The sequence below is a fragment of the Mytilus trossulus genome, chromosome 13, assembly GCF_036588685.1.
Source record: "Mytilus trossulus isolate FHL-02 chromosome 13, PNRI_Mtr1.1.1.hap1, whole genome shotgun sequence".
Classification (NCBI taxonomy): Eukaryota; Metazoa; Mollusca; class Bivalvia; order Mytilida; family Mytilidae; genus Mytilus; species Mytilus trossulus.
This window is the reverse complement of record NC_086385.1, coordinates 59,634,356-59,687,046: the sequence shown is the minus strand read 5'-3', so window position 1 is coordinate 59,687,046 and position 52,691 is coordinate 59,634,356. Positions and strand designations below refer to the sequence as shown.

Sequence of the window (52,691 nt, the reverse complement as noted above, 5' to 3'; positions counted from 1 at the left end):
AAGAGAACACAACCCGACCATAGAACAGACAACAGCATTATCTTTATTTAAAGTCAGTTCGGCAGGATAAATTTCTTAAAGGTCTTTGCTTATATCGTAATAAATTGTAACAATACAGAAGCAGGTCCCCAATAAGCGGTGCACACTTAGTGCCGGCCATAGGAATTCCGTATAACTTGACGATATACGGAAAATTACGTGTGCGACAGAATTTGTTTGTCACCCTCAAAATAACATTTGTTCTCAAAATAATTAAACATTCATCTAAGAAAATTAGATCGAAAATATACCATTTACAATGCTCTTAAACGGGTTGATGCAATATACGAAGAAACTATATGTAGAAAGGGCAGAAACAATAGTTATATCACATTCCATATAATATGAACAACAATACTATTTGCTAATTTGCACCAGCCACGAGGAAGGACTTAACTCAAAGTGTTTTTCTTTTCTATAATGGATGTCATGTTGGTTCTAGTGCATGGTCAGTAATCACTAAATATATAGATTTTGATATACATGTGACTATACATGTACTATTAACTCAATTTATATTTCATGTTTTTGTCAAACGTATTTCTATTTTTATTTTTGTTTATTGTCTATTGCAATTGTGTGATAAAAAATCAATGTACTGATTATGCCTGTAATGGGTCCACTATTGGAAATAAAATATATCTTATCTTATCTTATATTAAGAGACGTTTATTAATTAATACGTGTATCGCCTGTTGCAATCAAAATGTTGAGTTTAACTATAGTCCGACAAAAACCTATTGATAACAGAAATTCAATGTATACATAACAAAGCATTTTTATGCCCTACCTACGATAGTAGAGGGGCATTATGTTTTCTGGTCTTACGTCCGTTCGTCCGTTCGTTTGTCGTACCGTCCGTTCGTCCGTCTGTTACACTTCAGGTTAAAGTTTTTGGTCAAGGTAGTTTTTGATGAAGTTGACTGAAGTCCAATCAACTTGAAACTTAGTATACATGTTCCCTTTGATAAGATCATTCTAATATTAATGCCAAATTAGAGAATTTATTCCAATTTCACGGTCCAGTAAACATAGAAAATGATAGTGCGAGTTGGGCATCCGTGTACTGTGGACACATTCTTGTTAATAATAATTTGGAAGAAATAAATATTTTAGTTAAAATTAATAAGAATGATAGCTGAAAGAAGCTTTATTTCTTTTAAAGCAGCGGTATTTGTTAAAGGGGCTGATCGATAAGACGCGCGTGTTCAACATCATGCAAGCATGGTGAAATGATTAAGTGGTTAAATGCTTGATAAGTGAAATGGCAGCTTTATTGTCCGTTTACGCCTACGCAGGTCAATTCAGTTAAATGATGCACTGTCTATAGTATTTCTCGCACTTATATCATCAGAAAAACGCCAAAGATAATATTAGTAACATTTCAGTATTGAAAAAAGTTTATATGCAACAGTTTCATCAAAGGAGCGAAGTGATGGAATTTAGAATGGTGACTTGTCAAGTATTTTGAAAAACTTTACTTTCAATGGTATACAGTCTTGAATTTAAGCCGTTGAGAGTGAAAACAAAATCTACATGTTACAGCTTACAATTCATATATTTTCTCAGTTTTGAAATGGCAAAGTAGAGCTATAAATCTGTTATGGCATGTAGATAGTAACATGCATAATTGAATTTCAAATATTTTGGCCACGAGCATCACTGAAGAGACATGTATTGTCGAAATGCGCATCTGGTGCAAGAAAATTAGTACCGTTCATTTTATTAAAACAGTAAACGTAATAATAATAGAGGTTTTAAGTTTTTTCTGATAACCATCCAAAGAAAGAAAATAATATACATGTGGTAAGGGCTTTGTACATTGTTGAAGGCCGTATGGTGACCTATAGTTGTTAATGTCTGTCATTGGCAATCATATACCACATCTTCTTTTTTTATATGTGATGATGGGACAACTTCAATAGATTATTTATACACATTATACATTTAAAAGAATAAAAGACATAGAAAAGGAACTTCAATTTTACACATTAGTTTTACAGTAACTTGATAATCTAAGCATTATCATTTTCTATTAATCTGTATGTATCAACCTCAATCAAATGTCAATGATTGTATAATCATGTAATATTAAAATGGGCCCGAAATTCTAGAATGTCTAGTCTTAGATTTAACACAAGATAATCCCACCTGTTACTTATAAATCAACATCCTCTTAATAAGAATTCAGTTATATTAATGAACAATAGATAACGCTACAGGTTTGGAATGATTTTTTTTGTTAGATCAAGTCGAATGTACTTCGAAAAAAAACCCGTAGAAATAGAATTATTACTAGATGTAGGACTGTATATATAGTATATTTCATGACAAAAATCTTAACCAAGCATTTTAGCATTCTGTCTTAACAATCAATCAATCGCCACAATCCAGGGGGTGGGGTGGGGTCCGGGAGTTGGAACCCCACCCTTTAAATTAATCAGCTGTGCATTGATATTAATCTATTTATGAAATAATAATTCACTTTTGAATCAATGATTGATCGATTTTTGGTTGCTTAACGTCCAGTCGCAAATATTTCATGCATGTTCAGGACGTGGTTAAGCAACCAAAAATCGATCAATCATTGATTCAAATGTGAATTATTATTTCATAAATAGATTAATCCAAACTGTATAAATCCTAAGTAGATAATTTGTACGTGTAATACAAATACAACTGTTTTAATTAACAAAATTGGTTGTTGAGTCCTTAATGCATATATCATAATAAATACACTCTAACACACAGCCCGTTACAACTAAAATTTTGTTATCAGTAATGAACTACTGGATTTGTAATTATTTCTTGCCAAGCTAATAAAATCTGTCATTTAAAATGCACCTTCTGACATTTGAAAGTGAAAGAATGCAAACATGTGTACACACACACTTCATGACTTTCATGTATACATTGTATCATATAAACAGAGAAGTTTCATTATGATTCAAATCATTTTACTTGTGTAAAATCCAAATATTGGATAACATGACAATCATTACAAACATACAATATTGAAATTTAAACAACATTCATATTTTATAAGACTATATATTAAGATGTTTTGGAGGAGGTGATACTTTTGCAAATTTGAAAATACAAGAACATAAATTCATAATGCAATTGTTATACAATATGTCATAACAAATACTATAAGAAAAATATAAAATAGTCATAACTTTTCTCAGCTCTCAAAGAGTTCTTGCAAATGTTCTTTAACGTAAGGAGCCTGAGAAACTTTTCGGAGATAACGTTCCCATTCCGACCGGACGTATAGACTAGGTTCCAGCTATGTATCACCGTGTTCTATACATATTGATATATAAAATATGAATATATAAATATTTATGTTATCGCTTGCTATCACCTCGAGTAATTATACTCCGCTTTAAAAAAAAAAATGGGGGTATACTTTTTTACCTCGGTCTGTCCGTCCGTCCAATGAATATATTTCGTCGCATCTTTCTCAGGAACTACATTACAAAGATTTCTGAAATTCGGTTTTAAAGTTTATATGAGTCGGATATGTTTTCAGATTCATCACACAACAACTTCCTGTTTACCTTAATATACTTTTAGTGGACGGAGGTGTCCTTAAAGTGAGAAGTCTACAACTCACAGATTCACTTGTTTAATTCAATATAATGATTAACGAGCCTTTGTCGTCGAACATCAACATCAGACATTTTAAGACATTTTGTACCCTTGAGAATTCAATCAAATTTGACAAAAAGAAGATTAATCAGTGAATAGTGTGAGTATTAGCTATAGACTTTCAGTTACGTAGATATTGATAGAGCTACGATATTGAACTCAACCCAGCTAGTCCATAGCTACACATTCAATTGTCAAATCTTCGTAGCATTACTTAGTTTCTATGATATTGAACCCAACCCGGCATTTTTCACAATTCGCCCAGGTTGCGTTCAATATCGTAGCTGCTACGAAGCGCTAAATTTACCTAGAAATTGGCTATTGCACGTATAGCTAGCCTAGCCGCTAAGTAGATTTCTATACCCCTTACAAAGTTATGGTCATTTGTACTTTGAAGTCTATCCAATATAAACTGCTGGGTTGAGTTCAATATCGTAGCGGCTACATAGTGCTACGTAGATTTTGACTATTGAGCTTGTAGCTACCTATAGCTAGTTGTTACATAGATGTTGATAGCAACTTATGTAGCCGCTACGTAGCTGATACGATATTAAACTGAACCCTGGCCCAATTAACCAATCATTCTATTTAGCGAATACAAAATGGCGTCGGGAAGGTTATTACTAATGACGCCATTTTGCTAGCTACATAGCATTGTTGAGTTCAATATCGTAGCTGCTACTAGCGGCTACGTAACTGGGCTGCGTTCAATATCGTAGCTGCTACTAACGGCTACGTAACTAGGCTGCGTTCAATATCGTAGCTGCTACGTAGGTTTTGACTATTGAACGAGTTGCTATAGACTGATCATAGACTAGCTGCTACAATTGATAGCAGCTACGTAGCCGCTACGTAGCTGCTACCGGCTACGTAGCTGCTACTATATTGTATTCAACCCTGCTATCAATATTTATGTAGTAGGGTTGCGTTCAATATCGTAGCGACTACGTAGTGCTACGTAGATTATGACTATTGAACGTGTAGCTATATACTAGTTGTAACAAATATTTTGATAGCAGCTACGTAGCCGCTACGTAGCTGCTACGAATATGGAACATAACCCAGCTAGTATATAGCTACACGTTCAATAGACAAAATCTACCTAGCACTACATAGCTGCTACGATATCTAACCCAACCCTGATCGTTCAACATAGATAGATATCCAAGACATAGTTAGTTGCTATGCTAGCTGCTATGATATCGATCACAAACCAGGGCTATTTCACAAGTGATGGGAAATATTTCTCTTACATCGATCAAGAAATGTGAAAGCCTGGGTTGAGATCAATACCATAGACAAAATCTACGTAGCACTGCGTAGCACTATGTAGCAGCTACTATATTGAACGCGGCTCAGGTGAAACCATATTTCTATACCCCTTACAAAGTTGGGGTTAATTGTACTTAGAAGTCTATCTAATATAAACTACGGGGTTGAGTTCAATATCATATAGCAGCTACGTAGTGCTACGTAGATTTTGATTATTAAATAGACTAGTTGCCACATAGATATTGATAGCAGCTACGTGGCCGCTACGTACCAGCTACGATATTGAAGTCAACCCTGGGTTGAGTTCAATATCGTATCGGCTACGTAGCTGCTATCAATATCTCTGTACCAACTAGTCTATAGCTACACGTTCAAAATCTACGTAGCACTACGTGTAGCTGCTACGATATTGAAATCAACCCTTGTAACTGAAAACTAACAAGTAATTACGAATGGCGATAGGTTTAAGTGTAGTGCTAGTGGATTATCCCAAAATAGGGGGCGGGCGGGGTTTTTGGAGAATCAATGCATTTCCAATGGGGACATGTGGTTGAAACATAGCTGGATCCGCCCCTGACTACGCTATTGTCTCTTTTTTCTTATTATCTTGATTATTGAAATATATTAAAGTGAAACGATTTTATTAAAAGTATAACGATTGTCCGTTGATTTAAAATTATTTCGAATTCGATCAAGTTAAGAAAGGCTTTACCATCGTACCTGCATGTTCATGCAAAAACGATGTCTACTACCGTTTTTGTATTTTTTTGATATTATAATTAATAGTGTAATATTATTTAGCTTAAACACGTATAACAGGCATATAACAGGCGATGAGGGACATACCACGGTAGATGAGATACCAATCCAGCAACACATTAAACTAAAAGTCTTCTAGAGGGTAATAAAAGTCTACATCTGAAGCACCTTACTTCAATGACTTTTATCAGGAACAGCCAGAACCAGAACTTTGAAAGCAAACTAAGATTGCCAATGAGACAAATTTCCACCAGAGACCAAAATGACACAGAAATTAACAACTTTATGTTACCGTACGGCCTTCAACAATGAACAAAGCCCATACCGCATAGTCAGCTATATATATAACAGACCCCGAAATGACAATGTAAAATAATTCAAACGAGAGAACTAACGGCTAATTTATGTACTATAATTGAACGAAAAAACAAATATGTAACACATAAACAAACGACAATCACTGAATTGCAGGCTCCTTGCTTAGAACAGGCACATACATAGAGAATGTGGCGGGGTTAAACATGTTAGCGGGATCCCATCCATCCCCCTAACCTGGGACAGTGGTGTAACAGTACAACATAAGAACAAATATAAAAAATCAGTTGAAAATTATAAATGGATTACTGATGTACAGTAGTTGTCGTGTATTTATGTAAATGAATTTATACTTGTTTCTCGTTTCTCGTTTTTTATATAGATTAGACCGTTGGTTTTCCCTGTAAAATGGTTGTACACTAGTAATTTTGGAGCCTTTTATAGCTTTTTGTTCGGTGTGAGCTAAAGCTAGGACGCATTGAAGGCCGTACATTGCCTAAAATGGTTTACTTTTATAAATTGTTATTTGGATGGAGAGTTGTCTCATTGGCACTCACACCACGTCTTCCTATATCTATTAACTCATCAGATGGATAAAAATACAAATACTATACATACAAGTGAACTTGGCTGTGTACTTTTACATTCCAACAACAAAAAGACACTGAGTACAGATCTGAGAGTACTCACAGTTACTGACAGCTAGTTCAAAGCCACTTTTGATGTCTGCTCTTTGGTCTGGTTGTTATCTATTTGACATGTTCCCCATTACCATTCTCAATTTTATAATGTATAGATATATTGGTATATGCTAAGCGTTATGACCAAAAGGAACATACAAAGAATAGAAAAATATACGTAAGTTCAGCTATCCCTTATGGAGTTAGAACACTAGTTTCTATTACTAGTAAAATAATTTCGAAGTTTTATCATCGGCGAAATTGTGAAAAGTATGTCAGTACCGAAACACATGTGTTTTGATACTCTCAGGGATTATAGAACAGAAGTCCTCCTTTTATTAACGATTCGATACTGTCATGAAAATAATTAATTTTGTAAAGCTTGTGTTACGAATATTTTATGCTTTAGACCAAAGCTTAAATATGTAGAGCAAAAAAGTATCAGCGGGGTTGAACTTTTTCAGCCAATGAATATAAGAACTCTTTTTCTAAAGTCGCTCGGCACGCCTTATATTTCGACTTTGGTATATTGCAGCGTTATATTATTTATAACTGTTGGTTACTCTGGATCTGTGTCCGAATCTCTGGGATAAGCGCACAATCTACATTTATTTATTCTAAAAGGTAATAAAATAATTGGGAGTGGAATAAATCAAACTGAATGTCCAGTTGAGAAAGGAGTAGGTTCAGTAAGACCCCTTTTCGGCCCCAAAATATAGCAGTTTTACAAAATTGTTTAAATGTAAACATTGAGTTATTTTTGGGAAGGTATAATGCCTCTGCTACATAAATATTGGCTGTTTTTTTTGACAATTCACATATAACGGGTACTTGCATCATTAAGTCATACTAAATTACTGAAATCTTCACAATTTCAGCATTTTAGTTAAATTTTAGACAGTTTCCGTCTTAAATGAAATTGGCCGCATTCGTGTTCATTCTAGATATTGAAATAGAAGTTGTGTTTGATGATAATACTTAACATGTATAAAGGTCGAGGATGAACACAGATGCGGCCACTTTAATTTTTGACAAAAAACATATGAAAAGTGACAGTTTTGGCATATTTGATAGATTTTTCATATTTAAGCTTGAATAGGAGCGTTTTTAATGAGTGAATCAGTTGAAATCTTTCACAAAAAAATAATTGAATCAATTGAAATAGACATTTAAGTGTTTAAAAAGTGTCCAACATCTTTCGTCAGATGAACTTGAAATTTGAGGCCAAATCTGGCCCTTACCGGACCTACTCATTTCCCTATAATAAAGATTTAATGTATAGGCGGAAGATTACAGAAGCCTATCAGCGCCTCACATTTCTTCCTACATGTATGTTTGCGTTTGAACGCAAACCTTTGCGCTAAACGGCAAACCTTTGTGCTAAACGGCAAACCTTTGTGAAATAACGCAAACATTTGAGATATAACGTAGAACTTTGCGATATAACGCAAACTTTTGCGGAATAACGCAGACATTTTCGAAATAACAAAGAATCTGTCGTATTCTGAAATTTCAACAAACTTTTTCTAACATCAAAATTAAAAAAAATCTTTGTTCTAAATAATTCATTTTAAAGTAAAAACATCATTGTTTCTATTTGACTTATAGTGTCATTATTTTTGCTCTAATCTACTATACCCGCGTCCTTTTTGTTATTTTGTCTCTTTCAATAAGAATTGGCTGTACCATATCTATTGTCTTGTTAAATTTATAAAATTTAAAATTATATCATGAATGTAAATGTAAATCCAATATTATAGTGTCTGATAATAACATATACAAAAATAAATTAAGAATGAAACGCAAACCTAGGAAGAAATTTAAAAAAAGATGTGTGGTGCTAATTAGCCTCCTTAGAAGATACTGATTGTAGTACGGAATAATATTTATGAGCTAATCTTCTCCGAGCCTAAAAGCTGAATCACCTTTTCATAAGGCATGATTAAAATTAAATAAATGAAAGCCAAATACAATTTTGGCCCGGCAGTTCATCTGTTTAAGGGGGTATGGTTATCCTTGCATGGGACAAACATTATTTTCCTATTAAAAATAAAGGAAAAACCTTTCTTTTTCCAAAACACACAGGATGAAACTTTTTTTAAATCAATGTTCTTGTTTCTAATAGAAACAATTTATGTTTCTAATAGAAACAATTTATATTTATTTCAATTCACTTCAGAAATATGATTTTTTTATTTTTAAGAAACGTCATGGTTCCATTGTCGTTGTCTCAGAATAGTTAATATATAAAATATCATATTGACAAAATGTTTTTTTTTATGTCATATCTAAAATGTAACAAACTACTTTGTCGGTGTAGCAGTGACTTTAAAATGATGTCGAGCACTGTCAGATTAATTATAAATTACGGCGGAAACTAGAGGATGGAATGTACATGATGTAGGAGTGATGATAAAACAACGACCTTCGCTGTATCAAATATCCGTGAGAAATGCATAATCAGCATTATGTATATAGCTTACAGTTATATTTCCCGCTCGTTTAATGATGTTACAGTTATATTTCCCGCTTAGTCTAAAAATAAAACAAGGTGTTTGTATACGTGAATATAATTGGGAGAACAATTTCGTGTTGGTGTAAAAGATATGGGTTTTACACAAGACTTTGTATTGGGAAATGCTGAGGGGAAATGCCATCCAAAAACACGTTATATAACTAAATCTCTTGATCTGACAATTAAAGTATTTTAACAATTGCATTTCTTTATTAACTTGTTTGTTAAAGGTGACCTCTCATACACAGGACCTTTTTAGAATAATAAAAATACTTCTTTCAATTTAGTTCATAATGCAGATATAAATAAAAGAATTTGTGGGTTGTACATCGGCGAAACAGCACTGTGGATTTTATATAATTACTAAATATACATTGCAGTTTAAAAAAAACATAAAGTTAAACACCGAGCGCTAGAAGTTACAGGGGCAGTCATCCAGTAATTTTTAAAAAGGGGGATGGGGGTCCCAAGTTCCCAACACAGGATAAAGGGGGTTTCAACCATACGTCCCCATTCAAATGCAATGATCGTACCAAAAAAAAGGGGGTCCAACTCCCGACCCCCCTTTGGATCCACCACTGCGTTTCATTTAGAGCACCATACTCCTATTTCGAGCTCTAGACTTTTAAATCTACAGTACTATACTTTACATTTTCAGCCCTTGGGTTTATATTTTTAACGCTGAACTTTATCTCCACCGCGCATTTCACATCTGTAGCGCCAGTCTTTCCGTATCCATTGCAGAATTTTAAATATATCTACAGCGATCAACTTTATATTTGCAGCGCTTGAGTTTTCAGTTATATCTTCAGCGCAAGACTTACCATCATCAGCGCTGGACATTAAATCGTCAGTTCTGATCTTAATATCGTCAGAGCTAGACTATATAATCCTTCAGCGCTGATCCCAACATATTCAGAGCAATACTATACAACCCCAGCGGTAAACTTTAAATTTTAGCACTAATTAAATTTCAGCGCCTAACTAATTCCTCGGCGTTTGACTTTCCAGCTTTAGCCTGAGACTTTTAATCTTCATAGTCAAAAAACTTTTAACACAAAGAAATGTTTCACCTATTTGCAGAAATTAAGATGGGAATTAGATACAAATGTCTTCTTCTAGAGAATCACTGAATAGAATGAAACCAAATATGGCATGAATAATCCTTAGAAGGTGCTGACTAAGTGTTGTTACTTTGTAGCAGATCCATCATTCATGGCTGTCAGTGGGACTTTGTTTAACATAGTACTCTATGGGTTATACATACAATTGTTCAAATAATCTTATCAAAGCCTCCCGTACGAAATAAGTAGTAGGATTCCACCCAGACACTAGTAGGAATGAAGTAGGAATCCACCTAGATTCAAAGATTCTATATAGAAAGTAGACGGACATGGAAAATGAACAAAAGTCTGACTGGATTTTTTAATATTCCTACTTCAAAAATCCTACTTCCTAGGTGGAATTGTTAAAGTCTGTATAGATTTTTTTCTGTTTTGAAAATCTGAGTTGATTATTTATTTTCCTACTACATGTCTAAAATTCCTACCAGAATTTATTTATATATTCCTACCAGAAAATCTTTCTACCTGGAAACTTATTTAATATTCCTACTTCAAAAATCCTACTTCCTAGGTGGAATTGTTAAAGTCTGTATAGATTTTTTTCTGTTTTGAAAATCTGAGTTGATTATTTATTTTCCTACTACATGTCTAAAATTCCTACCAGAATTTATTTATATATTCCTACCAGAAAATCTTTCTACCTGGAAACTTATCTTGAACTGGATTCCTGTTTGCAAATAACACACATTTTGCAATGTTAAATGTAAGCAAGTTCCAGTTCACAAATTCAAAAGTTGGAGGGGAAAGATTGAAAAGTTGTGTTGGAATACAATGATGCAAGCTAGGGTCACACAACATAACAATGTAGAAATGTAAGAAAATATGGATAATCAAGACTAAAGGTAATTCTTATACATTCAAGATGATTTTTTTTTATCTGCCTGCCAAAAATATTTAGTAATCAATTAATAATTCATTAATAGTGCATAATCTTACTCATTATTTGTTCTTTAAACTAATTTAGATCTACATGTACTTTATGTATAGCACTTTCTATAGCCTGCATATATTGCATGCAGTTTCCTTAAACATTTCAAAAGTCTATTTGTTTAAAAAAGAATTGATTCCATGAATTTCCTTTGTTCTTTGTTGTTGAGATTCAAACTTATCATTGACCCAGTTGTGTATTTTTGAATATACACTTACATTTAGTATATTTTTAGATTCCTACCAGAAAATATTTTTTTCTGGGTGGAATTTTGAAAAATTCCTACCAGGTTTTCTAGTAGGAATTTTATTTTCCTACCAAATTATTCCTCCTAATTTGCATATTCCTGGTAGGAATATACAATATTCCTACTAAGAAATTCCTGCTAATTTAAATTTTTCGCCTATTTTCCGTGTGGATTCCTCCTACTGTCTGACTGGAATATTACTCTTTTCTGGTAGGAATTCAAGCAATTTTCCTACTATATTCCGTGTACATTCCATACAGATTGTTTCATACAGGCAGGTGAGCGATTCCGGCTCTCAGGAGCCTCTAGTTTAATTTCAATATTAATAGGAATAAGTAAAGGTACAAGTTATGGTTGTGTTTATTCAATATGGTATGGATTTTAATTCAAGTAGCACAATCAAAATTTAACATTTATATTTCCACATATTGATAGTAAATGATAGTGATGGTTCATTATTATCCCTGTAGGTAACTAGAATGAGAGGGTATATATATTATATAGTATTGTTCATGCCAACAGATTGTCTACAGGTCTGTTCATTGTGGTTTCATTGGCAATCATACCACATCTTCATATATTTTTTTATGAATACTGATAGTGAATAGCTGATATTTTTCTTTACTTTAAATGTAACTTAATCATTGTTGAATTCAAATATGTCATGGACCATATAATATAAGAGGTGTGCCCATATTTTAATCACGTAATTCCTGTTTTTGATTTAAATGTTACATGTTTTAAATTGTTTTGGCTATGTTTTCTGTTTTTTTAATACCCAATTTATGCTAGATCTGTTCTTGTTTGTTTTAGGTACTTACAAAAAGAAGGAAGAACAAAACAGCTAGAAATACACAGAACTGAATTTCAGTAAATTCAACGAAAAAAATATGCTACTGCATAATCTATCCTGGAGTAATGGTAAGTCGTTATACTAAGGACATTTTTTAATATTTTTTTTCTGTAGACCTCGCTTTGTTTTTTTATTACCATGCATTGTCAAGCTTGGTTACTCATAATTATTTATCAGGCACTGAATGCTCGATGTTGTTCCATGCTACCCCTCCTTATCGTGTTTGTTTACATTCAAATTCCAATGGCGTCAAAACCACGTGACACCTCATTCCGTTATACCCAATCAAATTGCTCTATTGTCAATTAGGGGATTTATTAGTCTAAGGCAATTACATTATTTGTTTGTAAAACAGTTCTTTAAAACTGTTTTCAATAACTTGGGAATTGATGTAACCTGGAACATCATTTATTACCATGAAAATAAAAATCAATGAAAATTTTCAGAGAGTTCACCAATTATGATTTTTGGGATTTAATCTCAAAAGCAGTTTCTTTGTTAAATGAGTACACTAATGTTTCAGAATATGATTTTTATTTTTTTTATTTATCAATTAATCCACATTTTCCTCACAAAACACACACATGAAACTATCACCCCTTCTTATCACTCTCACTTTCGTACAATAAATTAGATGCACCCACCTCTCACACTTCTCACACTGTGCCCACTTTGTAAAAATCAAACTGCTGCTCTGCCTCACCTGCTCTGGAACAAACTTCTTGCATACACAACACTTTTCATCCTCTCTTATTTCACTCTCACTCTCACTCTCACTGTCTATTGCCCACTCATTCACACATCTACTCACTCCACTGGTTCCTGGCTTCTGAGAACAACTCTTTAAAGATTTTGCTGTTTGTTTCTTCTCAGGCCCTCTCTTCCTCTTACTTCCCACAGATCCATTCTGGCCTTTCTTACCACTTTCAGTCACACTTTCACTAACATTCTTCCCAGGATTCTTACTCACATGCTCTTTCATCCTCTCTAACACATCATCCTCTGTCACAGTCTTGCCACTGATGATTCTACTTAACACATTTCTCTTCTTTTTTTTCTCACCTTTCACTCTTTTCATGTTTACTATTTTTTGTACAAAAAAATCACTCTTACCGGTACTTCCTTTCTCTTGCACGGCCACATCAATCATTCTATCACCCACACTCACAACACTGTCATTCTCCACATCATTCTGAACTTCATCTCTATCACTCACACCACTCCTACCTACCTCCACTACCTCCAAACCAACCTCTCCCTCAATTACAACACCCACATTCTCCTCATCACTCATAACTCCCTCTCTTTCACTATCATTCACATTCTCAACTACAGCACTGTTTAACCCTTCTTCATTGTCTATAATATCACTGACGAAAGCCTCTGACGGTGTCAGTGGTAATTCCATAATAATGTCTTTTGTGAATGGATAAATGCCTGTTTTTCTAAAAGCTGACTGCAAATTACTGACTGATAAGGCATTTCCGTAAGCTTTGCATGCCATGCTGCAAACATCATAACGAGTTAGTGCACATTGTTTTGTTCTGATAGTTCTGTGACATATGCTGTTGTACATATTTTGCAAAGGACCATAACAACCTACATCCAATGGCTGCAAAAGATGACTGGTGTGTGCTGGAAGTAACTGTATTACAATGTTGTGACGCCTTGTCCATTCAATTGTGCTTACAGCAACATGAGATTTATGGGTGTCGCTTCTCTTCTTTCCACAATAAATTAATCATCACGCCTCTGTGTCCTATGGGTACAGTGCATAATCGCATTTGTCATCCATTCATATGATTATTCAGATTGAGTTATTTTGGGTGAAAAACGAGAAAAAAAGACGTCCGGATATGTTTCCGTCATTGGGCGAAATTTTAAGTCAGATTAGACTTCCGGTTTTCGTTTTCTGTATACTTTGAACGATACATTATACTACGAATACAGTGTATTTTCTGTCTTATATCCGTCATTGGACGAAATTTAAATCAGATTAGACCTCCGGTTTGCGTTTTTTTCTTTTTACTTTGAAACAAATACATATACTACGAATAAAGTGTATTTTCTGTCTGATATCATTTTCAAGTTTACTATCCACGGCGGTCACAGGGTTTATTTAATAGAGAGGGTCTGAATAATATATCAATGACCAATATATCAATGACCGATGTGGATCAAGTATTAAACTGAGTATTGACTGTAAATACACTTTCGGGACGTCTGGAACGGGTGTTTTTAAGATCGAAATTTCAGGATTGACCCATGATTTCGGGATCCGGGATTTCTTTTTTCAAATTTCGGGATGTCGAGATATTTAATTTGTATAATAAATTCAGAACCTCGGGATTTCATGTTTTTAAGCCCGGGATATTGGGATCAGGGCCCCTCCGCAGTGGCGGATCCAGAAATTTTCATACGCAGGGGCCCGTTGACTGCCTAAGAGGTGTAACACTAACACTAGATAATTTGATAAACTTTATTACATTACTTTACAATGTATGTGAGAGACACCGTGCGTATAGTGGCATCGGAGAAGTCGCTCCAAGTCGCTCTAAGTTCTCCCTGGTTAGAAAACAACACAGTTTATATATCGAAACACTCGGCTGACATCAGCAACATGTGTTGCGTTCTATTGTTTCTTAACACAATGTATTGGTCATTTGTAAGATCACGAGGTAAGTAGATAAATCATTGTTCCATTGTTCGACTGACATATCCTCGATGTAAGTATAAGTTTATATAGATATATATTAATCACTGGACAGCTTAAGTATTTGCTGACGCATATATTGATGATCAAAGTAACTTTGTTACATTCCTCCAATGCTAAGAAAAGAAAGTTTCTAACCATAGAAACTTTCTTTAAAGTTCGATGTTAATAACAGTGTCCTTGTAAGATATATATATATATATCTTTTTATAAAATGTTTATATGGAAATAAAATAGTTATACGGAATGTTCCAAGGTAAGTCCATCATGACGTTGTCTGGTTCCTTCATATTAAAGTTTATGTTATATATACTTAAACATATTTATTCCTGGTATACAGTTTCTTCACTTTCCTATGGCTATATAGTTCCCACAGTAATAATATATAATTATTATCACAACAAAATTCATGTTATATAATAGTATTTCTGTACAAATTAGTGCTCTGATTCCACTTCGTGAATCGACTCGGGAATATTTCCGAGTGTTGGCATTCGGCTTATCCTCAGCAACCGATTTTGCAATGAAAGTTCTTCAGGTTCCTTGTTACATATATATGTATGCTGAGGTGTTCGATTTGACAACGAAGTGTATCTTTTCCGTTTCGACTTCTGTCTCAAGCCCTTTATAAATGATAGTGGCTTAGATTGTTCATCTTCATTCGCGGTGACCACGCTCCGAGTTTCATCTGTGAAACCCACCACTTCTTCATCAGGCTTGTGAATCCAGGAATCAACGTTGTAAGGTTTACAATCTATTCCCATTACTAAGTTGTTGACACATCAAGCCTCCATGAACATCGAATGGTGCAGAGGAAGATATCTCTCTGGATGCAGTAACATCTGTCCCAACCAATTGTGTTGACACCATTTTGTACCAATTGCTTGTGGAATTAGAACCAGAACTCACATATTTCTCTTTGGCTAACCAAGACATATTCCCAATAAATTAACAGTACAAAAATATGGCTATTCCAATGAAAATCGCACCTAACCCCAACGAGAATTTTTTTCCAAAAATCAATCTACTTCAAAAATACTGTAAATCCCTTAGGGCAAAACATATCAATGTTTTTCTTTATTTTTTTTTATTTTCTGAAGATACTTTTCTTTATCTATTATCATTATGCAAATTAATTATCATCACTTATGTTAATCCTCTATAGAAGGGGTTGGAATCTAAAATTATAGACTATTTGTTTTCTCTAAACAAACGTGTGTAAACACTACCCAACTGCGTAAACCATAATCATCAATGGCTATAATACGCAAACATATTTATCGTCAATGTACCCTTAACTTCATCTAGCAAAGGTTCCAATTCAACCTTTATATACGGTCACAACCAGCAGGCTCTCTCGGCTCAAGTCGAGCTTTTATCAAATACTGTGGGCACGCAAAGTGTTTCACAGGTTATTCCATCTTTTGGGGGGAATCCAAAAGAGTTTCAGGAATGGGTTAAGGCCGTCGAAAAATATGCTGTTTTAACGCATGCGATAGGGAACGCGGATCGCGTTAAATTAATTGCGTACCAGTCCAGTAAAGGGGCTGTGAGCGATTATCTAAAGAGGTACTTGACCGCGAATGATCAAGCAACCTGGGAAGAATGCAAAACTCAATTAACGGCAAGATTTTCAGAGGTAACCGACCCGCAACATGCTTTCTCTCTTCTGCGTCAGGTTAAACAAAAGACGAACGAAACGGTTCAAGTATTCGCCGAACGCCTGATGGCTTTAGTTACAGAAGCGTATATAGGACAGCCACGGGACGTCGAACCCGTGGAGAGACAAATTATAGGTTTTTTCGTAGATGGTTTGTTGCTTGACAAACTTAAAATGAAGATTATGCGGGATAATCCGGCTACGCTTGAGGCCGCAATTACTCTAGCAATGACGGAGCAAAATTTGATCACGCGTTTTGGGCTTCGAACGGAAGGGTCCAACGTTCGTGTAAGTAGGGATGAGCAAGTAGGCGCGAGTCATCAACCTATGGAGGTTGACCATTATCGTTCGACCAGACGATGCGCACAAGGATAATAGTTACGCTGAACGGTGCCCACTGGTCACCCTATAAATAGTACTCTTCTGTGTAGTAATATTGTAGTTCTAAAAATAGAAAACCAAAAATAGACAATTCTTCTTTCTGTTTAGCAATACACCATAGATCTAAAGCCTGTTACCGTCTGTATTATCTGTAAGTAAAATTAACGTACTGAGCAATTGAATACAATGAATAACACAAACTTCAGTTTAATGCAGTTATTCAACCAAAATATTTGTTTCATCCATTTTGCATGATTTGTCATTTGTGATGACACGTTTTGTAAATGTTCGAATCACAGACTAGAAGGAAATCTTCTTTTTTCAGAAGTCCGCGGAAAATGTAGATAAGAGTGGTATGTGTGCATTTAATGTATTGTATGAAAACATTTAATATGATGGCAACATACACTATGTTTATATAAAGCTGCAACTATCAATCTTTTTGAACTTAAAACTTGCAATCGTTTCTGGTAAAATGGCTACTTAGGCTTGATTGAACGAATCATTTTTTGTTTCATGATTACCTTACACAAATATTTAATTAGATTACATGTGGTCATCTTAACCAGAAATAGGATTTGTTAACCTCTGTTGGTCTTAATATGCTAGAATGGGGTAACTTCTGGTCACCTTATTCATATATAGGATTTGGTGACCTCTGGTCACCTTCTGTAAATATTGGATTTGGTGACCTCTGGTCACCTTATGTAAATATTAGATTTGGTGATCTCTGGGATTTTATGTTAATATTGGATTTGGTTCCGTCTGGTCATCTTATGTAGATTTCAGATTTGGTTATCTCTGGTAATTAACATTTTCATACAACTAGTTGATGTTTTTCATATCATTTGTAAAAAGTTTGAGACAATCAAAGAAAAAGAGAAAAGAAGAAGAACAGGTTTGATATACATTATAGGTCAACAAGAATATAGAATATTATTTTATTAAGTTTGATATATCGATAAAACTTTACACAATGAACATTATCTTCACAATCATCTACAAACAAATCTAAGAAAAATCCTTGATCTTTCAAACATTGCCAAGGACATGGACAGTTGATAATTTAGTCAATTTCTTCTTATCCTCATCAGACACTTTTGGATACATAAAATTGAATTTACTAATACAAATATCATATGTTTATCTTCTTTTTTCAGAAGTCGTCAGAAAATGTAGATGCGAGTGGTATGTATGCATTTAATTTATTGTAATAAACATTTGATATGATGTAAACACACAGAATGTTTATATAATGCTGCAACTATTCAACTATTATTCTTTTTGAACTTAATAATTGCAATCGTTTCTGGTAAAATGGCCACTCAGGCTTGATTGAACAAATCATTTTTTGTTTATTGATTACCTTGCACAAATATTTATTTTGATTACATGTGGTCATCGTAACCAGAAATGGGATTTGATAACCTCTAGTAGCCTTAGCATGGTAGAATGGGGAAACTTCTGGTCCTCTTATTCATATAATGGAATTGGTGACCTCTGGTCACCTTTTGATAATATTGGCTTTGGTGACCTCTGGTCACCTTGTGTTAATATTGTATTTGGTAACCGCTGGTCACCTTATTCATATATAAGATTTGGTTACATCTTGTCACCTTATTCATAGTTTAGATTTGGTTACCTCTGGTCACCTTATTCATATTTTAGATTTGGTTACCTCTGGTCACCTTATTCATATTTTAGATTTGGTGACCCCTGGTCACCTTATGTTAATATTGGATTTGGTTATCTCTGGTCACCTTATGTTAATATTGGATTTGGTTATCTCTGGTCCCCTTATGTTTATATTGGATTTGGCTATCTCTGGTCACCTTATGTTTATATTGGATTTGGTTACCTCTGGTCACCTTATGTTAATTCTAGCTTTGGTTACCTCTGGTCACCTTATGTTAATATTAGATTTGGTGACCTTTGGTCACCTTATGTTAATAATGGATAATGTTACTTCTTGTCACCTTATTCATATATTATATTTGGTGACCTCTGGTCACTTATGTTAATATTGGATTTGGTAATCTCTGGTCCCCTTATGTTTATATTGGATTTGGTTAACCTCTGGTCACCTTATGTTAATTCTAGCTTTGGTTACCTCTGGTCACCTTATGTTAATATTAGATTTGGTGACCTCTGGTCACTTTAGGTTAATATTGGATTTGGTTATCTCTGGTCATCTTATGTTATAGAATATTATTACATGAAGTTTAATATGCCTATGAAACTTAACACAATAGACATTATATTTCATGATCATCTACAAACAAATATAAGAAAAATCCTTGACCTTGCAAACATTGCCAAGATCATTGGCAGTTGATAATTAAGTAAAATAATACTGATCCTCATAAGATAATTGAATTTACTAATACATTTATCATATATTTATATTCTTTTTTCAGAAGTCCTCAGAAAATGTAGATGAGAATGGTATGTATGCATTTAATATATTGTGTCAAACCTTTAATATAATGAAAACATACACTATGCTTATATAATGCTGCAAATATAATTCTTTTTGAACTTAAATCTTGCAACTGTTTCTGGTAAAATGGCCACTTAGGCCTGATTGAACAAATCATTTTTTTTTGGTTTCTTGATTACCTTACAGAAATATTTAATATTGATTACATCTAAACAAGAAATGGGATTTGTTAACCTGTGCTAGAATGGGGTAACTTCTGGTCACCTCATTCATATATTGGATTTTGTGACATCTGGTCACCTTGTGTTATTAGATTTTGTGACTTCTGGCCACCTTATGTTAATATTGGATTTGGTGACCTCTGGTCACCTTATGTTATTAGATTGGGTGACCTCTGGTCACCTTATGTTAATATTTGATTTGGTTACCTCTGGTCACCTAATGCTAATTTCAGATTTGGTTACCTCTGGTCATCAAAACATAAGTCATGTTATGTTTTTTTTATCATTTGTAGGAATTGTAAGACAATCAAAGAAAATGAAAAAAAGAACAAGAACAGGTTTGATATGCATTACTGGTTCAGCAAGACTATATTTTATTGTATATTAGTCAATACACTTGATTCTCAAAGAAAACAGTTTTTGCTGGATAAATTACATATATTGGTGATCTCGTATTTTTTTAAAGCATTCATAGAGTAGTTACATGGTAGGTAAGGAATGGTGAATGGGTCGAAAGGAACATTCAAACTAAAATTTGGAGAACAAACTGACAAAGTTGGACCAAAAAATTAAAAAAGATTGAAATTCAAATTGCAATCATTATAATTCAATATAGAAAAAATAAAACTGAGCAACATAAACCCCACCAAATACCAGGGTGGTCTCATGTTATCTAGAATGGTTAGCAAATCCAGCTCATTATGCGGTGCCCATGATATTGTTCATGCTTGAGTTTAGGATCCCTTGGTATATTACTGTATCATTAGAAATCATATGTCTACTGTGAATCATATACATGTCACTTTGCCAATCTGTAAGACATTTTTTTAAGTTGTAAGAAATTTCATAACGGTGCCTAATATGTCTTATTCCATATATTTTTTTAGCTTAACTGCAAGAAAAGATCACAACTGTATCTCACTTCAGTTCCAGGTGATGTTGACTATCAAGTTAAATGCTTTAACCGAGGCTCCTGTCGATAACGAATCAACCAAAAAGGCTGTTTTCCGAAAAATGAAAGGGACATCTGCCCCCAAAAAAGGATGACAATGAAAAAACTAAGTAAGTGTTTGAGGGGAATTCAATTGTTCAGATTTTACGAACATTGGATCTATAATGGCTACAAAAGCAATCGTCTTCTTGACATCCTTATTACATACTAAGAGTATGGAATAAAATACACAATAGAAAATGCAAACAAATAGATTAACATGAAATATATAAAACATACATTTTCCAAATACCATGATCATTATGTATTCATCTTCTTAACAATCAATTATACACTGAGTATTCTCATCTATTTTTCAATAATTATTCTAGACTAAATTTGAAACAAAATTCAGTTCATAAATTCATAATCAAGTCTATAATGCAATCTATCATTTTGCACTCGAGGTCTACAAATGTATTATATAGAAAATGAACAATTGTGTTAATTGCGAATGGAAATGATTCAAACACAAACATACTACCAGCTGTTCAAAAATAGATTTCGTTTGAATATAACTCTATGGACACGGGTAATATGCCAAAGAGAAAACAACCCGACCAAAACGTAAAAACAACTCAAGGTTGTGCAAGTTTCATATTTCTCTGTGTACTAAATAATAAACTTATCAAAGCAAACTGACATGCAATCAATCATTTTAAAATTAATCGCATCGTTAGAATACGAACTATAAAATCATATACAATCTACTTCTTACAGGTCATAAACGTAAAACAATCCACACTACATTTTTATCGGAAAGCTAGGTAGAACAATTGATGTACACATTACTATTTAATTTGGCCTTACAATTCGACTTGGTCCTATGTTTTATTGTAGATATGTATAACATTGCTGTTCTCATTTATTTTTAAACGGTTTAACATGCTCTGTTTTATTGTAGCTAGGAAACATTTGAAATTATTGAATAAAATATTTGTTATTAATGACATAAATTAAGCATTATAGTACCAACATACTAAAACATTTTAAAAAGAATATTTAAGTCAATTAAATACATTTTTTGTAAAGTATTTTCTTTGTTCAGATTAAATTAGTCTTATTAAAACTAGAAGTCAGAATTAAAATAGTGTCATTATATAAAATAATGTAGGTAAAGAAATGTCCTGTAATAATAAAACTGCTGTCTTAAACTTATATTTGCAGAGAATTTATTGGCCATGTTATAGGCGAACTAAATAAAACAAATGTTAACAAGGCAATGCATGGGAAAGTTTTGAGGCCTTTTGGAAGACAATAGAGACAATGCTGCCAGGTAATGATTTATTAGACACATCACACGTATTATCTTAACTTCAAACATGTTTGATCATTTGCTTAAAACATATAACCTACTTGAGACAGCAAACAGACCTAGTCAAATGTATATATATAGCCAATTTATCTGTTTGACAAAATCTTCATAAGGAATAGGTATTAGTTATATTAAATTATATACATTTGGTAACATCAGTATCTTTGCAAAACATATCAAGAGCAAACTGTATATGTCCTACTTTTAAAGCCTTTATGCACCAATGTAACATATAAATTTTTTGAATGAATATCAAGAAAAAGCAGTTTTTCTAAATCAGTATAATATTTCATTATTTTGGTCATTGAAATAGTTTACGAATGGATTCTTTCTTTCTGTGGGTCGATTTGAAACTGCCATCATCATTAACTTTTCGCCCCTGTTTTTTACAACACACTTTCGGCTTACTGAAGAGTCATGATCAGTTTTTGAACTTTTGGATTTTCTGCTTGGAAACAGCGGATGTTGCTTTCGTTTTTTGTTGTTTTGGAAAATTTGGTTGCCTTACAAATATGTAATGCCGTTGTGATTGCTTGTAAAATAGTCTTTTTTCACGTCAATTGTCAGGAAGTTATCATTGTTTACATATATATTCCCTCATTTTTTCTTTTAATAGCCTGTTCGGTTGTTTCTTTGTCTTCCTTTAATTGTTGTCTTGTTTCATCAATTGGGGTAGACTCTATGTCAGGTGATGAAAATACCATTTTTTGCTACCATCACACAAATACAATGTATACCATGGCTATTGGCAAAACATGTACATTTAAATGAGGTCAAATAAACAACTGATACATTTCCCAATCTGGACAAAACCTCTAGATCTGCGCCCTTCAGTGAGGTCGATGTTCCTTTTAGACGCAATGAATTCAGCTAAATGAACATGCTTACACATCCCTAAAAAATAGGAAAGAATGGAACATAAATAACTGCATTATACCTTTATGGTTTACTTTCAATTGTACAACCTTCAAACAAAACCACTAATGAACATTCAGTAAAGATTAACTTAAATTAAATCGCATTGTTTTAGAAAAACTGATGAGTCAAATGATTATTTGCACTTGTATAACCTGATGACGCCTTGTTGGAAGACAAAAACAATCAAAATCGAGGAGACTCTTAACCCAAAAGACGTTCACAACAGTAAAAAAATAAAATAATAAACAGCGCGAATTCCACTAAAAACCTGAAGTAGAATTAGATGCTCCAGAAGGCTAAGCATTTGTGGGACCATATACGGCACCCGCAAAATTAATAATCTTGATTTCAACAATTCTTACTTGATGGTGTACTTTTAAACATTGTTGAACTGACTTAAGATAATAAAAAAAAAACATACCTCTTGTTGTTGCAGCTGGACAATTGCACACTACATTGACAATGTCTACATTATAAATCGTCCCAAATGCTGTCTGTGATGGAACAGTGCATTCTGTGGATGAAGTCCATTGCACCATTTGTTCAAGTTCCGCCTTGAGCATATTCTCTGCTGTCAATTTACTTTTGTCTTCCCTTTGTCCTCCCATATTTTTCAAGCGACTAATCTTTGCGAGTTCATCTAGATTGCTAAAATTACGATGTTTTTTTATTTGAAAACATAATTCAAAGATCTATTAATAAATTATTTCTTAAAAAATTGAATTCACAGTATTTAATATTCAATGAAATTGCATCTTTAATTGAAATTATCTTTCTAATTTCAGACGATTCTAGTGAACGATAAGAAGAACAGGATTGTGACAAATTTAAACTTACTTACTCATAAAACATAGTTACATTTACATGGAGTAAGATTATTAAGTCCTCTACTCTGCTATTGGCATACCCACCAAGGAAATGGTATTTCATGCCCAGGAAAAACCTGAAAATGACAAAATGTTACTGAGTTTGAATTTATGATTTATGTTTGAAGGAACAAATAGAAAGTACATAAAATTTTAATGTGTATACATTTGAATGTTATAAGTAGCATTATATTTTTTGTTTTAATGTTTTCATACACATCAGGTTTTGCTAGACTACATTTTTCATTTGTCTGCTTTTATGTAATTATCGACTTGCATTGACGATTATGATTTTTGTATTAAATTTGCATAACCCTATCATGAAAGAACGGCAATAATCTCTCCGTATAGTTAAACAATTGTATAGTTTATATCATTTTAAGTCTTTGGTTACCCACGAAGAAGTAGGATATAGACAAAGTGTAACACTTTTTATACTTCAGGTCATAAAAACAGAGACAGTTCAGTTTATCCCCAAAATAAAATATAATTAGTTACTATTATCAAATAGATAATGATTAGATGATGCTTAAAATTTCGATTTTGTAATATATAAGGTGTATAGTAACAAAATGTATTAATAACCTTTCAACTAAGTTATTTGTATCTTGATCTTAATGAAAAAATATGTCTTCCATAGTTGGCCCATCGACATCCCAACTTGTCAGTACACCAGTTGTCTAACAAGTAGTCTGTTATTTGTTTGGAAGGCATCTTCTCTTGCAACATTTGAACTTTTTGAAAAGTATATTTGTTGATGAAAAATTATATTGACACATTTCTTTTAAGTATAGGAACAGAATCTAAAGATTAAACACGCATGTACTCATAAGCATTGTACATTTATAGGTAAGATCTTCAAATCGCATCAAGCAACTCTGTACTTTTAAATTATTTTACTGATATAATTCAATAGAGATTCATTGCTATATGTTTTAGTGGGTTCTTTTTATCTTTTATCAACCAAAATTTATGTTTTTTGTAAGTGTCACTAGTTCATGAGATAAATATTATTATGTAAAATTATTTATCTAATATTCTTTGCCAAAATTCAACTGAAATTTGTGTTGACGTTAATTGTATTAAATTTGATATGCAGGAAAAGATGTTTCTTTAGATGAATCTTTCTTAGCATTGTCTATTGGTCAATTGTTGAATAACTATCACTGCACCAATATGTGAATAATGTCATAGTTTAACCTGTAATTTTTACAGACAAATATATTAAAAGATATAATTGACCTTTATTTATCTTTTATGTCCATTTCTCTTTCAATTCTTGGTAGAAAATTATCTCTTTCATCAGTATTTGTGTGCATAGCTCTGGTTCAGCTACAGCTTCATTCTGGTGAATTCTAAAACAAAGGAAGAAAAATGAAATTTAACCAACTTTTATAGAAATATCATAGATCAATACAAGTACTGACATATACAGAATCAATGTCAACAGTACATCTGTATACTTTGACCAGAAAACACCAAAGTTCATTTACTGTGTAAAATGTTGCGGGAAGTGTTTACCAAATTTAACATCTGTATAGTGTGATACGAGATAACCGATTCCAATAAAAATTCATTGTGACCAGAGGTTACCAAAGCCAATATTTTTGAACGGTGACCGGAGGTTACTAAAATTAATATCTGTGTATGCTGACCAAAGGTAACCCCATTCCACTAAAGGGTGACCAGTAGTAACTAAAGTTAATATGTGTATACGACGCCTGGAGGTAATTTCATTCAATAATATGAAAGGGTTACCCAATTCGATATCTGTGTAGGGTGACCAGAGGTAACCACATTCAATATCTTTTAAGTTGACAAAAGATATTCATTATTAATGAATTGTAACCATAAGTAACATAATCCAATTTATTGTAGGGTGACCAAAGGTAACCATTTTCAATATGTTGTGTAGAATGACCAGAGGTTACCATAGCCAATATATATGTGGGTGACCAGAGGTTACCATGTTTGAAATATATGTAGGGTGACCAAAGGTAACCAACGTCAATATATGTTTAGGGTGACCAGAGGTAACCATATTCAATATCTTTAAAGGTGACCAAAAATAACCATATTCAATATCTGTGTAAGGTGACCATAGGTAACCTTATTCAATATCTGTGTAGGGTGACCAGAGGTAACCATATTCAATATCTTTAAAGGTGACCAAAAATAACCTTATTCAATATCTGTGTAAGGTGACCATAGGTAACCTTATTCAATATCTGTGTAGGGTGACCAGAGGTAACCATATTCACAATTTTGGTAGGGTGACCAGAGGTCACCATAGTCAATATATGTGTAGGGTGACCAGAGGTAACCATATTCAATATCTTTGTATGGTTACAAGAGCTAACCACATTCAACATCTTGGTAGTGTGACCAGAGATTACCAAATTAAACATATAAGTAGGGTTAATAAAGGTACCTAAATTCAATATTTTTGCATGGTGTCTAAAGAAAAATATTTTTTTATCTATGTATAGTGATCCGAGGTAACCACATTCCAAAAAAGCCAATTGCTATATATATTTGTTGACAATGGCAAAATAATTAGATATATGTGTACAGCGACCAGAAGTTACTATATTAATTATAAAAGTAGCGCAAAAAGTGTGAATCGAGATATCCGATGCTAACCAAATTCATTTTTTGTGAATTGTTATCATAGGTAACATAAGTCAATTTATTGAATGTTGACCAAAAGTTACCATTTTCAATATCTTTGTAGGATGACCAGAAGTAACCATAGCTTATATCTGTGTGGGTGACCAGAGGCAACCATTTTCAAAATATGTGTAAGGTGACCAGAGGTAACCATATTCAAAATTTTGGTTGGGTGACCAGAGGTCACCATATTCAATATATTTGTAGGGTGACCAGAGGTAACCATGTTCAATATCTTTGTAGGGTGACCATAGTCAATATATGTATAGGATGATCAGAGGTAAGCACATTCGATATCTGTAATGGTTAACCAGAGGTTACCTTTTTCAATATTTGTGTAGATTAATCAGAGGCTACAACGTTCAATATATGAGTAGGGTGAACGAAGTTTACAAAATTTAATATTTAAGTAGGCTAAATATAGGTAACCAAATTCAATATGTATGCACGGTGACTAGAGATAACCAAATTATATATTTGTGTATGATAAGAGGTAACCAAATTCAAAATATGTGAAGGGTGACCAGAGGTAACCCCATTCAGTTGATGTGTGGGGTCACTTGAGGTATTTAAAGTTCATATATGTATAGAGTGACCAGAGGTCACCACAATTAATTATGTAAAAGGTGACAAGATGTAACAAAATTTAATATCTGAGAAGGCTTGCCGGGGTGACCAGAAGTAACCAAATTCAATATCTTTTAATGTTTAAGAGAATTTAATGCATGTGTTGGGTGACCACAGGTAACCAATTTTAATATATGTGTAGGGTGACCAGAGGTCACCACAGTTAATATCTGAAACGTGACAGGATGTAACAAAATTCTATATCTGTTTAAGGTGGCAAGGTTGACCAGAGGTTACAAAATTCAGTATCTAATTAATTGTAGGTAAATTCAATATATGTAAAGGGTGATCAGAGGTTACCAAATTCAATATATGTGTAGGGTGACCAGAGGTCATCACAATTAATTATGTAAAGGGTGGCAAGATGTCACGAAATTCAATATCTGTGTAGGGGGCCATTCAATATATGTCATGAGAGTGCAAAATAGGACATTAGGGGTTTTTTTCTAAAAAAAAATAAGCCATGTCACTCGCTTTAAGATATAAATAGAGTAAAGGGTGAATCTTCTATGCATTTTCAATTGTTTCTTTTTAGTGAATTATTATGATTATTGATTATTTGGTATTTTCTTTACTTTTTGTATCTCTCTCAACAGTATCCTTTGAAATATGGTTATTCCGGAACTTTGCATTATGCTAATATCCGTATTATATAGCAGCAATTATAAACTGTGTATCCCCTTAGTAACCTACTTTCACTTTAAACCGGAAATCATGTACTATTTTTTGTCGCGTATAGACTCAATTTTAACCGTTTCTGTTTAGGTGACCAGTGGACACCGTTCAGCGTAACTATTATCCTTGTGCAGACGATGCCATAAATGCGGAAAATTAGGTCATTTTGCAAAAGATTGTAGGAGTAATACTCCACGTAAATACCCGAAAACGCACCGAGTTAATTTAGTTCAACAAAGAAATCTAGCAGAGGTTGTTTGCTACTACTGTCGGGGGAAGGGACACTTCCAAAGATATTGTCCACAACGAAATCGACAGGGAAACTAACGCGCTCTCTTCATAACGAAGCCAATGAAGGGAGAACTAGTAAAAATAAAATATTTAAACACAAAAGTAAAGATTATGGTAACAAAACTAAAACAATTAATTTAAATAAAGCATTTGAAATAAACTGACATATCCTCGATGTAAGTATAAGTTTATATAGATATATATTAATCACTGGACAGCTTAAGTATTTGCTGACGCATATATTGATGATCCAAGTAACTTTGTTACAGAGGGGCCCGCTCCGGTCGTGCTTCAGTGATTCCCTATATAAGCATGAATGTTCATAATATATAGATAAGCGCTAAAATTATCCATGTGTCATTAAAATAAATAGAGAACGAACATAAAAAAGGATTTTTTTGTGGAAAAGGGAGGAGCCGGGCTAGAAAAATAATTATCCTGTCCCAAATTACCTATGACTTTTGATACCTTTTCTGAAATTCTCAAGTCACTAAATGTACAAAAAAAAGAAGATGTGGTATGAATGCCAATGAGACTGCTCTCCACAAGAGACCAAAATGACACCGAAATTAACATGTAAAGGTCACCTTACGGCTTTCAACAATAAACAAAAGCCGATACCGCATAGTCTGATATAAAAGGCCCCGAAATGACAATGTAAAACAATTCAAATGAGAAAACTAACAGCCTTCTTTATCTATAAAAAAAAAAAAAAAAAATAAATATCACTGAACCACTGAATTACAGGCTCCTGACTGGAATGTTCATAATACATGTACACTAAATGTATGTTCATAATGAAATTAATAGAAAACCAAAAATGGGAATTTTGGAAATAAAGGAGGAGGGTTAAAAAAACATTTTCCTGTCCCCAAGTACCTATGACTTTTGATACTTTTCCTGAAATTCTCAAGTCATTAAATCTCTTACAAAATTCTTCCTATAACACTTTACATCCTTTCAAATACGCTCTGAATGCCCGCGATTTCGCGGGTGTGTTCTAGTAAGATTAAATATAGATATAATAATGCATGGCAAGGAATCATTTTGATTGAGATTCAAGAAATGGTTTTGATTTTTTTTTACTAAAAATTGATTTAATGTCAGAAAGATAAGTTTTCTTATATTATGAATGATTTCGGATGTAACTTTCCTCATGCTGTTAGTGTCATTAGCTAGAATGTGGAAAGTAACACCAGAACTCATTTTGATTGAGATTCAAGAAATGGTTTTGATTTTATTACTAAAAATTAATTTAATGTCAGAAAGATAAGTTTTCTAAGTTAATGAAAAAAGGTTGAATAAAAAATTTCGGATGTTTTTTTCCTTATGCTGTTAGCGTCATTAGCCAGAATTTATTAAGTTATCTGAAACTTGTTCATTTGAATCCTTTCCTGCATATATATTTTTATATTTTAGCTCATCTGACCTAAAAGGTCAAGTGAGCTTTTCTCATCAATTTGCGTGCATCCTCCGTTAACTTTTTACATTTTTAACTTCTTCTAGAGAACCACTGAATGGAATGACACCAAATATGGCATAAATGTTCCAAGTGTTGTTACTTTGTAGCCAATCCATCATCAAAGATGGCCACCAGAGGGGGCTTAGTTTAACATAGGACCCTATGGGAAATACAAATGTCTTCTGTTAGAGAACAACCAAATTGAATGAAACCAAACATGACATGAATTATCTTATGAGGTGCTGACCAAGTGTTGTTACTTTGTATCTGATCGATCACCCAATATGGCCGCCATCGGGGACCTAGTTAAACATAGGATCCCATGGAAAATGCATACAGTCTTCTTTTACAGAACCACTAAATGGAATGAAACCTAACATATAATGAATGTTCCTTATAAGGTGCTGACTAAGTATTGTTACTTTGTAGTCGATTCCATAATCCAAGATGGCCGCCAGCATGGGAATTAGTTTAACAAAGGAACCTATAGGAAATACATGCAAATCTCCTTTTTAGAGAAGCACCAAATGGAATGAAACCAAACATGGCATGAATGTTCTTTATGAAGTGCTGACCTAGTGTTAATTTGTATCTGACCCATCACCCAATATGGCCGCCATCAGGAACCTAGTTTAACATAGGATCCCATGGAAAATACATACATTCTTCTTTTAGAGAACCACTAAATGGAATGAAACCAAACATGTCATGATTGTTCCTTATAAAGTGCTGACTACGTGTTGTTACTTTGTAGCCTATTCCATACTCCAATATGGCATCCAGCGGGTGACTTAGTTTAACATAGGAACCTATAGGAAATACTTACAAATTTCTTCTTTTAGAAAACCGCTTCAGGAATTGAAACAAACATGAAATGAATGTTTTTATGAGTTGCTGACCAAGTGTTGCTACTTTGTTGTTGATCCATCACCCAAGATGGTGACCAGCAGGAGACTAAGCTTATCATATGACCCTATGGGAATAAATTACAATTGTCTTCTTTTAGAGAGCCACTAAATGGAAACCAAACATGGCATGAATGATCATTATAAGGTGCTGACTAAGTGTTGTTACTTTGTAGCCGATCCATCATACAAGATGGCTGCCAGCAGGGGGAGTTTGTTTAACATAGGACCCTAAGGGTAATTAATACATACAAATGTTCAATTAATCTTATCAAAGCCAGGTGAGTGATTCAAGCTCTCATGAGCCTCTAGTTTATATTTACTAGAGTCAAATTAAATATGTTTTCTTGCGTTCTGTAAGTATTTGTCTCGCCTGCGACTTCTGTTGCAGAAAGCGAGACTTAGAGATAGTGATCAGGCGGTGAAGGCGTTGATGGCGGTGTTAGCTCTTGACTTAAAAGCTTAAAATTTTAGAAGGTAGAAGACCCAGATACCTCCTCTTTGTATATAGATGCATTTTGTTATGAACTTTCCGTCTGTCATATGACCATTTTCCTTGACTTCATTTTCAAAAAAGTTCAATTTTTTTGCAAGGTTAATTTCTCACTTATTATAAGTAATAAGATAGCTATATTTGGTATGTGCGTATGTTGCAAGGCCCTCATGTCAGTCCGTCAGTTTTCACTTGACCTCAACCTCATTTCATGGATCAGTGAACAAGGTTAAGTTTACAGGGTTAGGTCCATATCTCTGAAATTATAAGCAATAAGTCTTCCATATTTGATGTATGGAATGATTGTAAGGTGTACTTGCCCAACAGGTGTCATTTGACCTTGACCTCATATCCCTAGTTCAGTGGTCAAAGTAGTTTTTGTGTTTTGCTTTATTTCTCAGAAACTATAAGCATCCAGTCAATTATATTTGGTGTATGAAATGTTTTTAAGGTGTACATGTCTGTCTGGCAATAATCAACTGATCTTGACCTCATATTCATAGTTCATTGGTCAAAGTTATTTTTTTGTGTTTTGGTCTATTTCTCAGATACTATAAGTATCCAGTCAATTATATTTAGTATATGGAATGTTTGTAAGGTGAAAATGTCTGTCTGGTAATAATAATCTGTGTATGTCTGTTTAACAATTGTTAGTTGATCTTGACCTAATCTTAATGGTTCATTGGTCAAGTTAATTTTTTTATGAGGTTGATTTTGGAGATACTTTTAGCAATAGGTTAACTGTCTGTCTGAAAGGGATTATCTCACCTTGACCTCATGTACATTGGTCATTTAATGTTATATTTAATTTAATGTAATGTTTGTGGTATAAACTTTTTTTATATACTTTCAACATAAATAATTCTTCTTTTTAAATTTTCAACATAAATTATATTATGAACACTAGAACAGGCAAGACATTTCAGTGTATCCACTCTTGTTATGTTATATATACATCTTTAAAAGTGTTATTTAATTCTTGGGAATTGTGCCTTATACTGTATTATATATTTTTCATGTTTTGTGTTTACAAATAAAAATTATAACTTATATTAGAAGTAAATTATTATGCCCAGCTGAGGATTGTGGTAAGGACAATACTAGGTTCATAAGCTCCCAAAGGGAGCCGGATATTATGGAAAAAGTGTCAAGTAGCTACTGCACTTACACGATTTTTTTTTCAATTCCGGATGTACTCACTAACTGTAGAAACCACTTCTGGCAATTCGCACTATGGCACAAAGGTTCAATCGCACCAAGATACGTAGTTTGTCCCTGGATTTGTTCCCAACCTTTGTTAACAATATTGACAATTGTTGAATGAAAGGTTTCTTTTAAAAAAAACCTCGGGAGCTCTTCAGGTAACACCTGCCTATGTTACATGAACATGCATTTGATGTTTAACTTTCTTTTGGTTTACTCTTTTTAGCTCACCTTTCCTAAAAGGAAATGTGAGCTTTTGCCATCACTTGGCGTCCGTCGTCGTCGTAAATTATTTCAAAGATCTTCTCCTCTGAAACTACTGAACCAATTACAACCAAACTTTAGCTGAATGATCCATAGGGTATCTAGAATAAAGTTTGTGTTTTATTTTCCATTTTGTCAAAAAACATGGCCGCCATGGCTAAAAATAGAACATAGGGGTAAAATGCAGTTTTTGGCTTATATCTCAAAAACTAAAGCATTTAGAGCAAATCTGACATGAGGTAAACATGTTCATTAGGTCAAGGTCTATTAGCCCTGAAATTTGCAGATGAATCAAACAACCCATTGTTGGGTTGCTGCCACTTAATTGGTAATTTTAAGGAAATTTTGCAGTTTTTGGTCATTGTCTTGAATATTATTATAGATAAAGATAAACTGTAAACAGCAAAAATGATCAGCAAAGTAAGATCTTTAAAAAAGTTAAATGACCAAAATTGTCAATTGACCCCTTAAGGAGTTATTGTCCTTTAATGACAATTTTGCACAATTTTTTCATCATATTTGCTAACTTACAAAAAATTTCTCCTCTGAAACTACTCAACCAAATTCAACCAAACTTCAACTGAATGATCAGTAGGGTGTATAAAATAAACTGTTTATTTAGTTTTTTATTTCGTCAAAAAACATGGCCGTCATGGCTAAAAATATAACACTGGGAAAAATGCAGTTTTTGGCTTATATCTCAAAAACTCCAGCATTTAGAGCAAATAAGACAAGAAGTTAAAATTAATTAGGTCAAGGTCTACCTTTCCTGAAATTTTCAGCCAAATTGGGTAACTGGTTTTTCAGTTATTGCCCCTGAATTGATGATATTAAAGAAATTTGGCAGTTTTTGGTTATTATCTTGAATATTATTATAGATACAGATAAACTATAACAGCAAAAATGTTAAGCAAAGTAAGATCTACAAATAAGTCAAATGACCAAAATTGTCAATCGACCCCTTAAGGAGTTATTGCCCTTTAAAGACATTTTCACAATTTGTTCATGATGTTGACTTACTTTAACAAAAAATTTTACCTATTTTTCTTTGTATTAAAAAAAACCTCATTACCTAAAACGGAATAATGACATATTCATTTAGTTCTTTGTAGCCAGGCTGATAGCCTAAATGATAAACAGGTATACAGCGGGGTTTTCTGTTTGTCTTTTTCATTTTTAGCCATGGCGTTGTCAGTTTGTTTTAGATTTACAAGTTTGACTGTCCCTCTTTTAATGTGATTATGATATTTGTGTATATAACAGAGTCTAGTGAAAACATGCCACTTTGATAATTAGATTTATTGCATGATATCAAATTTGAATGAAATTGATATTTGACCAAGATGGTATACGGTTAGTTCACAAATTTTTGGTCAAAATATTTTTAAGATTTCCTACCGGGGGGGTTCTGAACCCCCTACCCCCCTAAATCCGCTAATGATGTATTGTCAAGACAAAAGTTATATTTAACCAGACATGTAGTAGAGTATCGTCAATAAGAACGAAATAACTATCAACAAACCACGTCCACGACACAGCCTATGATAAAAAAAATACTTCTCGTATTCATAGATCAGTTTAGCAGCTTTTGAGAGTTTAGATAACAAGCAAATATTATGTTAATATTCGGGAAAACAGGAAACTGAGGTTGCTATAGTGACAAAACTAAGTCGGTGACCCCCAATTTTTTTCATCATATTTTGTTCCTCAAATCATAAAATACCTTCACACAAAATTTAAGGAAAAATCACTGGTAGAAATGAATAGGCTGTTTGGTCTTTAATGCCAAGGCGACATATATGTCGTTTCAGTGCTAGGATGAAACATTTTGTCCTGCATATTTTTTAGTTGTGATCTCGGTCCTGCCTTTTTATTTTTCACTATGTTTGGTCCTGCCTTTTTCTTACAACTTTATCCGGGTTTTTTTTCTGCCCACTTGCTCATCCTGCCTTTTTTTTCACTTGAAACTCCTGTCCTGCCTTTTTTTTTAATTTTCATCCTCGCCCCCCTAGTTAATCAAATGGATTAGATAAGTAATACACTCGTTTGATTAAAGAGATAATTCAGTACATAACAAATTAACTGACAGATTCTATAAAATAAGCACTCGATCATGGTGAAACTTGAACTGAGTGAGAAATTATCATTATCAGAATCAGGGACCTATAATACATATACGTCCCTGTCAGAATGAACGATTAAATACAAATGATTTTTTTTTTCAAACGTAATATTATTTCTAACTATTTAACCTTGAAGTTCATAAATTACAGAAATGAATGTGTTCACACTTGAAAGCTCCGTGTTGAAGGTAGTACCGTAAACTATAGTTGCTTAAGACTATCTTGGATTGAGAGTTGTCTAATTGCATGTCACTCATACTACATCTTCTTATTTTTATCACGAGCAGCATAAAAATGCATTAAGCATTGAGGGGTTATATATATATTATATGAGGTTCACTTGGTACAGGTTCATGGTGGTATGATGACGATGTTTAATTGATAAGTAACCAACTATAAGATTTTGAATTTTTTTTTGCTATGGCTAGTTCGATAGCTTTCAATCCTGGTTCATACTATTCTTAAGTTTGATAGTTATTTTTATGATCACTGTGGTTTTATTTGTACGTTTCTTATGTGTCGTTTTTCCTAAAAATATTGGAGTAGTGTTCCACGTACGGTGCAGGTTAAAGACGAATAACGGTAAGCTTAACTGACTGAGGCCCAAATTAACCATCATACTCAATCATCAACTGAGAGCACAATATCCAATATTCAAAATGACCACCAAATCAAATCATCAACCAGTCATCCTATAACAACAAATGTAATTCAAAAATCAGTCAATGATTTAGATCTGCTTAATGATTCAATACAAAATATGTCTCCTGAGAAAGATGTCGCTCATACCGATCCTTCACATCATTTTTTTTTATATCTTCCTCCATCGAAGAAACCACCAAATATAAACCAGTTCCAGTGGACAGGCACCCGGGACTTAGAATAATGACTCTCAACATTGAAGGGATAAAATCAAATTTTAACTATCTCCAAGACATTGCTAAAGACCATAATCTTATTATATGTTTTCAAGAACACTGGCTTTGGGGATATGAAACAAATTTCTTCGAAAAGCATTTTCCTCTACACACCATTTTTTCACGCTCCCATGACGACAATGATCCAATTCCTAATTTTAAAGCACGCAGAGGACAAGCAGGTACAACAATCATGTGGCCTTCTTCTCTTAATAAATTTATTCATAAACTTCCAGATGGTAATTCAAGAGTAATAGCTATAAAGATAGAGTTAGAAAACCATACAGTATGTCTCATAAATGAATACATGCCAACCCTGGCACAAAATTCACAAATAGGCTATAGAGAACATCTAGACATAGTGTCACATATAACCGAAAAATATTCTGATCTTACTCATATCCTCTGTGGCGACTTGAACGGAACTCTCAAAACATCAAGGAAAACCCCCCATGATAAGCTTTTAAGAGCATTCAAAACTCAAGGCAAATGGATAAATAAAGGCAATCATTTGGATAACGATACTTTTTTTCCATCACAATGGGTTATCTTCATCTCAAATTGACTATATACTGACTCAGGATTTGGATATAGTAGATAAAATAATAGAAAACACTTGTGGAAACAATCTATCAACTCATGTTCCAGTCTTCTGCGTCCTGGCAGCTAAAATACAATCTAACAACATTAAAAAAAAAGTTCTAATTCAGGGAAAAAGTTTAAAATTGAATGGGATAGGGCGGATTTAAATAAGTACCAAGGAAAATTAAAAGAAACACTTCAAGAAAACCAATCTCCAAATTTAACCTCTATTGAACTGGTTGGAAATTTAATATACTGTTTAAAACAGCAGAAAAATTTGCTATTCCGTCAAGGATCATTAAACTAAATGGCCCCAAACAGAAGGTCTCAGCCGAAACCAAAATTTTGCTAAACATCAGTAAACAAAAACACAGGATATGGGATATTGGTGGTCGAAAAAGAGGCTTAGATGACTCCTTTAAACAACTTAAGGAAGCGAAATATAATGCCAGGAAAATGCTCCGGAAGGAAAGAGCTATGGAAAGGGAAAACTTTTTTAGTCAATTAGAACAGAAACCCTCATCAAAAACCTTTTTCCAACTCATAAAAAGGAATCTAGGCAATAACAAAACTTCTGTAACCCTAGTCATCCGTCATGAAGAAAAAGACATTACTTGCCCAGATGAACAAAGAGAATTCCTGGCCAAGTATTATAAAAATCTAGCCACGCCAAAAGATGATACAAAGATTAATGAGGAATATCTGTTTTAATATCAAACACTTTTGGAACTGGTGGTAATTTTGATACTAAGTTATCAGCTATAGTTGTAAAAAAGTTATTAAAATAGTTAGCCACTGTATTTGAGTCATGACAGTTCTCATTATCTATATTAAGTACAACTTTACTTTTCTCCTTCTGTTTTGTACTGTAACCCATACTTTTAAACTGTTTCCAGATATTTTTTGGATTATTTTTATTTTCTTCTATTTTATTTTCAAAATATGAAGACTTAGCTTTGTTTACCTCTCTCTGGGTTTTATTTCTGCATTTACAATAATCGTAATAAAAATGTTTACTATTTGTTTTTTTTTTATATATATTCAAAAGCAGATCTCTTTTTTGATTAAGTTCAATAATTTCAGAAGTCATCCATGGCTCTGTATGTTTTTTAATTTTAATATCTCTTTTAGGAGCTGCTTCATTTAAAAAAGAAGTAAAAATATCTTTTTTGCCCAAGTTCCATTCACTTCTCTACATAAATATAATTCAGACCAATTAGCATCATTTAATTTTTTACAGAAGTCCTCTTTATTATAATTTTTGGTGGATCTTATTTTGATTAAATTTTCTCCACTATCTGAAATTGTTTTTCTCTCAAATTTTCTAGTAAAATATGTAATAAAATGATCACTAAGTCCAATTGGAATAACACCCGATTGACTGACTCTGTCTTCAGAGTTAACAATTACATGATCTAATAAAGTTTTACTGTTTTCAGTTATTCTTGTTGGTTCACATAACAATTGCTTCAAATTTGACATTTGTAAAATATTCATATAGTTTTTACATAAAGATGACTTTTTATGTAATAAACATTTATTTATATCACCAACAATGTACAATTCATTTAATTGATTTAATTTATTTAATATTTCTTCAAAGTTAATAAGAAAGGACGCCTCTTTTGGTGGTCTGTAAACGGTCCCAATAGTAATCGTCTTGGTATTTGGTATTAAGATGTCTATCCAGAGGGCCTCAAGTCTGTCGTCGTGAAGATCTTGTTTTGGCGAAAACGCAATGTCCTCCCTGATGAATACACACACCCCTCCACCATTTCTAGAGTTGTCTAGTCTCACAATGTTGTATCCTTCAATGTGAATTTCAGCATTTGTTACTGTATTGTCCAGCCATGATTCTGTAATTGAGATACATCATTAATGTAATGACACATCATTAATGTGATGGATATACAAATCCTTCATTAATTAACGAAAGAAGAAGAAGAAGAGGTAATCCCATTACAACCCTCGTAAAAGGACGACTTCGTTTGTGGCGACTCGTTTAAGTCGTTAAATACCGGTACGATTTGGAAATCCTTAAACTTCCGTTATGTTGCTTGGCGCAAAAACCAGAAAACAGTACAATAGCCAATATGAAAACATACATATATGTGGAAATTTTTATTTTAATAAAAATGATTAATTACTGAGAAAGAATTTAATTTCTTGCAAGATTTATTCTACTTCGCTGTTTCGAAATTGTTTACCAAAGTTCAGTTATATATTTTAAAATCAGTTGAAATCTACTCACTTGCATTGACCTGTTAAATTACATACCTGCAATTTTCACTTCAAGATTGGTTTTCACACGGTAAACACTTAGTTCTTTTATATATATAAATTGTATCTATTTTCGAGTTGAAGCGTCGATCAACGATTTCGATAGATTTAAGAGAAAAATATCTATAGATTTGAATTTTTGGAGCTAGAGTTGATGCGTCGATCAACGATTTCGATAGTTTTAAGAATTTTTTTTTTAGAGATTTGAACTTTTGAAGTTATATATAGTTGAAGCGTCGATCAACTATTTCATTAGTTTTGAATATATATAGATTTGTAATTTTCAGTTGAAATTTTTGATAACTATCTAATATTTTCCTCTTCCGTGAAGTGATTTTAAATACCAAATTTAGATACAACGATTTCTGTTGTTCAGTTATCATTTCAGCAAGTATGGACGAGACAGCAATCTGATGGTTGTATTCATTATTAACACCAGAGGAACAAGTAGATATTGGTGACGAATTGCGTCCTGCTGTCGTTAGTCCTACCCAGTCTTTTGATATTGAGCTCGAGGGGGAGTTAAATGTGAAGTTCTTTGAGAATAAGAGAGATGCGTTAAGAAAACACAATCTCAGAGAGCGCATAAACAGCAAGAGGAAGTACAGGTGCTGTTGGAGTATATTTCCAGAGAGCAGTTACATTGTACACTGGATATATACAGAAACAGAACAAAAAGTTAGAGACCTGAGCAAGGTGTATGTGAACTTTTATTTATAGTGATTATTTTAATTATCTTGTAATCGTTTTAAGTTTAGAAATTATTTTTTTTAACTGTTCCTATAATAGTATTGTTTAAAATTATCATTTATTTTACCTAGAACAGTATTTTTTTTAAAATTATAAACGCTTAGTGCTTTGCGTTACTTCACAGTTTTTTGTTGACCATTATATCCCCCTCGAGTAACTTAAATCGTGTTCAGTAGATCTAGGTTGTGAGGCAACTTTTACGAGAAAGGCTTTTTAAACTCTGACCTCTTTTAATAGCAGGGGGAGAGTTTTGAGGCAGATTTCTCTTTTGGTTTTCCAGAGGGTTGACTTCAGCAGATCCTTGATTATATCCTTTATGGACACCAGGGAGGCTTGTTTGTTAGCTGACTCTGTTTATATAAACCATTTTTTTAGTGTGCCTTATCAATACTATTTTTACACCTTTTTTTTGGCTGCGGACCTTCGGTTTGGCGGGTTAATTGTATGCAATTACATTTTTAGAATTTATACCTTGATAATTCTTGTAATTGTTTCTTTATTTGAACTATAATTGTGTTGTGTGATACCATATCATTAGCCTAATAAAATGTTTTTATGATACATGTATTTTCATGATTTCGAAAGTAATTTGGAAATTTTTATTTTAATAAAAATGATTAATTACTGAGAAAGAATTTAATTTCTTGCAAGATTTATTCTACTTCGCTGTTTCGAAATTGTTTACCAAAGTTCAGTTATATATTTTAAAATCAGTTGAAATCTACTCACTTGCATTGACCTGTTAAATTACATACCTGCAATTTTCACTTCAAGATTGGTTTTCACACGGTAAACACTTAGTTCTTTTATATATATAAATTGTATCTATTTTCGAGTTGAAGCGTCGATCAACGATTTCGATAGATTTAAGAGAAAAATGTTAACCCGCCCTCCCATACCCTAAATATAAGAGTGTTATATGATGATTTTTTATATACTAGTTTAGGGTTAATTGTATGCAATTACATTTTTAGAATTTATACCTTGATAATTCTTGTAATTGTTTCTTTATTTGAACTATAATTGTGTTGTGTGATACCATATCATTAGCCTAATAAAATGTTTTTATGATACATGTATTTTCATGATTTCGAAAGTAATTTCACATAAATAGAGCTGTTCACATTCAAAGGTATGTTATGTTAAAATCAAATTGTCATAAAATATAAGGTAAATCAATAGAATTGTTTTTTTTACAGATATAAAAACAATACTGACAATTCACGAGACGAGGCCACCCTTTAATAGTCCAAATAATTATGACGTCTTGAAAGGCTATTATAATTTTTTTCTTTGACGCCTTACTTCGAAATAATTATGACGTCTTGAAAGGCTGTTAGGATTTTTTTCTATGACGCCTTACTTCATAATTATTTGGACTAGGCCACCCTTAACAATCTTAACCTTGAACATATCGTTTTGGTTCGCATATTTGCCCCATTATGTAGGCGTGCCTACTGTAGCTGACGACGTCACATTAGTTTCTAATTGTCCATATGAAATACAGTTTATGCTAGTTTTACAAACTTCTCATGCAAATAAATTCAGTTATTTGATAAGCAGTCAAAAATCTTGTGTACAGAATTACAGATGTCGGGACTCTCACGACTGGTCCATCAATGGAGAACTTTTGGATACTCCAGTTAATACTGTTCATTTAGGAATTCAGCGAGATAAGCTCTCCTGTTCTGGAACTAAGGATGTAGTCCCATGTCGCATACAATTAGCTCGACAGACTGTTTATTCTCTCATGGGCGCTGGGTTATATGGACTCAACGGTGTTAATCCAAAAGTGTCCCTTCCTTTAATCCGTTGCTACGTAATTCCAAGACGGTTATATGGGCTAGAGGTTATTTTACTCTCTAAAACTGACATTAGTAATCTCTCTACATACTTTATAAAATTTCTTAAGCGTATTCAACATCTTCCAGACCGTACAGCTAATGCTGCAGCTTATCTACTTTTAGGACAAATTCCTATTGAAGCAGAGCTTCATAAAAGAACACTAGGTATATTTAGAAACATTATTGATAATAAAAATTATGTTGAACGAGAATTAGCCTTCCGTCAACTGGCAATGAAAACAGAGTTGTCAAACAGCTGGTTTCGTGAACTCGTTACTATCACAGATCTCTATGATCTCCCGTCACCATACAACTTACTAAATCATCCACCATCTAAAGCTAGTTAGAAAAGATTGTTTGTATTGATTGCTCTGTAAATTATTACTGGTCTGCTAAACTAAAATCTGAGGCATCAGGAAAATCATCTCTTAATCTTTTGAACTGTGATGATGCTACATGTACATGTAAAATGTATTTGGACATATTCATTCCATCTAGAATACATGTGGATCGGATCCTTATTCGACTCTTCGTGCTTGTATTAAATCTAAACTTGCGTGTAATGCGTATACACTTCAATGTGATAAAGCTTGATTTAATAGTAAATTTCAAGTGAACAATATATATGTCCGCTGTGCGGCTTGGAAAAAGAGAACCGTATACATTTTATTTTAAGGTGCTGTAAACTTGAGTCAACAAGATATAACTTTTTACAAAGCTTAAAATCAAATGTCCATGTGAACGAGGCATTAGTGATAGTGTACTGTTGTAGGAATCAAACATAATTTACTTGAATATTAACAGTGGATAGTGAACTTATATTAGTGACAGTGTATTGGAGTTAGAATCGAACATGAACTTGTCAAATGATTTTTGACCCTGTTCCCTATTCAGAAAAGGATGTACATAATATATCTTTATTGCAAAAAAAACATCAAACCCTGACGGGTTAAAATGCAAACATAGTACATTGTATGTATATATATATATATATATTATTAATTCGTATTATTTAACACATTTGATTCGTTTAGGCATAGTCACATGTTAAACTATATTTTCGAAGGTAGAGAGAAAACGGCGTATAGCAAAAAGCATATTGACCGGCAAAATGCATATCGCACGGTTATTTTTAGAATATCTAAAAACCGATATACTTTGTGACGTCATGTAATGATTTTCAGGATATTGTTTAACGTTTTGAAACAAATGATATATCTGTGATTGATTATTTGACGATATCTAATATACATAATTAAAATGTCCCAAAAAAAAAGTAAATGAAATAACAACTAATATGGTATGTTGTTATTGTCAAGGAGATAATGTAATATCTATAAAGGTCCAATAAACCTAAATGACGATTTTGATACAAACATGTTCGTAATTTAATAATATAACAAATATAGCCTTTGTATGAGGTCAATACAGGATATATCGACCCAAAAAAGTCCTCAGTCAATATACTTCTTTCAGGTCAATATATCCTTGTATCGACCTCATACAAAGGCTGTATTTGTATAATATATACACAAGTTACAAAAAACCTAATAGTATATGATAAATGTTTTAAAAAAGTGAAGCTGATATTAATAACATATATATCAATATATATATATATATATATATATAATAATTGACGAATGTGGACCTTATTTTCGCAATTCCATAGATTGCTTTATATAGTCTACAACACTAGACAAAATATCCTTATTGGGATCTAGAATAGTTTTAAGTTTAGAGTTTGAGTCAAGCTGGTTAAAATTGAATAATGGGTTTTAATTGCATTTATAAGGGAATGTCTTACATTACTGTTAATTTTGGCAATGGAGGAAAAAGTTTTGCTCATCATCTAAAATTTAACAAACTTTGCACAGTCTGTGTTCTCTTAAAAAAAATTTATAACGTCCTAATTCAATTTCCAAATTATGATCACTTACACGTAATTTTGTTAAAAGTTGACGACTATTAAAATTGTTTAGATTGTGCAAGAAGTCCTCAAATTTAATTTCATTTTTAAGTTTACTATAAAGATAGAGTTTTGAACTGTTATCAATATTTGAAAGTTTTTCAAGAGTGATGTTATTATACTTTTCCTTCACAATCTGTTTTAAAAGTTTTTTTGAGTATTTTTTATTAGTTTAAAAGGTTTATCAAAATCAACATATATTCTTCTTCATCAATATTAAATTCTTTAAAAATATGCTTGGCAAAAGTGTACCAAGTATATATTCCATCTTTAGTCATACATGTAGATTTATTTACTGCAAAAGCTTCTTTAACAAGAGGGTTTATTTCATGGCAGTTAATTCTACAAAAATATAATAAAACTTGAGTTTTAATAAAGGAGTCAAGCGGAAATCGTCCCAACTCAGACTTTGCAGCTTCATGTATATTACATGAGGTTTTTTTAATTCCAAGAACAGTTTTACAAAATTTATGATGCACTTTTTCAAAGTTGGTTCTATCTGTCAATGATAATTAAGTATCACAGTTACTTCCATGCAAAGTGGCTCTATTTATGGCTTAAAAGTTGAGTAATAATCTTCCATAAACCAGATCTCACTATTATATAAAATTATGGGTTTAATTAAGGAATCAAATAATTTACATGATAAATCAACAGAGACATGATGAAAATTAGACAGATATTTTTTTATGAAAATAATGCTTTAAGTGCTTTCTTGGATAGCTCATGTGTAGATCTCTTAAATTTTCCTTTATTATCAATAATGTTCCCAAGAAAGTTATACTCTTTAACTTCAGTTAACTGATTTTGTTTATAAAATTTTTTTGACTCAAAAGTATTTCTAAAATGAAAAATCATAATTTTGTTTTTATTTGCATTTACAGTCAGCTGCCATTTGTAGCAATATTTTTCCAGTTTATTGAAAGCAGATTGTAAACCGTTTTGTGATTCTGATAATATTAAAAGATTATCTGCAAAACTAAGACTACTTATTGGTGTTTTATCTAAATACACAGGATCACATGTCCCATCAAAAATTGAATGGAGATCACTAATAAAACAATTTAACAATGTGGGGCTCAAACTGTCCCCTGGTTTGACCCCTTTATTTATTTTTAAAAATTCAGATAATATGGAGGTGGTGGTAATGTGTATTAACGTGTGTAATATTGAAGTCGATGATTGGATTATATTCTACACTGAAAAGTGGGTCGCCTGATATAGGCGGAAATGTACGGACTGAAAGACTTATTTGTTTGGCATTGCGACCCACACTATCACATATGGATCATTTTATGTAAGACAGTCAGTTTTATTGATTTGCAGAGTTAACCAAATGCAAAGTACCCAGAAAAAACACAGAACTCAGAGACAGGAAACTGACAAATTAACCATATAAAATATATGATGCACGTGAAAATTGAACAGTAATTGTGGGACTGCCCATTGAAGAGGAAGCGGATCCGTTCCGTGTTCGCTCTGATTCTCGTTCGCCCTAGGACCTGTTCGCTCTACTTCTTGTTTGCCCTAGGACAGTTCACGCTGATTTTCATAGCATATATTTTATTATAGGATACATTTGTAACTAAGACAGACTAAGTTATTGCTTGTTGGAAATTTCGCCGACTATTTATCTTGTTTTGCTGTATATTTACTATCATTTAATTTATCTGTAAGTAATGTAATCACTCTGATTTCATTTAATATCATATAAATTGTTTTTAATGTATATAATTACCTTACACGTTTGTGTGCTTTGCGAGTTTTAATCCCCTTCATAAACTTGTCTTACTGTATTGAGACTTTAAATTAATTGAAAAAGTATTGAGAAATTAAGGTGTGCTGTGACTTATTGTGTTCTGTATTTGCTTACATTTATAAATTAATTCAGAGAGAAAAAGACACTTTCCTCTTCCATATATATATCAAATTTGTCAAAACAAACTTGAGATAAAAGAAGCCAAGCTGTGAAAATACAGTTCCTTTTAATGTCTTTAATACAATCTTATATTCATTGTTTAAACTCCTACCAAGCTGACCTCTTTATTTTATTTTTCATTTATAATGCATCATTAGCAATTAATACAGCAATAAAGTGATTTCAAAGACATAATAAATATACCTTAACATTATTCTAAATTGCAAACAAACCTAGGGCGAAGGAACCCACCACAAACGGACCTAGGGCGAACATGTACCTAGAGCAAATGGACCCGTTTTCATTGAACAGAGACCTGATGTCACATCTTGAAGATGTGGTCACAGTTTGGTATTAAAATAATCATATTTTAAATGGCTCAACCACTATGGTTCCTTGTACAAATAGACAATGATTTAAAACTTTGATTGTTTGCTTTGGTTTTATAAACATCACTTTCTACACCATATGGGTAATTTCATGGCAGTCATTTTTTTTGACAGACTAAACCGTAGTACTTGAAGGACAGGGCCAACCTGTGGGAGGAAACGGACTAACCTTATCACATATGACATGAAAATAGAACCTTAATTTGCAACTGTCCAACTAGGGCTCAAACCAACACCTAGAGGTACATGTAAGGTGTGACAAACTACCATAATATAAACACGCCTACTGCCCCTGAGTTTTGAGGATAAAGGATCTGTACCAAATCAGGATAGCAAAATATCAAAAAATTGGGAGGTTGGCACAAATAGACATGGTGTTTATACTGATATTATCCCAGTGCAATGTTTTTCAGGGCTAGGTTTAAAAGTACATGTATGATAAATTCAAAATGGAAATATATGCAGCAGGACAGACAATTGTTGCAGATTTACAGGTTTATAGTAGTTTTGTAACAGTAGATGCTAGCCTGGTACAAAACATTCATATTTTGAAGACTAGCATCTGGTGTCATTTGAAGTACTTAGACAAAAAAATTATAAAAGTATAAAAGGATAACAATGTGCATTTGTCATGTTTGTTTTAATTAAAACACATATATTCCTTCCATGAATTGCATATACATTTATTTAATTTATTACAAATCTTTGTCAGTCAAATGTATGTTTATAGGGTATATATACAGTTATGTACAATGTAATTTCTGGGCTTCTGTTTATACTTTAAAATACTGTGTGATATGCTCCTTCCTTAAAGGGGTTGTCAGTGTATGACCTGATGCCCATAGTTCCATATAGCCACTTGTTTGTTTTTACCAATAACGATGAGGAATTTTTTAGCATTTATTTAATTATTGTTCATGTGTATACATATGACCTTATGTCCTGAATCCCCTATAGCCACTTGTTTGTTTTTACCAATAACCATGAGGAACTGTCTAACATTTATTACTGTTAACGGTTGTGAGTCAGTGTATGACCTTATGCCCAGAGTCCCATATAGCCACTTGTTTGTTTTTACTAATAACCATGAGGAATTGTCTAACATTTATTACTGTTAATGTTTGTGAGTCAGTGTATGACCTTATGCCCAGAGTCCCATATAGCCACTTGTTTGTTTTTACCAATAACCACGAGGAATTGTCTAACCCTTATTACTGATAATGTTTGTGAGTCAGTGTATGACCTTATGCCCAGAGTCCCATATAGCCACTTGTTTGATTTTACTAATATCCATGAGGAATTGTCTAACATTTATTACTGTTAATGTTTGTGAGTCAGTGTATGACCTTATGCCCAGAGTCCCATATAGCCACTTGTTTGATTTTACTAATAACCATGAGGAATTGTCTAACATTTATAACTGTTAACGGTTGTGAGTCAGTGTATGACCTTATGCCCAGATTCCCATATAGCCACTTGTTTGTTTTTACTAATAACCATGAGGAATTGTCTAACATTTATAACTGTTAACGGTTGTGAGTCAGTGTATGACCTTATGCCCAGAGTCCCATATAGCCACTTGTTTGATTTTACTAAAAACAATGAGGAATTTTCTAACATTTATTACTGTTAATGTTTGTGAGTCAGTGTATGACCTAAGGCCCAGAGTCCCATATAGCCACTTGTTTGATTTTACTAATAAAGATGAGGAATTGTTTAGCATTTATTACTGTTAATGTTTGTGAGTCAGTGTATGACCTTATGCCCAGAGTCCCATATAGCCACTTCTTTGATTTTACTAATAACAATGAGGAATTGTCTAACATTTATTACTGTTAATGTTTGTGAGTCAGTGTATGACCTTATGCCCAGAGTCCCAAAGAACCACTTGTTTGTTTTTACCAATATAAACCATGAGGAATTGTTTTAATAGCGTTTATTACTGTTAATGTTTGTAAGTCAGTGTATGACCTAATTGACCTTATGCCCAGAATCCCATATAGCCGCTTGTTTGTTTATATCAATAAATATGAGGAAATGTTTAGCATTTCTTACTGTTCATGTTTGTGAGTCAGTTTATGACCTTATGCCCAGAATTCCATATAGCCACTTGTTTTGATTTTACCAATAAAGATGAGGAATTGTTTAGCATTTATTACTGTTAATGTTTGTGAGTCAGTGTATGACCTTATGCCCAGAGTCCCAAAGAACCACTTGTTTGTTTTTACCAATATAAACCATGAGGAATTGTTTTAATAGCGTTTATTACTGTTAATGTTTGTAAGTCAGTGTATGACCTAATTGACCTTATGCCCAGAATCCCATATAGCCGCTTGTTTGTTTATATCAATAAATATGAGGAAATGTTTAGCATTTCTTACTGTTCATGTTTGTGAGTCAGTTTATGACCTTATGCCCAGAGTCCCGTATAGCCACTTGTTTGTTTTTACCAATAAAAATGAGGAATTGTTTAGCATTTATTACTGTTAATGTTTGTGAGTCAGTGTATGACCTTATGCCCAGAATCCCATATAGCCACTTGTTTGTTTTTACCAAAAACCATGAGGAATTGTTTAGCATTTATTATTACTGTTAATGTTTGTGAATCAAGTGTACGACCTTATGCCCAGAGTCACATATAGCCACTTGTTTGTTTTTACCAATAACCATGCGGAATTGTCTAACATTTATAACTGTTAATGTTTGTGAGACAGTGTTTGACCTTATTCCCAGAGTCCCATATAGCCACTTGTTTGTTTTTACCAATAACCATGAGGAATTGTCTTTATTTTATTACTGTTAATGTTTGTGAGTCAGTGTATGACCTTATGCCCTGAGTCCCATATAGCAACTTGTTTGATTTTACCAATAAAGATGAGGAATTGTCTTTATTTTATTACTGTTAATGTTTGTGAGTCAGTGTTTGACCTTATGCCAAGAGTCCCATATAGCCACTTGTTTGTTTATACCAAAAACCATGAGGAATTGTTTAGCATTTATTACTGTTAATGTTTGTGAGTCAGTGTATGACCTTTTGCCCAGAATCCCATGTAACCACTTGTTTGTTTATACCAATAACAAGGTGGAATTGTTTAGCATTCATTACTGTTGGAGTATTTCAGTCAGTGTATGACCTTATACCCAGAATCCCATATAGCCACTTGTTTGTTTTTACCAATAACAATGAGGAATTGTTCAGCATTTTTTACTGTTGATGTTTTTCAGTCAGTGTATGACCTTATACCCAGAGTCCCATATAGCCACTTGTTTGTTTTTACCAATAACTATGAGGAAATATTTAGCATTTCTTACTCTTAATGTTTGTGAGTCAGTTTATGACCTTATGCCCAGAGTCCCATATAGCCACTTGTTTGTTTATACCAATAACCATGAGGAATTGTTTAGCATTTATTACTGTTAATGTTTGTGAGTCAGTGTATGACCTTATGCCCAGAATCCCATATAACCACTTGTTTGATTTTACCAATAACCATGAGGAATTGTCTAACATTTATTACTGTTAATGTTTGTGAGTCAGTGTATGACCTAATGCCCAGAGTCCAATATAGCCACTTGTATGATTTTACCAATAACGATGAGGAATTGTTTAGCATTTATTACTGTTCATGTTTCTGAGTCAGTGTATGACCTTTTGCTCAGAGTCCCATTTACAATGTAGCCACTTGTTTGTTTTTACCAATAACCATGAGGAATTGTCTAACATTTATAACTGTTGATGTTTTTCAGTCAGTGTATGACCTTATACTCATAATCCCATATAGCCACTTGTTTGTTTATACCAAAAAAAATGAGGAATTGTTCAGCATTTATTACTGTTGATGTTTTTCAGTCAGTGTATGACCTTCTACCCAGAGTCCTATATAGCCACTTGTTTTTTTCTACCAATAACTATGAGGAAATGTTTAGCATTTCTTACTGTTCATGTTTGTGAGTCAATTTATGACCTTATGCCCAGAGTCCCATATAGCCACTTGTTTGTTTTTACCAATAAAAATGAGGAATTGCATAGCATTTATTACTGTTAATGTTTGTGAGTCAGTGTTTGACCTGATGCCCAGAGTCCCATATAGCCACTTGTTTGTTTTTATCAATAACCATGAGGAATTGTCTTTATTTTATTACTGTTAATGTTTGTGAGTCAGTGTATGACCTTATGCCCAGAGTCCCATAAAGCAACTTGTTTGATTTCACCAATAAAGATGAGGAATTGTCTTTATTTTATTACTGTTAATGTTTGTGAGTCAGTGTTTGACCTTATGCCCAGAGTCCCATATAGCCACTTGTTTGTTTTTACCAATAAAAATGAGGAATTGCATAGCATTTATTACTGTTAATGTTTGTGAGTCAGTGTTTGACCTTATGCCCAGAGTCCCATATAGCCACTTGTTTGTTTTTACCAATAAAGATGAGGAATTGTTAAGCATTTATTACTGTTCATGTTTGTGAGTCAGTTTATGACCTTATGCCCAGAGTCCCATATAGCCACTTGTAATAACGATGAGGAAATGTTCAGCATTTATTACTATTAATGGTTGTGAGTCAGTGTATGACCTTATGCCCAGAATCCCATATAGCCACTTGTTTGATTTTACCAATAACAATGAGGAATTGTCTAACATTTATCACTATTAATGTTTGTGAGTCAGTTTATGACCTTATGCCCAGAGTCCCATATAGCCACTTGTTTGTTTTTACCAATAACAATGAGGAATTGTTCAGCATTTATTACTGTTAATGTTTGTCAGTCAGTGTTTGACCTTATTCACAGAGTCCCATATAGGCACTTGTTTGCTTATAAATAGCAATAACCATGAGGAATTGTTCAACATTTATTACTGTTAATGTTTTTGAGTCAGTGTATGAACTTATGCCCAGAGTGCCATATAGCCACTTGTTTGATTTTACCAATAACCATGAGGAATTGTCTAACATTTATTACTGTTAATGTTTGTGAGTCAGTGTATGAACTTATGCCCAGAGTCCCATATAGCCACTTGTTTGTTTTTACCAATAAAGATGAGGAATTGTTTAGCATTTATTATTGTTCATGTTTGTGAGTCAGTTTATGACCTTATGCCCAGAGTCCCATATAGCCACTTGTTTGTTTTTACCAATAACCATGAGGAATTGTTAGCATTTATTACTGTTGATGTTTTTCAGTCAGTGTATGATCTTATACCCAGAGTCCCATATAGCCACTTGTTAGTTTTTACCAATAACTATGAGGAAATGTTAAGCATTTCTTACTGTTCATGTTTGTGAGTCAGTTTATGACCTTATGCCCAGAGTCCCATTTAGCCACTTGTTTGTTTTTACCAATAACAATGAGGAATTGTTCAGCATTTCTTACTGTTGATGTTTTTCAGTCAGTGTATGACCTTATACCCAGAGTCCCATATAGCCACTTGTTAGTTTTTACCAATAACTATGAGGAAATGTTTAGCATTTCTTACTGTTCATGTTTGTGAGTCAGTTTATGACCCTTTGCCCAGAGTCCCATTTAGCCACTTGTTTGTTTTTACCAATAAAGATGAGGAATTGTCTTTATTTTATTACTGTTAATGTTTGTGAGTCAGTGTTTGACCTTATTCCCAGAGTCCCATATAAGCACTTGTTTGATTTTACCAATAACCAGGAGGAATTGTCTAACATTTATTACTGTTAATGTTTGCGGGTCAGTGTTTGACCTTATGCCCAGAGTCCCATATAGCCACTTGTTTGTTTATACCAAAAACCATGAGGAATTGTTTAGCATTTATTACTGTTATTAATGTTTGTGAGTCAGTGTATGACCTTATGCCCAGAATCCCATGTAACCACTTGTTTGTTTATACCAATAACAATGTGGAATTGTTTAGCATTTATTACTGTTGGAGTTTTTGAGTCAGTGTATGACCTTATACCCAGAATCCCATATAGCCACTTGTTTGTTTTTACCAATAACAATGAGGAATTGTTCAGCATTTATTACTGTTGATGTTTTTCAGTCAGTGTATGACCTTATACCCAGAGTCTGAGTCAGTGTTTGACCTTATGCCCAGAGTCCCATATAGCCACTTGTTTGTTTTTACCAATAACCATGAGGAATTGTCTTTATTTTATTACTGTTAATGTTTGTGAGTCAGTGTATGACTTTATGCCCAGAATCATATATAGCCACTTGTTTGTTTTTACCAATAAAGATGAGGAATTGTCTTTATTTTATTACTGTTAATGTTTGTGAGTCAGTGTTTGACCTTATGCCCAGAGTCCCATATAGCCACTTGTTTGTTTTTACCAATAAAGATGAGGAATTGTTTAGCATTTATTACTGTTCATGTTTGTGAGTCAGTTGATGACCTTATGCCCAGAGTCCCATATAGCCACTTGTAATAACAATGAGGAAATGTTCAGCATTTATCACTTTTTATACGACCGCAAATTTTGAAAAATTTTTCGTCGTATATTGCTATCACGTTGGCGTCGTCGTCTGCGTCGTTGTCGTCGTCGTCCGAATACTTTTAGTTTTCGCACTCTAACTTTAGTAAAAGTGAATAGAAATCTATGAAATTTTAACACAATGTTTATGACCACAAAAGGAAGGTTGGTGTTGATTTTGGGAGTTTTGGTCCCAACGTTTTAGGAATAAGGGGCCAAAAAGGGCCCAAATAAGCATTTTCTTGGTTTTCGCGCTATAACTTTAGTTTAAGTTAATAGAAATCTATGAAATTTTGACACAAGGTTTATGACCACAAAAGAAAGGTTGGGATTGATTTTGGGAGTTTTGGTTTCAACAGTTTAGGAATTGGGGGCCAAAAAAGGGCCCAAATAAGCATTATTCTTGGTTTTCGCACAATAACTTTAGTTTAAGTTAATAGAAATCAATGAAATTTAAACACAATGTTCATGACCACAAAAGGAAGGTTGGTATTGATTTTGGGAGTTTAGGTCCCAACAGTTTAGGAATTATGGGCCAAAAAGGGATCCAAATAAGCATTTTTCTTGGTTTTCGCACCATAAATTTAGTATAAGTAAATAGAAATCTATAAAATTTAAACACAAGGTTTATGACCATAAAAGGAAGGTTGGTATTGATTTTGGGAGTTTTGGTCCTAACAGTTTAGGAAAAAGGGGCCCAAAGGGTCCAAAATTAAACTTTGTTTGATTTCATCAAGAATTGAATAATTGGGGTTCTTTGATATGCGGAATCTAACTGTGTATGTAGATTCTTAATTTTTGGTCCCATTTTCAAATTGGTCTACATTAAGGTCCAAAGGGTCCAACATTAAACTTAGTTTGATTTTGTCAAAAAATTAATCGGTTGGGTTCTTTGATATGCTGAATCTAAAAATGTACTTAGATTCTTGATTATTGGCCCAGTTTTCAAGTTGGTCCAAATCGGGGTCCAAAATTAAGCTTTGTTTGATTTCATTAAAAA

The 52,691-nt window shown here is 33.1% G+C and overlaps 1 protein-coding gene and 1 long non-coding RNA gene across 2 annotated transcripts; one reads left to right on the top strand and one right to left on the bottom strand.

The window, feature by feature from the left end:
- Positions 1 to 17,249: 17,249 nt before the first annotated feature.
- Positions 17,250 to 22,491, top strand: LOC134695101 (uncharacterized). The gene is made up of 6 exons (XR_010102694.1): positions 17,250 to 17,291; positions 18,301 to 18,328; positions 19,558 to 19,585; positions 20,095 to 20,139; positions 20,689 to 20,863; positions 21,960 to 22,491. It is a non-coding gene; the product is annotated as an uncharacterized LOC134695101 (long non-coding RNA).
- Positions 22,492 to 22,870: 379 nt separating this feature from the next.
- Positions 22,871 to 23,973, bottom strand: LOC134694540 (uncharacterized). Its single transcript, XM_063555553.1, has 3 exons — positions 23,867 to 23,973; positions 23,447 to 23,673; positions 22,871 to 23,001 (listed from the first exon to the last, which is right to left on the bottom strand). The coding sequence occupies exons 1-3, from the start codon at positions 23,953 to 23,955 to the stop codon at positions 22,871 to 22,873; spliced, it is 447 nt and encodes a 148-aa protein (XP_063411623.1). The 5' UTR covers positions 23,956 to 23,973.
- Between the last annotated feature and the right edge of the window lie 28,718 nt (positions 23,974 to 52,691).

What these genes read in the sequence shown, in the direction of transcription:
- LOC134694540 (XM_063555553.1), bottom strand. Translation starts at nt 23,955, where the DNA reads ATGAAATACCATTTCCTTGGTGGGTATGCCAATAGCAGAGTAGAGGAC. An exon ending in AATGTAACTATGTTTTATGA is followed by an intron (nt 23,674 to 23,866) that starts GTAAGTAAGTTT and finishes TCGTAATTTTAG; the next exon opens with CAATCTAGATGAACTCGCAA. An exon ending in TCCAGCTGCAACAACAAGAG is followed by an intron (nt 23,002 to 23,446) that starts GTATGTTTTTTT and finishes CCTATTTTTTAG; the next exon opens with GGATGTGTAAGCATGTTCAT.